The sequence below is a fragment of the Chenopodium quinoa genome, unplaced genomic scaffold, assembly GCF_001683475.1.
Source record: "Chenopodium quinoa cultivar QQ74 unplaced genomic scaffold, ASM168347v1, whole genome shotgun sequence".
Lineage (NCBI taxonomy): Eukaryota > Viridiplantae > Streptophyta > Magnoliopsida > Caryophyllales > Amaranthaceae > Chenopodium > Chenopodium quinoa.
The window spans coordinates 428,370-489,785 of record NW_018743911.1 but is presented as its reverse complement, the minus strand read 5'-3'; the positions used below and the strand labels follow the sequence as shown (position 1 = coordinate 489,785).

The 61,416-nt window shown below is 42.4% G+C and overlaps 1 protein-coding gene and 2 pseudogenes across 1 annotated transcript; 1 reads left to right on the top strand and 2 right to left on the bottom strand.

The window, feature by feature from the left end:
* The first annotated feature begins 796 nt into the window (after positions 1-796).
* LOC110687032 lies at positions 797-25,276 on the top strand (annotated as a pseudogene).
* Positions 25,277-26,668: 1,392 nt separating this feature from the next.
* LOC110687047 lies at positions 26,669-30,835 on the bottom strand (annotated as a pseudogene).
* A 1,055-nt stretch (positions 30,836-31,890) lies between these two features.
* Positions 31,891-32,472, bottom strand: LOC110687039 (RNA polymerase II degradation factor 1-like). The gene has a single exon (XM_021863671.1). It carries the CDS (start codon positions 32,470-32,472, stop codon positions 31,891-31,893), a length of 582 nt encoding a protein of 193 aa, XP_021719363.1.
* Between the last annotated feature and the right edge of the window lie 28,944 nt (positions 32,473-61,416).

Genomic DNA, 61,416 nt, shown 5'->3' with positions numbered 1-61,416 from the left:
GATATACTTTACTCGTAAAAATTAGTGACTTTTTTTTGTCTTTTAAACAATATGGACTCTTACTTAGAATAATTTATTGGAAAAAATATTAATAATCCTAAATAAAGTCAAAAATAAGCCCGGACCTAAAAAAATCCAGCCTAATAATTCCGATCTTTTAGTCCAACCAAATCTGACCCGATTTAAGGCATAGACTTACAAGTGGCCCTACTATCAGTCTACAACCAACTTTTGAAACCCAAAAATTTAAAAAGAACACCAAGAAAGAAAGAAGCATGGTATTTGAAAGGTTTTTTCTGGAACATTCTAGCATTCTCTCTGTAACTAAGGCCTTGTTTGGTTCACCTTATTTTTACTGATCTGATTTGATCTGGTCTGATCTGATTTGATCTGATCTGATCTGGTCTGGTCTGATTTGATCCTGATTGTCTGATTTGACCAAACTTTAACCTTAAGTGTACGATAATCTATAAGGAAAAAATATATCAAGTGGGATCTTGTTAGATTCGTAATAATGTGTAGTTTATTAATATGTAATTTTCACAATTTTTTCATTACAAAATTAAGAATATTTAGCGATAAAAAACCGCATATAAAACGATGTTCTGATCTGAACTTATTTTTTCTGATCTGAACTTATTTTTTCTAATATAAGTAAAAATAAGTTGAACTAAACAAGGCCTAAGCAGAAACCCAATGCACCACTTTTAATAATTAAACCCCTTTCACTTCTCATCTTCCATTGTTGTTGAATCATTTCTCTCACTTTGTTTATCCTCTGAATTTTCTTAACATTTTGTTTTCTGTCTTTTCATAGTTTTCAAAGTCTCTGTTTCTGCAACAATGAGGTAATTAATTGCCTTTTTTATTTCTAATTTTCATTATTTTCTTTATTCATGTTAAACATGCATGAATTTCTTCTTGTTATTATTTTTTGTTGTAATTTATTAGTATGAAATTTGGGTTATGAATGGTATATTATTTGAGTATTTCTGATGGACTTGTATAAACTTGCTGAGTGATGCTTTATTTTCTAGAAAGGGAATTAAAATACAAAAAACCCAATTACTTCATATTAGAAATGTTGTTAGACTCTAAACAAGTGTTTTTAATGGAGAACAATTTCCAATGAAGATTTCTTTGTTTACTTTACAAGAAAAATTGTAGAGGAAAGTTTATGTAGAGTAAAGCATATTAAGAGCGGAGGAATGGCTTTCCTTCTTTTAGAGTATAGAAATTTTTTGTATAATTTTGTTTGAAAATCAAAACTATTTTCTTTCAAAATATATGGAGCCTTAGTGAAGTTATAATGGTGGAAATGCTTATGTTAAAGCAATTGTGAGCTTTGTGACTTAAAATTATTAATATTTATTCTGAAATTTTTGGAAAAAAATGGACTTACTGAATTTCCTGTTCTAAGTTGATTGAAATTTAGAGAATTATATTATGGCGGGGAAAAATCCCCTAATCATTTGCCCCTCACAGGGATGACGTGGCATGCCACGCCATGATTGGATAACGGTTTTTAGCTTCTTTTTTTTTTCACTGTCTCTGGAATTCACCCCCCTATAAATAAGGGATGTCCAAATCATTTGTTGGATATTTCCAAAAAATTTCCAGAGAGAACTTTGTCTTTTTTTGAGAGAGAACAACCGACTGCATCAGACCGCCTGCTTCTTCAGTCGCTACGGACTTTCAAGTACCTTCATCTTCATCTAGTAAAGGTAACCGTCTATTCCTTTTTATTTTTTCATACTTTGTTTATCTTTTTGAAAATGGTTTCCCAAAAGCACACGGCACGGCCTAAGTTAGTGATCAGCCGGTCACCGGGGACGGCTGAATCTAGAACTAGGAGTGTCGACTGCCCCTTGCTGGATCACCCTTTGCGAACTGCCCCAAGTCCGACTGTTTATGTAACTGTGCAGGACACCATGGCCAGAACTAAAAGAACAACAAGGGTAACCAATTCAGACGTCTCCTATTTCCATGCGCCTGTCAGCGAGTTGTCTGACGTGCCGCCTGCCCTAAGTACCCCTAGTGATTCCATTTTAGAAGAATCAGGGGAAGAGGTTGAAAATGCTATGCCAGTGCTTGTTGATCTGGAAAACCAGGCGGACTCTTCATCCGAGAGCTCAGACAGTGACTCTGAGCCAAGTACTTCAAACAGAGAGTCTCAGATGAATATGAAGAGAGGCACTCTCGGCTAGAGACTGCGCGAGAGTCCTTTTTAGTAGAAATGGGATCAAGCTGGGCGGAGCCGTCTGCTTCTAACCGAGAGCAATACACCGCCTACTTTCATCATGTCCCAAAGGGCAGGCGGAAGATGATGGTTGACAAAATGGAAAGCTTCAGAGCTGAACATGTCATGGGACATGGGTATGCAATCTGTACGCCGGATGCCGAGGATACGGTAGTCTGGCCCGAGCAGTCCAGCTACGGGGACGCCTGTTTTGGCTGCTATGAGGCGGCAATTAAGGTTGGCCTGAGATTTCCTCTACATCCGGTTGTAGAAAGGATTTTGGACGGATACCAGCTGGGTGTCTAGCAACTAGCCCCTAACTCTTGGTTTAACTTTGGCTATGTTGCCGGCTGTGAGATGCATGAGGTAGAACCCATCTTTGAGGCATTCGCCCATATGAACTACCTCAGCCGAACCCCAAAAACAAGCGGGACCGGCTGGTATCAGCTGTCTAGCCACAAAGGCTATCTGATAACCGTGGGGAAAGAGAACAAGTGGAAAGATTGGAGGAACACTTTCTACATCATCTCCATCCCTGACACTGTTAGGAACAAAAAGTTTAAAAGGTGGAATAAGAACCCACCCTTCCTAACAGGCGGCTCCTCAGAGCCGCCTGTTCCCCGTAAAGCCAAAGAGGAGATCCTTGACAAAGGACTCTTCAAGGTTGTCATACAGGCGAACCCCGAGACTGGGGGGAGGGAATTTATTCCTCAAAAATATGTTCCCAAGTATAAGTGGTTATACGATGGGACATATCTGGCCGCCTGTGGCCTTAGCGATGAGATGCCGAGAGGTAGTTGTCCGCCTGTTTACATGTCTTGTAAAACTTGTTTTGTTTTGTATCAAACTAACTTGATTCATCTTTTGCAGACAAAGCCATGGAGAAACTCTCAGCCTCCAAAAAATCCGCTGCTCAGTATCGCTCGGCCATCCTTGGCAAGCGGTCCGCTGAAGAGTCGCCTGTTGTACAAGCGTCAAAGGTGAACTTTGAATTGAACAACTTTCATTTAGTTTTTCTGCCGCCTGCTTTTTTTTACTTATTGTTGTTATTTTGCAGGGTACTCCAGCAAAGCCTTCCTCCTCCACCCAGCCGGCTCCTAAGGTTAGGAAGCAGTCGGCTGGTGACGTGACGACTCCTGGGAGAACCAGGAAGCACGTGGCCTCAAGGCCAGGAAGCCATGTACCCCCAAAATCTCCAGCCGTCCTAGGTGGAAGTCGGCAAGGGAAGGAGAAAGAGGCGGCCACTGAAGGTATCAAGGACTTGTGTCCTTACCCTTACCCTATGAGGGTAAAATTCAATCGGCAGTCGCCTAGCACTTCTGAGAGCAGTCGGTCTTTTGGCCGCATTTACACCAAGTACTTACAGGGTATTGATTGTGTAGATGCCCCTCTAAGGCTGGACCTGGTTCAGATGGCTAGTTCCATGCTGAAGGCCATCCCTGCCGAGGAGACAGGAAGTCTGTTAAGGGAGTCGACACCCTTAACCTTAAGGCCATCCTGGCTATTCTGGCTGAGGTATACTTGGTAACTTTTTCTTTGTTTAAATAATTGCCTAGCGTCTGTTACTAACGACTGTTTTTTGGCCGAGTGCAGGCAATGCTGCGAGTGTATGGTCTCCGCAAGCCCCTGAACGAAAAGAATAAAGAGGTAAAGGCTACGAAGGCCCGACTTGCCTCTAATTATGACAAAGCTATGTTCCAGATTGCTCTAAACGAAATTCTGACCACTGACATACTCTATTATCAGGCGTCTGCCAATTTGCAGGTTAAAGATGACTTAGTGGCGGCCAAAAAGAGGATCTCTGATCTAGAGAAGTCCGTCTCGGACCTCAAGGCTGAGATCGAGCCTCTAAAGGAGGTGGACAAGGAGGTCGAGGGACTCCACAGCCGGGTAGATAAGCTGAAGCAGAAGCTGGCCAACCAGGAGACCTAGCTTGCCCAAAAATACACTTCCCAGGCCGACGAGGAGAAACGGGCGCTGGTCAACGATATGATGGAGGAAAACAACTTCATCATGCAGATGACCTGGGCGGCTCTCTTCCCCGAGACCAGCTACGACAGCTGGAGGAATCAGTTTGCCACCTGTACCCGAGAGTACAATGACAACATCATGGGGCAAGACCATGAAGAAGAAAAGGAGGGTGGCGAGTCGTCTGATTCCACCTCTGGGGAGTCAGACCAGGAGGAGGAGGCAGTGGATGGCGAGAAAAAGGAGGAGCTGGCCGCTGATCGGAAGGATACGGCTCCTGAATCTGAGAAGCCTCCTCCAAAAGCTTAAAGTCTTTTTCTTTGGCCTGCATGCCACTTTGTATCATTACCTGACCAAGGGGTTGGGGTTTATTTACAATTTTTAATTTCAACATTTCCAGTCGGTCATCTGACCGACTGTTTATATTATCATTCGGCTATTTTTGCCGTTTTTCTTCAAATTTTGAAGTTTTTGAATTTTTTCTTTTCTTGAATTTTGCTAAGTGTATGTAGCTTGCTTCTTGCTTTCATGAATGCATGATATACCGACTGTTATTTCATAAATGCATTATATACCGACTGTTCTTGCCCCTGGGCGACTGGCACCTGGTTTTCAAAGGTGAGTTGCTTGACCTAGAATTTTTGATACTTTTTCATTATTCCTAATTCTAGGTCAATCAATCACTATGGTGATTTCCCCAAACCAGGCGGACAGTCGGCCATTGCCCAGGCAAACACCTAGCATAACTCGGCTCTCGGCCTCAATAAAGTTCTTGACGAACCTTGGCTTTGTACTTAGTTTATTTTATGGATTACAAGTAGTCCGTCTGTTTGGTGCTGGTATAGAACAGGCGCCAATCTGGACGTTTTTAATCAAGGCAGCTTCATGGTGCTAGCAAGAATAGGAACAATGGCCGAAGGCCGTCTGTTTGCCAGAAAACAGGCGATTTCGTTCGTACCTTTTAGATTCCAAATGCAGACTTTTGAGTGACTATGAACTATTTAGGTTGATCAATCTTTGTCACTTGTACTTTAGTAATTAAAATAAATAGTCAGCTGTGGCCGCCTGTTATGTTTGCAACTTAGAGGAATAGTGGCCGAATACCGTCTGTTTGCCAAAAAACAAGCGGCTTGGTTCGCACCGTTTAGGTTCCATCTTAAGTTTGCCAGAGTGGCCATGGGTTGACCCTTGAGGTTAATCAATCTGCCACTTTTATTTGAGTGAGTAGAAGAAACAGGCGACTAAGGCCGCATGATTCCTTATATGAACTGCAATGTACTAAGGTTGGTACTTAGTTTATTTTGTTGGATGTTAGCTAGCCGTCTGCTATGGTGGCTGCATAGAAGTAGGCGTCGAACGGGATGTCCAACTGAAGTAGCTACGCCTGTTGGGGTACAGGCGGTAGCTTTAGTATAGTCGATCTAGTAAAAATAGTGGTCGAGTACCTCTGTTTGCTAAAAAATAGGCGGTTTTCTCGTACCTTTTAGGTTCTGTACTAGGTTGGTTGAGTGACTATGAGTTAACCTAGGGGTTATCAGTCTCCGTTTTGAGTAGTAGGAGAATCAGGCGGCTTAGGCCACATGACCTCCTTTATTCGCCAAGTTTTGCTTAGCTATTTACTCAAATTGCACCGTCTGCATTTATCCCAAGTAATGACAGGAAGTTTCAAACTCGGATTTTAACTGTTTACCGCTTGTTCGGGGAGCGGTACGTTTATCTTCGTCTCAGAGGTTGGACACTCGGTTGGGCCGTTTGTTTTAGGTTTATAAAGCAATGTGCCACCCAAATGGGAGATGCTCTCTGCGACGAATTCACCCGGATGGATGTCGCCGGACGCCTGCTCAAGTTTTGGGACAGAAATATTAGTTTAATTTTAAAAAGATCATTCGACCGTGGGCCTTGGTTGTTCAGAAAAGAACAGATTACTAAGTAAAGAAATATGGCCGATTTTGTTCTGCACAGGCGGCTTTCCCCACTGAGGAGACTTGTACAATAATTGAAATAAATTGCAAACTTTATTGATATGTTTACAAATAATTTACAAATCTTAGAAGTAGTACTTTTTTAAGTTATCAACATTCCAAGTTCTGGCTAGCTACCTGCTGTCTGGTGTTTTCAGTCGGTAGGTGCCACCTCTAACTTCTTCATAGATTCAGTAGGGGCCGTCCCAGTTAGGAGTCAGCTTTCCCTGCTCGTTGGCCCTACCGACTGCTTCCGTCTTTTGTAACACAAATTCCCCTACTTTTAGGGGCCGCTTGTGCACTCTTTTGTTGTAAGCTCTCGTCATTCTCAGACGATAGATCTCATGGCGCAAGGTTGCATTGCCCCTGCGTTCTGGAAGTGAATCCAGTGCCAGCCGCATGGCTTCCCAGTTGGCCTCTTTGTCATAAAGCATGACTCGAAGAGTCGGCTCATAATGCTCAATAGGCAGAACAGCCTCTGCCCCATAAACCATGAGAAATGGCGTTTCACCAGTCGCCCCTTTTTCAGTCGTCCTGATGGTCCACAAAACATGCGGTAATTCATCAGCCCATAGGCCGCCGGCTCTTTCAATTTTCTTTTTGATGCCATCAGAAATTAACTTGTTAAATGTTTCAACCTGTCCGTTTGCTTGGGGGCGGCCGTCTGATGCAAAACAATGAGAGATCCCTTGGTCTCCCAACCAGTTCTTGAGAGCAGGCGTCTCGAATTGAGGTCCATTGTCAAAACCATAGACATAGGTACTCCATACCGAGTGATGAAATTTCTCCAAATGAAGGAGATGACATCTTTGGTTTTGATGCTTTTGACTGCCTCTGCTTCTACCCACTTGGTGAAGTAGTCGACTGCTACCAAAATATATCTCCGTCCACCTGTAGCAAGCGTATAGGGACCCAGAATTTCCATGCCCTATTTGGCGAATGGTACTGGGCTATGGATAGTCGTCAGGTCAGTGGCCAGACAATGGATGAGCTTGCCAAACCTTTGACACTTGTCACATTTTTTAACCATCTCCATGACATATGCTTCAAGGGTAGGCCAGAAGTAGCCTTGCCGCATGACTCTCTTTGCTAGTGTCCTGCTGCCTATATGGGAGGCACAGAACCCTAAATGCAAATATTCGAGGACTTCTCGGCCCTTCTCTGGGGTAACACACTTCAAAAGTGGTTGTAGATAACCCTTCTTGAAAAGTCCCCTTTTAAGGGTAAAAATACCCTATGCCACGTGCCCTAGTAGTATGATGACACGTGGTAGTCCACCAGAGGCCCAACGGGATCGAATCGGATGTTGACACGTGGCATCAAAACCCTAATCAGGGAGCATGCCTCCCCCACTACAAATAGAGGAATCCTCCTCATTTATTTGGAATTCATAAATACATACACGAAACCCGAGCAATATTAATTGCGGAATCTCTATGAATCAGTGAGAGAAAAACATTTACTTTTCGCCCGTTTGCTCATCCGGAATCATACTAGATCTTCGGAGGCGGAACTCCACCCAACCGGAGTTTCGTGGTTTTGCAGGTACAAAAGTCAGACGCGCATACTCCGTATTGTAACTCTCCCGAGGGACCAAAAACACCCGAAACATTTGGCGGCGTCTGTGGGGAGAGTAATACTGAGATGGCATCTGATGTTGTACCGAATGCAGAGGGTAGCCGGCCTACGGCTGACCCTGAGGTCCATACGGACCATGAAAGTGGAAGTGGTGACGACTTCAATGTCGAAACCTATATGGCCCCAAACGGGTCATTCCGCTCTAGACGCACCCGTTCCAAAGAAAAGAAGGAACGGGGCCAAAACAAAGCTTGTCCCAGCAACCCAAGCGGCAAGCACACTAGACAACCCCAGGCGGCGGAGGGGGCAGCCCCCGTCTCCAGAGACGAACTCATGAATCTCATGACTAGTTTCAAGGGGGAAATCAAAGACATAATTAAAAAATCAGCTGGCTCAAGCAAGGGTCAGTCGGCAAAGAAGCCTTCTCCCTCCGGGAAGAAGCAACTCAAAGATCGGGTGCCTACTCCGCACCCCAAACCTAAGGGGACGGATGGGCCCCTGATCGATCTCTCAAAACTTCGTTTCCCTGAATCAGGGCAACGGAAGGCCATCCGACATACACAGCCGGATGGTCCAAAAAAGACCTTCTCTGACGCCCGGTTGTTAATCCAGGAGAAGAGAAGTCAGAGTATGTCTCAGTCGACCTCAACGTCGACCTACTTGGACAGTTTCCGAAATGCTTCAATAAAGCACTCGGAGGCGCAAAAGGGGAGTCAGACGCGCGGCGTGTCCGCACGTACTGGCCCTCACGTGATCCAGCAGGCTCCATATGTGCCCCAACAGCAATACGGCCCGTATGGATCTCCATTCATGCAGTCGGCTCCCTTCGGGGGTCAGGCGGCATATCAGGTCCAGCCTATGGACTGGCAGCTCCGGCTGCTAAACCTAGGGGAACAGCCTTTGGCTTTCTCCCGGGAAATAACCGAGGCGGCACAGCCGGCCAAGGTTAAAATGGTATTGGTTGGTGCCTATGACGGTACCACCAACCCGGAAGACCACCTAATGGCATACACCAACCTCATGTACTTATAGGGGTTGGATGACGCCGCCTGGTGCAGATGTTTCCCGGCTACCTTGAAGGGCATAGCCAAGCGATGGTTCGGCAACTTGCCGGCTGGGTGCATCAACAACTTCAAGACGCTTGCATACCTGTTTGCGTCCAACTTTTCCATGAATATCCCTGCTAAAAAGACAAGTCTCGACCTAGGGGCAATCCAGCAGGGTGACAAGGAGGGGCTTCGGTCCTATGTCAGACGGTTTAACCTGATGAGAATTCAAATTTAGGGGTTGTCTGACGAAGTTGCATATACAGACTTCTTCAAGGGTCTGAAGGATGGGTCAACTTTCAAATTTGATCTTGTCCGTAAGAGGGTGGCTACTCTCCAAGAGGCGCTGATGGAGGCGGAGGCCTATATAAAGGAAACAGATCTCTGCGCCATCAAGCATCTGTCAGAACCGAAGTGGTTTGACAGGAGAGACAGCCGGCCAAAAAAGAAGAAAAGAAAAGAAAAGAAGTCTGGGCAGCTGACCGCCCAGGTCAGCAGTCCCAGAAGAAGCAGAGGAAGTTTGAACCGTACGTCCCCAAGTACGAGTTCAAAAAAGACTGCTCCTCCATCCTCATGGAGACAAAGGACCGGTTGACAATTGAAAAACCGGCTGCAATGAAAAGCTCTGTCAAGAACAGAGACAAAAGCAAGTATTGTCAGTTCCATGAGGACGTTGGCCATGACACCAATGGTTGCTATAGCCTCAGGAAGCTATTGGACCGTCTAGCTGATGAAGGGGCCCTGGAGTCCTATCTGGTGAAGTCCAAGGGCAACCCCAAACCAAGTGGGGGACAACTGTCCAAGAAACTGGCTTTTAGCTCTTAAACGGATGAAGAGAACATCTTCACCATAGCAGGCGGCTTCGCAAGCGAAGGTCCCACCATCCGGGGTGCCAAGGATAACATCCGAAAATTATCCAACCCAGAGGATGAGGGTCAGGCGTCGCAAGACACCTTCTTGAGGTATTCATCTCTGAGAAGGATAGGGGCATGGTCAAGCAGCGTCACGATGACCCCATTGTCATCGAATGCAAAGTTGCCAATCAACGAGTTGGGCGGATCTTAATCGATACCGGGAGCTCGTCTGACCTGATCAGCTACCAGTGCTTGACAAAGCTCAAGTACAAGCCTAGCAATATGCACAAGGCTCCTCACCCCCTAGTCGGGTTTAAGGGAGGAGTAGTGCATCCGGTGGGTAGGATTGACCTACCCATCTGGCTAGGGGACAAGGGGGAAGGACGACACATGGTCGTCAAGTTTTTGGTGGTCGAGGAATTGACCGCCTACAACCTTATTCTGGGTCGTCCTACCCTCAACGAGTCCAAGGCAGTCATCATCCCCTCTCTTATGCTGATCAAGTTTGAGAGGGATAACGGATCAGTGGGTGCCCTAAGCGGGGACCAGAAGACGGCTAGGGAGTGTTACCTCTCAGACGTCAGGCCGACTGTTACTGCAGCCGGTCATATCGAGGAACCTGCTGACCTTGAGGACTCAGAATTTGGGCCTGCTCCCAAGGCAGCCGGCAAAAAGCGAAAGGTGGACCAATTGGCCCCCGCCAGAAAAACAAAATAGCAATCACTGACCGGGGAAAGGCCGGATGACTCCCGACCCCAGCCGGCCGGTGAAAGCATTGATGTCGTCTTGGACGACAGCCGCCCTGACAGAACCGTCAAAGTTGGGACGGTTGCTTTTGAAAAGTTGGGGGCAAGCCTGCTCCAACTTTTGATAGAAGTCAAAGACATTTTTGCCTTTGAAGTGGAAGAGATGCCAGGCGTCAGTCCGGATCTAGCTGTCCACAAGTTAGCTGTTGATCCCAAAATAAAGCCAGTTAGGCAAAAGAAGAGGGATCATGGCGAGGAGAGGTCTCAGGCGGCAGCCGCCGAGGTTAAAAATCTCCTCGATGCTGGGTTCATTTGGCAATTCTATTACCCGGATTGGGTAGCAAATGTTGTTCTTGTCAAAAAGCCGAATGGGACCTGGCGGATGTGTGTAGATTACATAGATTTGAACAAGGCATGTCCGAAGGACAGTTATCCCCTTCCAAAGATTGACAGTCTGGTTGACTCCACAGCCGGCCATGCCTTGATGAGTTTTATGGATGCCTACTCTGGCTTCCATCAGATCCCCTTATGGAAGAAGGATCAGGAGAAGACGACCTTCGTCACTGATTAGGGGTTGTACTGCTACACGGTGATGCCGTTTGGGTTAAAAATGCGCCTGCTACCTTCCAACGAATGATAAAAACGGTTTTCATCAATCAAATCGGAAGGAATGTAGAGGCGTACATTGATGACATGATAGTCAAAACCAAGCTACAGGCGGATCACCTAGCTGACCTCCGAGAAACCTTCACCACCCTTAGGCTGCATAAGGTCATGCTTAATCCCAAGAAGTGTGTCTTTGGTGTTGAGTCTGGGAAGTTTCTCGGATTTCTGATTAATCAAAGAGGCATAGAGGCCAATCCGGAAAAGGTCCAGGCGGTGATTGACATGAAATCACCCCAAACTATCAAGGAGGCCCAGAAATTAGCCGGTTGCCTGGCGGCATTAGGAAGATTCCTCAGCCGGTCAGGTGACAAGTGCCTTTACTTCTTCCAAGCAATCAGGAAGAGGTCTAGATTTGAGTGGGGAGAAAAGGATGAGGCGGCATTTCAGAGGTTGAAGCAACACTTTCACTCTTTGCCAAGGCTAGTGAGCCCCCTGCCCAAGGAGGTTCTCTACATATACCTAACCGTCTCAGATCACTCCCTTAGTGATGTTCTCCTTTCTTAGAGAGACGGAAAACAACTCTCAGTGTATTTCATCAGCCATATACTCAGAAATGCTGAGCTCCGGTACCCTATGATAGAAAAATTTAGGCTGGCTCTTTACAAAGCAGTCAAGCGGCTAAAGCCCTACTTCTTGGCTCATCTGGTGACTGTCTACACTGATCAGCCGTTCAAGCGTCCAATGACTACCATAGAGTCATCCGACAGAATGATCAAGTGGGCTGTTGAAATGCAAAGCCTGCAGATAAGTTTTGAACCTAGGCGGGCAGTGAAAGGTTAGGCGTTTGCCGACTTCATTGTTGAAATGACTAGGCCGGCACAGCCGGAGAATATCGATCAGGTTTGGAAGTTATTCGTAGACGGAAGTTCTACCTTGAATGGCTGTGGTGCAGGCGTAATTTGCAAATCTCCGGATGGGGATACGCATGAATATGCACTACGGTTCAAGTTTCAAGATTCAAACAATGATGCTGAGTATGAAGCCCTATTAGCCGGAATACGCATGTGTAAGGCGGCAGGGGCAAGAAAAGTTGACGCCTGTTTAGATTCTCAATTGATTGTAAGTCAATTCAAATACCTTTAGGCGGTCAAAGATGAGGCGGGGACACTTGACGAGTTTCACTTGAGTTAGGTGCCTCGGTCAGAAAATAATCAGGCGGATGTTCTGTCCAAATTGGCCTCATCCGCCACTTGTGATACGCCTAGGTCAGTCTTCTGGGAAGTCATGGAAAAAATAAGTATTGAGCATGACCCCATTGGAATTCTTGACTGAACCTCTACCTGGATGGACCCCATCCGGGATTATTTGGTAAACGACACTTTGTCGGATGCCTCTTCAGAAGCGGCTGCACTTAAAAAGCGAGCTTTGAGCTTTGAAATGTACAAGGGAGAACTCTTCAGAAAGGGTTATCTCCAGCCGTTGCTGAAGTGTGTTACCCCGAAAAAGGGAAAAGAGGTACTAGAGGACCTGCACGCGGGCTTCTGTACGTCACATATAGGCAGACGCCATGGAATTGGTGAAGAAGTGTGACAAGTGCCAGAGCTTTGGCCGGCTCATACACCGTCCGGCAACAGACCTGACGGCCACCTACAGCCCGGTTCCATTTGAAAAATGGGGCATGGACATCTTGGGTCCTTATACGCCTGCATCAGGCGGCAGAAGATACATTCTGGTGGCTATAGACTACTTCACCAAATGGGTTGAGGTAGAGGCGGTCAAAGGCATCAAGACAAAGGATGTCATCTCCTTCATTTGGAGGAGTATCATCACCCGGTTTGAGGTTCCTATGTCTATGGTGTTTGACAACGGTCCTCAGTTTGAAACGCCTACCCTCAAGAGTTGGTTGAGAGATCAAGGGATCTCACATTGTTTTGCATCTGTTGGCCGACCCCAAGAAAACGGTCAAGTTGAAGCCTTCAACAAGCTCATCTCAGACGACATAAAAAAGAAGATTGAGAGAGCGAGTGGCCTTTGGGCAGATGATTTACCTCACGTCCTTTGGGCCATCATAACAACTGAAAAAGGGGCAACCGGTGAAACCCCGTTTCTCATGACATACGACACTGAAGCCGTCTTACCAATTGAACTTTATGAGCCAACACTCCGAGTCATGCTCTATGACGAAGAGGCTAATTGGGAGGCCATGCGTCTTGCATTAGATTCTCTCCCGGAACGCCGGGGCAACGCCGCCTTGCGTCATGAGATATACCGTCTGAGAATGACGAGGGCTTACAACAAAAGAGTACACAAACGGCCCCTCAAAGTGGGGGACTTTGTGTTACGAAAAATGGAGTCAACCGGTAGGGCAAATGAACAAGGAAAGCTAACCCCCAATTGGGAAGGCCTCTACCAGATTTTTGAAGAAGTAAGAGGCGGCACCTACCGTCTGGAATCACCAGACGGCAGCAAGTTGGCCAGAACCTGGAATGTAGATAACTTGAAAAAGTACTACTTCTAAGGAGTTGTAATTATTTTTTGTAAATAGAGTAAATGAACAAAAGTAATACTTTATTTCAATTCGTGTTAAAGTCCCAATGTGATAAACACATTTGGGCATCCTTTAAAGTCCCATGTGCAATGCACAACCGGGCATCTTCTAAAGTACCCTGTGTAATACACAGCCGGGCACCCATTTGCTCAACTAAATAAATGGCTAAGTACCTAACTTAGCTGTCTAAAGGCACAATGCCAACATAATTTAAACCGACTGTTTTAACCCTAAGCAGTCATCCGGCGACGCCCATCCGGGTGAATTCGTCGAAGAGGACATCTCCCTTTTGGGTGGTACATTGTTCTACGCGTCATATACTCAAACGGCTTTAACTGGTTAGGTTAAAGATAACCCATGTCCGTTTGAATGACCTGTCGCAAACAAGATACACCCGGTTATTGCCCCAAGGCAATGCAGGTGGTTAATTAAATCCTAATTGCGATAATTCAGGAGTTGCAAAAAAAAAAAAAAAAAAAAAAGAGAATTGAAAGTGATAAAAACCGACACAGTCGGCATACTAATATATATATATATATATATATATATATATATATATATATATATATATATATATATATATATATATATATATATATATATATATATATACTAAAATCTCAATGTTAGCCGGACTCTTGCCCGGAGAAAAAAGTGATACAAGGCTACACGGCTCGCAGACCGGATGAAATTCTTTATAAAAAAAAAGCTATGGCTACTGCTGCTGTTGCTGTTACTATTCTTGTTGCTGCTGCTCGGACGGCTGGTCTTGGCCGGCTGCAGGGGCACCTTGAGTTTCCAGGGTTTGGGCCTCTTCTGCCCCACCCGGCTCATTCTCTGCCGCCTGCTCCTCCTCCAAGCTGGCCCACTCCTCGAAAGACGCCGATTGTGGTAGCCCGAGAACTTGAGCATCAAATACTTCTGTGGCGTATCTGTACCTCAAGTTGAAGTAAGAAAAGTCTTTATCCGGGTGGATCATGGACCATGCCATATTCATGCGCGCTTCACAGTCGCGCTCATTCTCGGCCACCAGCTGGTTTTGCTCATCCGACAGCTGGTCCAGGTGCTCTTTTTTGGTTCTCACCAACTCACCTTTCACCTGTTCCAGCTCATTCCCCAGCCGGGCGACATCGTCTTTTAGACTAGCCCTCTCCTTGTCAGCCTCCTTCAAAGTATTGATGTCTGCTTTGAGGTGACCAATTACGAGCTTGCGGTCCTCAGCAGCTTTGTTGGCATTGTCAGCAGCATCCGTAAGCTCCCGGATGAGTTCCTCCTATTTCATCTCCCTTGCTTTAGTTTTCACTTCAAGGATTATGGAGTTGTATTGACATACATCAAGTAATTCGGCTGCCCGTTTCTGGGCATCCCTTACCTCCTCTTGCTTCTTCCGCAAGGGGGTTTTCAAGGCGTCAACCCTCAGTAACGCCTGTAGGATCATCCGGAAAAAGAGTAAGTGTCAAGCGTAAGCAAATAGAAATTTTGCACAAAAGTACCCCATTCGGTTTTTTTGACAAAATAACTAGAAACAACCCCAACCGGTATTTTTACCTCAGCAAGCAGGGAGTTAATCCGGTCAAGATTGACCTGGTTGATACCCGGCACTTCCTCCCTCTTAGACCGGGTAAGGGTCCTCAGCATTCGCCAGGCATAATTTTGCATATCCGGAAAACGGGAAGCAGTATCTGCATCATGAGAGACATTGGTTAAGTGTTGGGCATAGGCGGCCCCTATATTCAGCCGGTCGCCGGAGGGCTCTCCTGATTGAGAAGTATGAGACTTGACTCGAACTGGCCCAAGCGGCCAGGGGGGTCAAAAGTGAAATCCATACCTTGATTTTCAGGCCGCGAGGTGCCACCACCCCCAGCCGCAGTAGAGCTGGATGCAATAGTAGGCACCCGGTTCGAAGGAACCGCAGGCTCCCTAGATCTTGCCCCAGCCGGACCCGAGCTTCCACCCGGGGTTTGCAGACTTTTGCCTGCAGTTGTGGGTCTCTCACCGGTTAAGGTTAGGGCGGGGCCGGTTGAGGTCCTTCGTCTTTGAGAGGCCGGTTGTGGGAGTTCTCCCTTGGTCTCCTGACCATTTGTCTAAGTGAGCGGGGCACGTTCTGGCTCCCCGTCTGCAAAAGATAAGAAATCAGAAGTTAATAACAAAATAATTAAAAAGATTTATAGGCGGTATAGAAATCAGCCGGTATTTACCCCGCCAGCCCTGGCCGCCTGTTGGGCCCGTTTAGCTTCCAACTGTTCCTTCCTTACTTCGGCTGCAGACTTAGCCAGTGTCATTTCAGGATGAGTCATTTCGAATCCTTTTTCTGCAAGAGCAAAGAAAAATGTTAGAAGCATTCTAACATCATATAAGAGGCACAGCATGCCGGTTAAGCAATAAACCTACGTCTGTCCCAAAGGGTGCTGAGACCGCAGGCGGAGAGGAGCACCTCGTTTTTTAACCAGTCCGGATGAGGGATCCAGAATTTAGGAACAATGATTTGTGTCCCATTATACAGTGGCTCAGTTGTTTTCTTAAATAGACCCGGCTCCATTATGGCATCCTAAGCCTCAGCCGATACCCTTGGAAGGGCGCACTTTTTTCCCAGTAGAACCGGGTTTTTATTGTAACGGCGCATCCGGTGATTAGCTGCCGTAGATGGAGAAGAGACGTAGTAGAAATTGCTCTTCCAGCTGGTCACTTGGAGGGCTTCTCCAAAGTCATCATATACTCCGGGTGCGTTGTCAGTGTGTACCACGCATTCCAGGCACCCGGTGCCCTGCTTAAGTAGTGCATGTGGGCAAACGCCTCCCAGCTAGGCGTCACTTCCTGCATTTCGCAGGCGGCAATATACCCCAAAATGTTGACCCATGAGTTGGGTGTAAGTTGCCAGATCCCTAAGTCATAGCCTCTCAATATGGCTTTCACACATCTGTGTAGGGGGAACCGGAGGCCGGCTTTGAATGCTGCCTCATAGCAGTCGAAGTAGTTATCGACATGTTTAAAGGTCGTCTTCTCAGACAACTGATGCATTAGCCGGCGGAACGCCAACCTCCCAGTCCTCCCCAACCGGGCGTTTTTTCAAAAATGCCGGGAGTGTTGCGTTTAACGTCACAACATCCCGGGCGCTCATATGCGCCTCCATCGGATTATTTATTGCAGGCCAAGTATATGCCTCCTCATCATCTTGAGGGGCATCCGGCGTCATAGTTGAATCTGTAGATCCGGATTCTTGATTAGTTCCCATACCGCCTAAGCTCCCGGATTCTTCCAGAATCTCATCACCAGGCGTACTTGGAACGCCTGGTTGGTCAAAGGGTACGTTTTCAACCGGAGTTTCGGCTGAATTGTCTAACTTGTACTCGGGGTCAACAACCGTTTTCCTTGTCCGAGCCATTATGTCCTGCACAAGAGCATAGACGGTCGGATTCGCAGAAAAGTAAGGGTGTTCCATACACCCCCAGACGACATCCCCAGTCCTAGATTCAGCCGTATCCGGTGACCGGTTGAAAACTGCCCTAGGCTGTGCCGTGTGTATTGAGAGAGTCCATTATTCTCTAACCTATACAACCGATATACTCAAGAGGTTACAAGGGGGCAAAGGCGATACCTTGAATATATGAAGACGGTTGAAGAAGACTTGAGTCCTGAGTTTCCAAAGTGTGGCTCGAAGATGCCGCAGGCGGAGAAGTCCGTTTGCGTTTTAAAACCCTAAAGCACAAATACAAACAGTTAGGCATTTTGGAAGAAAGTCACCCAAAGATACCCCAAACGGTATCAAAAAATCTTGCTCAAAGATACCCTAGGCGGTATCAAGGAGGCTTGTCCAAAGGTTCCCCAGACTGCATATATGCCGCCTGATGTTCTAAGGAATTGAGTTGCAGATCATTGTTCAAAGACCCCCCAGGCGGGATCAATGAAGATTGCTCAAAATCCCCCCAGGCGGCGATACTGCCAGCTGAGGGTCTTATGAATGCAAATAAAATTATGATAAAAATTACTCCGAAATGCCCCAGGCGGATCATTTCCGGCTGAGTGTCTTTACAAGAGCAGATCATAAGTTATGAAGAAAGTGGCTCGAGCATACCCCAGACGGATTAAGTCCGGCTGAGAGTATGATGGATCCCAGTCTTGAAGAACAATTGTTTGAAGATACCCCAGACGGTCCATAACTGTCTGTGGGTCGAGTTTCGGAAAACAATTGTCTGAAGACACCCCAAACCGTTTGTGGGCCTTGACTTGAAGATCCTTCGATTGAAGATATCCCAGACGGCTCCTAGCCGTCTGAGGGTCTATGAAATGCAAGTTTTTATAAGTAGTTGTTTATAGATGACCCAAGCGGAATATTTCCGGTTGAGGGTCTATTGGATGCAAGATATAAGACTATTGTCTGAAGATGCCCCAGACGGCATGTAACCGTCTATGGGTCTTTTGAATGCAATTCCTTGAAGACTATTGATTAGAGATGCCACAGACGGTATAACACCGTCTGTGGGCTTATGGGATGCATTATTGGAAAGTCCATTGTTTGAAGATACCCCAGACGGTCCAGACCGTCTGTGGGTCTACCAAGTGCAAAACATGAAAAGGGCTTATGGAGTCCCAGACGATGTAAGACCGTTTGTGGTTCTACTCAAACTAAGAAGAAAATCAAACCAGACAGTACCTGGGTGAGTTAATTGAAGAAGCCTTCAACCGGTATCTGTATGCGTTCGAATGAAGAAGCTGGTTGCACGAATTGGCAGCCGGTGTCAGAGCTTTCAAGAAATTTTTGCAAAAATTTGTAAAGTGAGGAGGAGAGAGGGGGTGTGTCTCTATTTATAGACAAGCCCAGAAGGCGAATCGCCACCTTCTACCTCAAAAATTCGAATTCGAACTTAAGGAAAAAAGGCGGGAAGCAAATCAACCGTTGCCTCCCCTGAGCTTGACACCTGTGAGGGGCAAATGTTTAGAGTAAAAATACCCTATTCCACGTGGCCCAGTAGTATGATGGCACGTGGCAGCCCACTAGAGGCCCAATGGGATCCAATCGGATGCTGACACGTGGCATCAAAACCCTAATCAGGGAGCATGCCTCCCCCACTATAAACCTCCTCATTTATTGGGCATTCATAAATACATACACGAAACCCAAGCAATATTAATTGCGGAATCTCTCTGAATCAGTGAGAAAAACACATTTACTTTTCGCCCGTTTGCTCATCCGGAATCATACTAACTTGATCTTCGGAGGCGGAACTCCACCCAACCAGAGTTTCGTGGTTTTGCAGGTACAGAAGTCATACTCCGTATTGTAACTCTCCCGAGGGACCAAAAACACCCGAAACATTCCCCTTTGTGAATCTCAAAGTTAGACGCACACTTTTTCATTACAATCATCTCTGGGTAAGTATCCGGCAGGGTGCCGTCTGTTAAGTATGACTGGATGCCATCCATCCAGGTTGAGCTTCGATCAAGGGCTCCAATAGGTTCCTCCTCAATGCTCCTTTTTTCCATCACTTCCTAGAAAATAGATCTTGGTGTGTCACAGGAGGCGGATGATGCCAATTTGGAGAGGGCATCCGCCTGGCTATTCTCGGACCTGGGCACTTGACTTAGGTGAAATTCTTCAAGTGTCCCGGCCTCTTCTTTAACCGCCTTTAGATACTTGTTCATAGCCGGATGTGTGGCTTCATAGTCACCATGATATTGGCTAACAATCAGTTGTGAATCAGAACAGGGGTCCACTTTCTTTGCCCCGGCCGCCTTGCACATACGGATGCCGGCCAGTAGGGCTTCATATTCTGCCTCATTGTTTGAGGCTTGGAACTTGAAACGTAGTGCATACTCATACTTGTCTCCCTCAGGAGACTGACATATGACGCCTGCACCACATCCATTCATTATGGAGCTCCCGTCCACATATACCTTCCAGACTTGGTCAGGATTTTCTGGATCAACCGGCCTAGTCATTTCAACAATGAAGTTGGAAAGTGCCTGCCCCTTCACTGTTGTTCTTGGCTCAAAAGTAATTTCTAGGCTTTGCATTTCAATTTTCCACTTAATCATTCGGCCGGATGATTCCATGGTTGTCAGTGGCCGCTTGATCGGTTGTTCAGTGTAGACCAAGACCGGATGTGCCAAGAATTAAGGTTTCAGCTTCTTGACTGCCATGAAGAGGGCCAAGCCAAAATTTTCAACCATGGGGTACCGTAACTCAGCATTTTTCAGGACATGGCCGATGAAATAGACTGGGAGTTGGCAGCCGTCTCTTTCAGCAAGGAGAACGACACCGAGAGCATGATCAGAGACATCCAAATACATGTATAACACTTCCTTTGACAGAGGACTAACGAGCCTTGGCAAAGAGTGTAAATGTTCCTTTAACTTTTGAAAGGCCGCCTCTGCATCCGTCCCCCATTCAAACATAGTCTTCTTCTTGATTGCTTGGAAGAAATAGAGGCACTTGTCGCATGACCGACTGAGGAATCTCCCCAATGCCGCCAGACAACCTGTTAGGTTTTGAACTTCCTTTACAGTGCAGGGCGACTGCATGTCTATGACCGCCTGAATTTTTTCCGGATTGGCCTCTATCCCCCTTTGATCAATCAGAATTCCGAGGAACTTCCCAGACTCAACACCAAATACACATTTCGTAGGGTTTAGCATGACCTGGTGCCGCCTAAGTGTGGCGAATGTTTCTCGGAGATCTGTAAGATGGTCTGTCTGGTGTTTGGATTTAACAATATATCATTAATATATGCCTCCACATTCCTTCCTATTTGATTCACGAAGACTATATTGATCATTTTTTGGAAGGTGGCAGGCGCATTCTTCAAACCAAACGGCATCACAGTATAACAGAATAGCCCTTAGCTTGATCAATGACGAATGCCGTCTTTTCTTGATCTTTCTTCCATAGGGGTATCTGGTGAAAGCCTGAATAGGCATCCATGAAGCTAATCAAGGCATGGCCGGCTGTAGAGTCGACCAGACTGTCGATCTTTGGGAGAGGATAGCTATCCTTCGGACATGCCTTGTTTAAGTCTGTGTAATCTACACACATGCACCAGGTTCCATTTGGCTTTTTTTACAAGCACAACATTGGCAACCCAATCAAGGAAGTAACATTGCCGAATGAAACCAGCATCTAACAACTTTTTCACCTCGGCGGCTGCCGCCTGGCTTCTTTCTTTGCCATGGTTCCTCTTCTTTTTCCTTACCGACTTCTTTTTTAGGATCCACATCATGTTTGTGGACGGCTAGATCCGGGCTGATGCTTGGCATCTCGTCCACTTCAAAGGTAAAGATGTCTTTGAATTCTTTCAGCAAGTAGTGCAAGTCTGCACCAAGTTCAGCAAAAGCAGTCGTCCCGACCTTAACAGTCCGGTCGGGTCGAGAGTCATCTAGGACGATGTCCATGTGTTCACCAGCCGGCTGGGGACGGAGTTCGTCCGGCCTTTGACCGGTCAGTGATTGCTATTGGGCCACCATTTAGTTGGCCTTTCTCTTATTGCCGTCTGCTGTTGCAGCAGGCGCGGCTTCCTTGACTTGGTCAAGGTCAGTAATTTCTCCACTGGGGCCGGCTGCGACCACAATGGGCTTAACATCAGAGAGGTAGCACTCCCTGGCCATCTTTTGGTCTCCCCGCAGGGAGCCGACTGTTCTATCATCCCTCTCAAACTTGAGAAGCATAAGAGAAGGGATGATAACAGCTTTGGATTCATTCAGGGTAGGGCGCCCCAAAATCATGTTGTAGGCCGTCAGTTCTTCAACAACTAAGAACCGGACCACCATGTGGCGTCCCTCCCCTTTCTCCTCAGTAATAACGGCTTCGGGGAAGTAGTCCTTGGACGCTTGTCCCTCGTTGACTGAGTTAACATCGAGGCGCCTGACATAATCTTTATTGCCCCGGATGGTAGGGCCGCCTCCAGCGAAGCTGCCTGCTATTGTATAGATCGGAGTTTCATTCGTATCCGAGCTATTAGCAGAGTGGGGCTTCTTCTTGGACGACTATCCAGAGTTAGTCTGCAAGGTAACCTTAGACCTCAAGATGTAAGACTTGAGGACTCCTTTATCAGCCAGACGGTCCAACAGCCACTTCAGGCTATAGCATTTGTTGGTGTCGTGGCCAATATCCTCATGGTAGTGGCAGTATTTGTTTTTGTTCCGATTTTTAGCGGAACCCTTCATAGGAGCCAGCTTGTCAATAGAGACCCGGTCTTTAATCTCCATGAGGATGGAGTAGCAGTCCTTATTGAATTTGTACTTTGGGGAGTACGTCTTCGCTTCTCTCTTTTTCTTCTGGGACGACTATTTAGAGGATTCAGCCACCTAGACTTGTTTTCTTTTCTTTTCTTCTTTCTTAGCCGGCCTTGATGGCCGACTCTTTTTTTTGTTAGACCTCTTTGAGTCCGACTGCTTGCTGATGTTGCAAAGCTCGGTCGCTTGTATATAGGTGTCTACCTTCATCAGTGCCTCTTGGAGGGTAGCCACCCTCTTTCTGACGAGGTCGAACTTGAAGGACCTTGGAAAAAGTCTGTGTAAGCTATCTCATTAGACAACCCTTGAATCTGAATTTTCATCAGATTGAAGCGCCTGATATATGAGCGCAGCCCCTCCTTCTCTCCCTGCTGTATAGCTCCCAAGTCAAGACTTGTCTTCTTTGTAGGGATATTCATTGAGAAATTTGACGCGAACAGGTATGCCAGCGTCTTTAAGTTATTGATGCATCCGGCTGGCAGGTTGCCGAACCATTGCTGGGCGACGCCCTTCAATGTGGCCGAGAAACATCTACACCAAGTAGCATCATCCAACCCTTGTAGATACATAAGGTTGGTGTATGCCATCAGGTGGTCTTCTGGGTTGGAGGTACCATCATAAGTGCCTACCAACACATTCTTCACCTTGGCCGGCTGTGCGACCTCAGTTATTTCCTTGGAGAAAGCTGAAGGTTGTTCCCTAAGTTTGAGCAGTCGGAGCTGCCAATCCAAAGGCTGGATATTAGGTGCCGCCTGCCCCGAAGAGGGTAGGCTGCATATATGGTGGTCCATACGACATGTATAGCTGTTGGGGCACATACGGGGCTGCCTGGAACATCTGAGGACTAGAATGGGCGGACAAGCTGCCTGTCTGGTCTTCTTGGTTCGATTGAGAATACCTCAACGAGGCTGAAAACTGTCATTGAAGTTCGACGTGGAGGCCGACTCTGACAGTTGCATATTCTTTTTTTGCTTGATTATCATCCGAGCATCGGAATATGTTTTCTTGAAACCATTCGGCTGTATATGCCGGATGACCTTCCTCTGCCCTCAGGGAACCACAGTCTAGCCAGGTTATCAAAGGCTTCCGTCCCTCCCTTGGTTTAGGGTAAGAAGTGGCCTCTCGGTCTTTGACCTGCTTTTTCCTCTCAGAATAAGAGGGTTTTTTGGCCGTCTGTTCCTTGGTAGGGACATCCGTCCGTTTATCAATAAGATCTTTTATCTCCCCTTTGAAACTTGTCATGAGGGTTATGAGCTTGTTTCTAGTGATGGGGGTGGATCCTTCGGCCGTCTGAGGCTGACCTGTTGGCTGGCCGACTGTCTCACCGGGGCCTGCCTGGTCAGTGTTCCGTTCCCTCCTTTCGGTGGGTCGGATGCGGCGTGTCCTAAGGGACCCGTTAGGGGCCGTATGGGTGGCGACTTCATAGTCGTCATCCGTATCTTGGTCTGAGAAGATCTAGACGTCGACCGTAGGCCGTTTCTCATTAAGAGGTGGTACAAGTTCTTGTGAAGTCATCTTTGAAGTACTCTCCCCACAGATGGCGCCAAATGTTTCGGGATTTTTTAGATGTCCTTTGGGAGAGTTACAATTCCAAGACTGACCTTTGGACGCCTGTATCTGCAAAAGGACGAATACTCCGGTGGGAGGGAGCTCTGCCTCCGACGATCAAGTTAGAACGTATATGAGGAGTAAAGTGCAGAAAGTAAAGGGTCTCTCTCGGATTCCAAGAGAGGATCTGCAATGTATAATTGTTCAGTTCGGGGTGTCACTGATGGAGAGTTAATGTGTATTGAATATTTCTGAATAGATGTTCCTCAGAGGGAAACATCTCCCTTTTATAGGATGTTGGAAAACGTGCCCAATACTAGGTTTCAGTAAAACCTAGGGCTGATTGGGCTTTGCCTGGAACTTTGGGCCGTAGGAGGCCACTTGCACAGTTGGCAATTCTGCCTGCCACGTGACGTAACCTGATTGGTCCACCTTGGACCTCTCACGAGGTGACACGTGGCAGACTCTGATTGGTCCACGTGGATGACACGTGGCAAGATATCATTGGTCCACGTGGCGGGGAAAAATCCCCTAATCACGCACTGTAGGGGGGAAGGCCTTCGTTTAGTGTTGTAGGCGGTAACAATGTACATGGTATGGTCCAAAGATTCCTTAAGGAAGGTTAATATAGTGGCCGAATATGTGTTATTTAGTCAATAGTATCCTATGAGTTTTCGTTGTAGTCTTCTTTACTCTAAATTTAAGCTTCTATAATACTTAGGTACCTCGTATAAGATTAATATTTGTGTCATCATTTAAAGGTTGTTTGCTGTTGTCGCCTTTGAAGGAATACTTTTGTGGGTTGTGTGTGTGTGCGTGTGTTGGGGGGGGGGGTTAGTGTGAAATGTTATAGGTCATTCTATTGCATCTGATTTCAATGTTGTGCTTAATCTCTGGCTCTAATAATGTTAAACTTTGACAAGCTCTAAAGATACTTACATGTTTCATAATGTTTGTAGTCGACACCCAACTGTCAAGTGGGCTCAGACGTCTGACAAGATCTATATAACTGTTGAGTACCTGATGCCAAAGATGTAAAGCTGAAGCTTGAGCCTGATGGAAAGTTCTTTTCAGCTATGAAAGATGGCAACCCTTATGAGGTTGACATTGAGTAGTTGGATAAGATCAGTGTAGAGGTATGTTATTTAGCGAGGCTTGTGCTATACTAACAGTGGAATACTGGTGTAGCTGACTCCGGCTTGTAAATTTCGATTTCAGGAGAGCAAGTATAACATTGGGGTGAGGCAAATTGTCTATGTTATTCAAAAAGCAGAGAAGAAATGGTGGAGCAGGCTCTTAAAAGAAGAAGGGAAGCCACCAGTTTTCCTCAAGGTTGACTGGGATAAATGGGTTGATGAAGATGAGGAGAATGGTAAGCTTTGTTATATACTCTAAGATAATTGTATTATTTGGTATATCTTAATTTCTTGTACTCATGAAAACAATTTGTATCTTTGCAACAGAGAAGAATTTTGACTTCGGTGACATGGATTTCTCGGTAAGTTTTCATGTGTTTAAAGTGGTTCAGTTGTTGCTGTTTATATTTGAAGTCTTATGGAGTGAAATATTAGAAAAACATCTAAACATGGCTCACAATGTTATAATGCTGTTTCTGCATCATGAATTTTAAGTGCTGCTCTCTAGGTGACAGTTGACGAGAAAATTTATGCCTGTTTATGTTCTTTCATTTCTTATGTGGTGTAATTTGAAATTGTTGTTATTTTTTTTACAATCAAGCTTTTCTTTTTCCATTCTGCTTTGAACTCTCTCATATAAAAATTTTCCTTCTTATGTTGCTGTTTATACAAGTTATATTTTGCATGAACCAATTAGTCCATGTAATTCTAACTTGTGGAGTTATAAGTCTATGATTGCTAATTAAAATTGATATTGTGCAGAAATTAGGCATGGGTGGGGATGATGATTTTGATATGGATGATACAATGGACGAAGAAGGTTAGCATTAGAAGATGACTTGAACACTTTCTCGTTCATCTTATCAACTTTAATTGATCAATTTGTGGCGTTTTTTCTTGTTTTTCTGCAATGTGTGAAGTTTTGGTGAATTGTATGCATGCCTTTGTGCTGCTTTCTGTTTATTTGAACTCTGTATGGAATTTGAACATAGAACAGATTTTGGAAATACAATCATGTCTACACCATTTGACAAACTAAGATAAAAAAGTAAAAACTTATTACTTCGTATTTTGTCAAGCTTTACTTATTATTGTCCAGCTTATTGTTAATTAAATCATTAAACAAGCTAAATGATTAAAGCCATTTTAGAAAAACAAGAATGGTTTCCATTTCATGCTATGGGTAAAACTGAATGCCAAAGCTGGGATGAGTCAAATATATCCTAGAAATCGCTAACCATCTGCTAAGAAGACATAGCTGCAAGTGCCCTTAAATCGAGCGGTGTTAATACTATTAACGCTGAAACAAGGAGAGAGAGGTTAAGGGAAATGGTTACTTACCCTGGTTTGTCAGATTAGCTATAGAGTTCAGACTGTTGTCATCCGAAGCTAATTCACAATGAGCCAGTACTTTGTCTAGGCCTGTTTTCTAGCCTTCAAGAGACTTGATGGCCCGGACTTCTCTGAAAGATATCAGTAGCAGAAGATAAATCGTAGGAAAACAAAACAAGTAGCAAGCAAATACATTGTTAAATTTGTAGAGAAACTATATGTGTTACCTGCTTCCACCCAAGTAAGTACTAAACTACTAACTCATGAAACATATTTTCTGCAGTATGCCAATACAGTTAATAATCACGGGAGCATCAACTCTCGGCTTCAAGCCTGTACCTTGACATCTTACGATGGTTATGTCTGTTTCAATTAATTTTGCCCGTTTGTTTTGTTGTTATACTATTGATGACTGACTATCAAAAAATCCTGTATACCACTACACTAATTATTTTATTAGTATTTTTCTACAACCCTTGCTCCATTGCAATTCTGGATTTCCAGTTTCAGTACCTGTAACTCTGTAAGTATAACCTCTCTAGAACACGGAAATACACAAGGAGGCGGTATAGGTTGATCTCGAAGATAACCATCAAAACAAAGCTACTTACATCCTACGCTTTGTTTGGATAGCTAGATAGTAGGGAAAAGAATGGGAGAGAAAGAGGACAAAGGCTAACTTTTTTTTCCCCCCTCCAATCTTAAGGAAATGATGATGTTTATCCAAACAAAGAAAGTTATTCCCCTACCTTTCACTTCCCACCCTTTCTCTCCATTACTTGTTATCCAAATATATTGAGTCCATATTCTAACCAAACTCGCAAACTAATTTTGTGACGTTATTTAATATAAGTGCAGAGACAAAGCAGCAATATAGTCCTTCATAGTAACAAAAACACCCTGCAATTATCCATAATAACGCACATTAAAAACACAAATACCAGATAACATACTATTAAAGCATCACGTTCTTGGCTACAAGAGCCTTAGCACAAATATAGGCTACCCAAAATAGACATCAAACTTAGTTCAAACACACATTATAAAGTTTTAACTGATACTTGGACATCTATCCTTATTATTAAACACACCAAGCTATATATTAAGAGTATTAGATTCACGCACAAACGCAACCTAAAGGTGCATGAGGCCAACACCCTTTGAAACATGAGCTGTGCGAGACTTCCTTGACCAATCCATGGAGCGGAAGTGCAACATAGGAGAAGCAAAGCCCGGTCAGATGAAATACATGAAGTTTTTAATGTCAGAGTGAGCTGGATTTCGATTAGACGGTGATTCTCCTAAAGGACGCTGCGCATCACAATACAATCGTCCTCTGAAGGCTAACCGATCAGCATAGTAGATTGGAGGAACCAGTGAAACAGGCTTAGAACACTTAGCAAAGGTGAAGCACAGGTGATATATGAACTGCTGCAACTTCTCAGGAGAAAATTTGTGATCATCCCACAGGACATGGTAGTGAGTCGGTTTGCTGGTACCCATGCTCCCACAGTGACTGCAGAGATAGAAATCAAATTGTGATGGATGCACTATATCTGTATCCACCACCATGCCAGGACGTATGTTATTTTCATCATCTCCATGGGCTGCTCGAAATAAGCGTGTCAGGTGCCGTTTTTGAGCAACAATAAGTGTTATGGTAGGGTGGTAATTATCTATTTTCCGCAATTCATCCTTCAGATCCAGAAGCTCTTTATTGAGTACCATATCAAACTGCCCTTCACAGACACCATCACGAAATATCACAAGCTTATTTGGTTTGAATCTATTAATATTTTCATAACATTTTATCAGCTCTAGACATATAGATCCAAACATTTTAATTTCCTCCAGACGATTTTTCTGATAGCTTATTCTGGGAATATATTTGTTTGCAGCTGGCCAATTCATTGAAGCAACAACAACTACTGATTTACTCGAGGAATCCGAGGGAGGTGGGTGATTGACATTAGCACCAATAAGCATCACATGGTCTGCAGCTTCATCAAATAAAGAAGGTTGATCATTAGGCTCAACAGTGCTACCCCCCAGCTTAGCATTTATCTTTATGCCAAGATTAGCCAGCTACTGGTCCTGCCCTCTTTTTGCCATTTCAAAAAGGCAACACTGGGTAAGAACTCCTATCTTTGTCTCAGAAACCCACTTAATATTCCTATAACCAGTATGCTTATGCGCCATCACACATAATACAAGCTGCAGGTTACTTTCATTAGTTTCGTGTGCCTCACGCTGAACCTGTTCCAGAACACGAGTTACTGAGTCTGTGCTTTCCAATTCATCCATGCTAGCCCATATAGTACACACCGGATCCTCCATATGCAGCCCTAGTGTATTGCAACGTCTAATAAGATTCTGAACAAAGAGCATCACCAAATCTACTTCTTTCGGAGAATCCGGATAGTTGAATACCACAACAGCCCAGTGCTTAAGGGATGTGCCTTCAACGACTAAATTTATAACAAGATTCCACTGGCATTTCTCTTTGTCCACATCTATAGCTCTTACATAGCCATCTAGATTTCTCAACTTCAATTTTGGCGGCTCCATCACCCCAAATTCAACTGTTGTCATGCTTGTTGTGACATAAATTCCAAAATTTATTCTAATTTCACCCCTATAAAAATACAGAGAATCATGTCAAAGGTACTCATAGCATTCATAGAAATGATACAATAAATTTGACTACCCAAAATAAATTTTTTGCATTGGAATAAAGTAGCAATGGCAAGACAACAAGTACATTGGTTATTAAATAATGCATTATAAAAACAGCCCAACAAATGCTCTTTCTGATTTTTGAATACCTTTTCGTAGCAGAGCCAACTTTCTGAGATAGAGGGAGCATTATATAAAATTCAGACAATAGTGCACATATCCTATATGTGGGTGCCTCAAATGACCAGCATAATCTCTTTATCATCGCAAACAAACATGATTAAAATTAAGCATTTCGTCACATAACGTACATCCTTGTGTCAGAATGTAGGTTCTAAACTTCTAATCAGTTGCATTTCAAATTTAGTCTTTGACACTCACAGGAGACTGGAGACAGTGTCATAGCATAACAGTTTAACCCACAATGAATTAGCATTAAATCAGAATGTCCTAGACACATGCTTGATACCTTTAACCATTAAAGTATTCCAAAAGAAGAAAAAAACTGCTGTATAAAATATAACAGAAGTGAGAAGACTAAAACCTTATAGATGGAATGTTACCTATAATTCTAATAAACTATTCACTACAAAACCTGTAAACAAGATGTGTCAACCAATCAAGTAAAGCACACAGAATGAATGACTGCAGCAAATACAGATCAGCAACGTAAATAATCATGTATAATACTCCTTACCATTTCTTTTTGTTGTTCTTGTTCTCATTCTTGTTTTAAAGTTGTGTTGCAAATGGAAGGCAGTATTGTGTTGATAAATACTCTCTCCGTCACAAAAAAATTCCCCATCACGACTAATCCAACAACGCTTATCTTGATAACATTTGTTGTTTATACTTATTCATTTTACACGTTAGTAATAAATAGTGCCAAAAGTCATAGCGGAAATAAAAAGCACCACGTACATGTCTCATTTCTCAATGTGTAGTTTCCAAATATTAATATTTTATATAACATGCATTTCAAGATATTTAAGCTTAAATGTGTGCATAACAGACTATGAAAAATGTGAAACAAGAACCATATAGAAGGAGTAACTGCATTAAACAAGGATTGTAGCAACATACTCAAGAAGTCCATGCTTTTGTTCTACCATGCCGTTGATTTTACTTTTCCTTTTCTCAGGAGATAAAACTGACATTCCCTTCAACTTACGATCAGCTTGTTTGTCCAGATCGGACAGATCATCCTTTGGAAACCTCTGGCCTTCAACCAATTTACAGAGCTCTATGGGAACATAATTTACTCTTTTGCCTTTCCCAAATTTTAGGCAGGGTAAGTTCTCATGTTCTATGACTGCCTTAGAATACCTTTCCCGAAAATATTCAAGAAGACTTATCTGTCTTGTAGGTTGCTCACCGTCAGGAGTTCCAACAGTGAAGGAAATGTCACGTGCACTTTCGTCTGTCAACCCTTTTACAGCATATATTGATTTATCAGAACGATGGGTCACTCTAACTTTAAGACCTACCAATGCCTTCACAATTTTCTTCCAATGTTTACAGAATGTGTTAGGGCCGTTAGCATAATCAAACTTCCAAGAATGAAAATGCTCCGAAAGATATTCACGTACGTTAATTGAATCACGAAATGCCATAACTGAGTAATCGAAGCATAATACTAAGCCTTTTGAAGTTAGCTTCAGACTCTGCTGAAACCCTTCTGATGCTAGAAGTCCACACCCAAGACGCTCCATTGGATTGTTTTCGTAAAAGCTTTTGCCAATGCTGATCATTTTCCTCCTGGGATTCTCCTTCATGACAACACCCAACCCTTGCAATACTTCACGGGGAAGCTGCGGTGAGTTCCACCAAGATAATCATTCAATCTACATAGCTGCAGCGTATTCACATGCTTGATACTGAGCTTGTATTTGCTGCCCCTCCCATCATCCTCACGAGAAAGCTCCACTGTATAATCCCCAGCTGGCAAAAGAGCTGCACTGTATATGTTCTTCTTGCCATCAAAACCATACTTTTCTATGAGATCTGGTTCTTCTTTTTTAAAGAACTTTTCGATAATCAAACTCAGAATAGCCTTTGGTATCTTTACAGGGGAGGCACTGGTAGATGAGACTTCAGGCTTGACAGCCTTTGGTATCTTCACAGGGGAGGTACTAGTAGATGTGAATTCAGGCTTGACATCAATATCATAGTGTTGAATCACAATATTTGATTCAAATTTGACATTAAAATGATTGGCGAGAAGTTTCACATTTCTTTCCTTTTATGAGCTACCATTTTCAGGTCGTTTGATAGGCACTAATCCTCCACGATCAGAAGCTCCATTTGACTCTGACGACTGCGTCCCTAAAGTAATATGATTGATTGAGAATAAAAAACGTATTAACACACTTCATTATGAAGCAAAACAAAGCAAGAAAAAAAATATAATGGACTGTCAGGCACATGCTTCTTGATTCAGAACATTTACAACTACAATACAAAAACCAACTGCCTTGTGCCTTCATTCCCTGAATTCTCACAACAAAAAGATGCCACACAACTTATATATTGCAATCGAAGGAGAACAAACAAGTCATACCATCTGTAGAATAGTGTAATTACTACTTTTCAGCCAATTTAATCACCATACATAAAACCATAACTGACTACCAAAAAAATATAAATCCCATTTCCGAAAACCCTTAAACTATGTTACCTCACGAAACAGGCTTGTTCAACGTCTCACGAAAAGGAGGAGAGTCTAGCCACATACACCCCCGACAGTTAAAGCTAATTTAAGCCGATGAGGCTAGGCTAATCGTACATTTCTACACTTAGTATCAAGAATTATGCATAAAACACAAAGTAAGAGTTTGAGAAACAGAGGATCGAAGAAGCTAAATGCAATAACAAATCATATACAATGAATCTCAATGCAAAATAATCCATATACTATTGTTCACAAATCACATATCAATATTATTAAAAATCACCCAGATGATCTCAAATTCGTACAAGGTAATAATGGCAGAACTAAAATTCAACCCAAACATCAACAAACCAAAGCAGAAAATCAATCCAACAAAATTTCCAGACAATTTATCAGTATTATATGGTAAATAATGAATATCGATGAAATTATAACATTATTATTATATGTTAAATGCAAATCATATAATATCAACAAAACATGTACGATGAATATTCACAAATAATCCATATAAAATTCACAAAATCACACATCAATATTGTTAAAAATCATACAGATGATCAACATTCAAATTCGTATAAGATAATAATGGAACTAACTAAAATTCAACCCAAACAACACCATAACAAGAGCAGAAAATCAATCAAACAAAATTTGCAGACAATTTATCAATAATACATAGTATATGATAAATAACGCAAATAACGACGACATTATAACATTATTATTATAATTTCTGCGAATTATAACAATGTTTAAAGAGATATACCAGAATCAACATCAAGATCAGGAACAGACTTAGCACATTGTCGCAATTTAGCAGCAAAACCATCACCAACACACGCTAGTTGCTTGTTAGAAGAAGAAGAAGAACCCTCGCCAGAATACCTCCTACCAGACCCCATACTACCACCACTCGCCCGCTGCTGCTGAAACTGCGGCTGCTGGTAATGCGGCGGTTGCTGCGGCCACTGCTGCTGATGCTGCTGGAACTGCGGCGGTTGTTGCGGCCACTGCTGGCGCTGCTGAAACTGTGGGCGCGGTTGCTGAGGGTGGTGGTGCTGGAACTGTGGCCGCGGTTGCTGATGCTGCTGGTAATGCTGATTACCACAACCACGACGACCAAACCCGCCTCTTCCGCCATGAGTAGCACCTCCGTCTCTTCTGCCATGAGTAGCACCTCTGCCAATTCCGCCATGACTACCACCACCTCCGTCTGTACTGCCATAGCCAGCACCTCTTCCACCACTACCACGACCGCCGCCGCCCTGACCGCCACCGCCATCTCCTCTTCGACCACGACCACGACCATGTCCTCTTCCATAACTACCTTCCATTTTTGTTTTTCTTACACAAACCTTTTTTTTTTTGTTTTTTTGGTTTTGAGAAAATTGAAAATGTTAGTGATGAAAATGGGAAATTCAACTGTTGTGTACATATATAAGAGAGGAATTCTAGAAGGGTCGGAAGCCCAAAATTGTGAATTTACAATGGTGTCCTTTTTTTTTTGCTTGGCGGTTAAGCTTTTGATAATTTCATTCACCATTTTTATTTTTTTGGTTTTAATATTGTGTACTTTGGAGTATTTGGGAAGAAGTAGAAGAAGAAGAAGGGTGACTTAAGTCAACGTTTGTTAGAGAATTAAAGGATTTGTTGCTGACGTGGAAAGAAAAAGAGTGTGAAAGGGGAGAAAAGTGACGAAAGCATGGGAGACGCGAGTTGTGACTTATTAAAGGAATATATCTTTGGAGTTTGTTTTTATTGCAATATGTAACTTATTTTTGTTCTTTTTTTTTTTTAGTACTGTAACGGCCTCCACAACTAGGCACCCATATGGCCATATTGGCCATATTTATGGGTTTGATTGGATTTTATGCGAGTTGCGGGTTAATAGCGTAATGTTTCGGGTTAATAGCGAGTTAATTGTACTCCGTAATATTTCGTGTTAATAAGAAGGAGTTGGAGAAAAAAAAATTGAGAAGAATGTGAGAAGGGGAAAAATAAATGAAAAATTTAGGAAGCAAGTGAGAGTAAAGCGTGTGGGTTTATGTGAATATGATTTTTTTAAAAATTAGAAAGATTGAGACAACGTTAATATAATATTTTATGTACAAGGGAGTATATATTATGTGCGAAAAAAAATCCTTTTTTTTTTTTTTTTGAAACCGCGAATTTTTTTTATTTGGGAATAAACTCTTATTACAATTTGGTATTATGACCTTAGCTTCTATTAGGGTTGGGCAAAAAATCTGATCCGATCGATCCGTTGCGTGATTCGGCTGATCTGTGTTGGGTTTCGTAGCGTCCAACGCTACGCGGAAGAGAAACCCACCCAAGACCCGCTCACTAATTAATGCAACTAAATATTTAATCACATAATTAACAACATAAAAGAGAGAAAGAGAAAAGACATTCTTAGCCTTGACGCGTGCTTCGCTCGATTCACGAGCTCTTACTTCAAAGCCCGAGCCTCGCAAGTGCGACGGCCTCCTACGGCTCGCACCATCGACCCGACCCGAACGGTCTTAGTCCCGAAGTTAGTCGGGACTTGACCAATAAAATTTAGAGTATTACAAACTTAAGGTTTTCTCACTTTACTAAGGAGATGCCTTTTTAGTTCCACTCAAGTGTTCTTCCCAAAACCCAAAACTTGGGTATTTATAGGGAATGGAGACTTGATCTCCGTTCTCCCATCAATGTGGGAGATTTGCAATTTTCTCTAATTTATTTTAATAAAAACAAAATAAAATTGCAATTCAATCAACAAGCTACAAGTGGCACAAGGAGGGAGAGAGAGTAGGTGAGGACCACCAAGGGGGGAACAACTCACCTTGCTCCCCAAGCCAAGCACCAACCATTGGTCCTCACACAAAAACTGGACCACTCCACCACTTGGCTGGCTAGCAGCCTGCCTTGACTGCCAAGGCTGCCAGCTAGCGCCTAGCACCAAGGCTGGGTTGTCCAGCCAGCACGCCTATGCATGCGTGCTGCTAGCAAGCACGCATGCTGGGCTGGTGCCTATGCGCTGCTATGCGAGGCCAGCACGCATAGCGTGCTCCTGCTTGGTCCCCCTACGCTGCCATGTAAGCACAACGTGCAACGATGCCTGACCCAGCTTGGCAAGCAAACACGCACAACCTAGCACTTGCATCCGCAGCATGCTGTTAGCATGTGCAATGCTTGGTGCTAGCGATGGTTGGGTGCTTGGCCTAGCATGCTAGCAAGCACGCAACGCACCATGCTTGCGATGCTTGCGAGCTGTGCTTGCCCATGCCTAGCACGATGTGATGGCTAGTGCTGTTATGCTAGCACTCCTAGCCATGCATGCACAGCCACACAACACACACGCATGCACGTATCTTGCGATGCTTATGCCATGCGATGTGCATGTGCTAGGGGATGTTAGGCACCCATGATGAGCATGGGTTGGTGACCTCGCCCAGCCTAGCACTTGCATGGCTAGGCCAATGTGAGGCTACGGCTAGGCTCAAACTTGTCGCTTGCTTGATTTCACGTCTCGTCGAATTCTATATTCGACTCGACTTGCGACGCTCGGTCTCGACGCTCTAAGCTCGATATCCGACGTCTTTGTTCATAATACTCTAATGACTCATCTAATCCTTCGGATTGATTCGTTGATTTGGATCGGTTATTCGATTGGGGTGCGACCCGAAGGGTTCAGTCAATTAAGCCGTAATATTAATTATGCATTATTATTACTGATCGGAAGCGGCCTCCACCTAGGCATTCCGATCACTTAACCTCACTGAAGAATTAGCTTTCTAATAATTCCGAACCCTTTATCGGAATAATACACTTGTTGGAAGGACACCATTCCTTTCAATCTCCCACTTGTCCTTTCGGACAAGTGTGCAATTAGTGTATAGCCCTTTTCCTATGTCGCTTAATGTCTCTTCATGAACTATAAGGTAAGATTCCTCGTCATCCTTATTACGTCCAGAAGTGTTTCTTGATTCCCGGGTTTGACTGTCAATAAGCAGATGATTTCTAAAATTCATTTGAGCACGGCCATGCATTTTCACAGTCTTGCTCTTCGAGAGGCCTTGTAAACAACAAAGACATATTCCCTATTGTTAATAGGGGGACGTTCCCAGTCTTGTACTGTAAGCTTCTCTTACTAAGAGGACCTAGTCGCCTGAGTGTTGCCGTTATAATCCCTATTTACGATAGACATTTGACAACACCAAAACGACTAGTACTCAAACAAGAGAACTTGCAATACTCATGGTCGAGGAAAAAGGTTTCGATAGCTATAATGAGAAATATACTTATGACGATTTTATATCTCTTAAAGCAAGTATTCTCATAGGTCGATCTGGTATAGTTCCAATCTAGCACCTGTGCAAATGATTTATGACAATCATGTCCTCGTAGCACAAGAAACGGTGTTATAAATCATACTTCACACTAATCTCAAGTGGTCATTAATCGTCCATCGTTTAAATGACCTTGATTAGGGATAATTTTTGATTAAAATATTCAATGTTTACTTAATAGGTGTTTCTTTATTCGAGACATGGTCTTGATACCATGTTTGGAATATTCTTTGTAATCGAACGGACTTATTATTTAATTTTAAACCACAATTAAATAGAAATGGAGTAATAATAAATTTGCTGAAAATTTAATTGCTCCAAAACTGAATGGTTCAACATAGTGTTAACATCAAGTTTAATTAAAACACATATACACGGAAATTAAAGCCAATCTCCAACATGCTTGATCCCCATTGTCTCAACGTGCTTGTTGTGCTTCACTTGAGGCAAAGGTTTAGTCAATGGATCGGCAACATTGTCGTCCATTACAATCTTACAAATTCTGATTTCACCCTCGGACTTCCATTCCCTTATCATGTGAAATCGCTGCTTGACATGTTTGACCTTCTGGTGTTCCCTTGGCTCCTTGGCCTGAGCAATAGCTCCATTGTTGTCACAATAGAGTTCTATCGGACCCTTGATGGAGGGTACAACAATAAGTTCACTAATGAACTTACGAATCCAAACTGCCTCCTTAGCTGCTTCCGAAGCTGCCAATTATTCGGCTTCAGTTGTAGAATCTGCAGTGGTGCTCTGCTTAGCACTCTTCCAACTAAACGCTCCTCCATTTAGGCAGAATATGTACCCTGACTGCGACTTGGATTCGTCTCTGTAAGTCTGGAAGCTCGCGTCAGCATAACCTTCAACAACCAAATCATTACAGCCACCATAGACCAGAAACTTATCCTTGTTCATTTTTCAGGTACTTTAGGATATTCTTGGTCATAGTCCAATGCTCTTCTCCTGGGTCTGATTGATATCAGCTCGTAGCACTTAAGGCATACGATACATCCGGCCTAGTACATATCATGTCATACATGATCGATCCATTAAACGAAGCATATGGAATCTGACTCATCCTCTCTCGCTCATTAGGTGTCTGTGGACACTGCTTCTTGCTGAGAGTTATGCCATGGGACATGGGTAGGTGCCCTCTCTTGGCCCTTTCCTTGTTGAATCGTGCCAGTACCTTATCAATATAAGTACTTTGGCTTAATTCAATCATCCTCTTAGATTTATCCCTATAGATCTTGATACCCAATATGTACTGTGTCTTTCCCAAGTCTTTTATTGAAAAGCACTTACCAAGCCAGCCTTTTACGGACTCTAACAGTTTAGCGTTGTTTCCAATGAGTAATATGTCATCGACATATAAGACTAGAAATGCGATGTCACTCCCACTGACCTTCTCGTAAACACAAGACTCATCTGGATTCTTGATAAAACCAAACTTACTAATGGCTTCATCGAATCACAGATTCCAACTTCTGCTTGCCTGCTTTAGTCCATAAATGGACTTTTTAAGCTTGCATACCTTCCCAGCATTGCTTAGATCAACAAACCTTATGGCTGTGTCATATACACATTTTCTTCCAAAATCCCATTAAGGAAGGCGGTTTTGACATCCATTTGCCATATTTCATAATCGTAATATGCAGAAATCGCTAGGATAATCCGGACGGACTTGAGCATTGCGACTGGCGAAAAGGTTTCATCATAATCAACTACGTGAATTTGCCTGTAACCTTTTGCCACCAGTCTAGCTTTGTATATAGATACATTTCCATCTTTGTTTGTTTTCAACTTGAAAATCCATTTGAAACCGATAGCTTTGCAACCTTCGGGCAAATTAACCAAGTCCTAGACTTGATTTTCAAACATGGAGTTCATCTCGGATTTCATAGCCTTTTTCCATTTTGCAGAGTCGGGGCTTGTCATTGCTTGTTTGTAAGTCGCTGGCTCATCACCATCCATAATTAGGATGTCTTGATCTTCGGTTAAGACAATACCAAGGTATCTGTTTGGTTGAGATCTTGGCCGTTGCGACCTACGCTGGGTAATAGGTTGAGCATTTGCATTGTCGGTTTGACTTTGACCAATGTCATTAGTTGCTTCTAAAGTACTTTGATTGTCAGTTTTGTCAGGTTGACTTTGTTGCTCGACCTCTCGAACTTCGTCAAGTTCGATTTTCCACCCACTTGTCATTTCGGAAAGGTGTTCCTACTCCAAAAAGACACCATCACGAGCAACAAACACTTTGTTCTTGGATTTGTTGTAGAAGTAATACCCCTTGGTTTCTTTTGGGTAGCCCACAAAGAAACACTTGTCAGATTTTGGGTGAGGTGTGTCAGAAATTAATCTCTTGACATATGCTTCGCAACCCCAAATCTTAAGAAAAGGAAACCGTGGAGGTTTCTTCGTCCATAATTCATATGGAGTCTTTTTGACAGCTTTTGACGGAGCGCGATTCAGAGTTAGTGCCGCAGTTAGAAGTGCGTGTCCCCAGAAAGAGATAAGAAGTTCACTAAGACCAATCATTGATCGAACCATGTATAATAAGGTTCGATTCCTCCGTTCGGACACTCCGTTCCATTGTGGAGTTCCGGGAGGTGTCAAATCTGAAAGAATACCATTTTCTTTCAAGTGATCGTCGAATTCATGGCCCAAATACTCGCCACCTCGTCCGATCGAAGTGCTTTAATTTTCTTGCCAAGCTGATTTTCAACTTCACTTTGAAACTCTTTGAATTTCTTAAAAGATTCAGATTTGTTCGACATAAGGTAGGCATAACCATATCTACTATAGTCGTCCGTGAAGGTAATGAAGTATCTATAACCATGCCTTGCGGGTGTACTGTACTCATTGGTCCACATACATCCGTATGTATTAGACCCAATAAGTCACTTGCCCTTTCTCTTAACTTGGAGAATGGGTGCTTTATCATCTTGCCTAATAGACATCCTTCGCAATTTTCAAACGACTCTAAGTTGAATGAGTCAAGAACACCTTCTTGAAGAAGTTTCTTGATGCGTTTGATGTTAATGTGGCCAAGACGACAATGCCACAAGTAGGTTTGATTTGACTCAATGGTCTTAGCTCTTTTGGCGGTATCATTAATTTGTCTAAACATATGTAAAACATGCAATTTTATAAAACATATAAACAAGACATTTCAAAAACCAACCATGGATTAAGTCTTGTGATCAAAGTAACCCGGTGTCCAACACCATAGATCAAAAGTATGTTCAAAAGCATGAGAAACAAACATTGTTTAATTACAAGCCATAGACAAAATAAATGTGCCTACAAGCACGATCAAAAGTCCATCTCTGTCGTCCGCTTGTTGTTGCTCATCCACTTGTGAAGCCCTCTCACTTGGTTCCTGAAAAGGAAACATAAAGTGAGTTACACATGGTTTCCATTACCTATGAATAACTTTATACACAAGTGTTAATGAAGATACCTGAGGTAGATGCCACATTCCACTCCTCCTCATCCTTTCGTAAGAGCTTGCATTCCCTGTTGTAGTGGCCTTGCCCACCACAATAGAAGCATCGAATCTTCGCCTTGTTCTTGAACTCCCTCTTCCTTGATCTCAAGGGCCTTTCGGTCGCTCCATAGGAGGTGGCTTGGCTAAGAAATTGCACCACCTCTCTTAAAGAGCGTGTCTCCTTTCCCGCAGATATATACACTCTAAGTGCATCATAGCCCGAGTGGAGTGAAGCAAGCAAGATATGTCCCGCCATCGTATCCTCCAATGAGATTCCGAGAAGCTGCATGTGCTTGAAGATCCTAGTCATTCCAAGCATATGAGGTCGGAGGGGCATACCAGGTCTCAATTAGGTATTATAGACCCTTGACCAAAGCCGGTGCCTCTCCTTAGCAAGACAACCCACATCCGGTGGCTTTATCTTCATGTTTGAGAGTGACCTAGTCAAATCAAACACGAGTCCATCATAGTTGCCATTGTCACTCTTGGTGACTCTTAAATTGACAACATCCTCAAGTGCTTTGAGGAATATGTCCGGAAAATAGAAGGAGAGCTTTTCCTTCCAATCTTCCAGGATGGAATTAGCCATTAGATGTGTGACTTTCTTGCAATCAGAAGACCATTTATCATGAGCCTCATCGCTCATGATTCCCTTAGAGAAGAAGCTTGGAATGGGAGTATCAAGAGTGTACTCCAAGGAACAATTCCGAAGAGTTTTCCTGAGTTCCTCCTCCCATTCCTTAAAGTTGACCAAGTTAAGCCTAAAAGCCAACTTGTCGTGGAGTTCCGGGCACATAGAGTTGTTATTTGAGTTACTTGTAGACATGATTCTACAATTAAAAGAATTTGAAATGAAAAACCATTCATAAACCAATAAGTTTGAAATTTAAAGCGTTCATGCAAATTTTCAATCTTATTGAGCATTTTATCCACGCATTAACATTAGTCCCTTTTCGGCGAGAATAAAATGGTTCCAAGATCCCAAAAATCAAAAAGTGATTAAGCATACTTTGGCTTGTCTTAACACTTAATATTTTAGGGTAAGCAATCCTATCGCTAATAGCTCCAAGCTACTCTTGGTTCGATAAAACGTCGCATCTAATGCTTCCTTGACATTTATCTCCATTGCCACGACATCTAAGGACTCCTTTTTGATATCGTTGAGCTTAGCTAAGACGACTTGTATACCTAGTATACCTTACGTTCCTAGGGAAGCGGTGATGGCCTCGCTTTGGCGTAGCCCATCACCACGCGCATTAGTTTGGTAAGTGTCGTTCTTGGAATGACAAATTTGGCTCAATATTATAGGGACCTAGGGTTTCTATGTTGGTTGATTTAAGTGAACTTAATTAATCATCGCAACATTTGAAATCCTAAACATGCATCTATCATACAATTCAATCATATATAAACACAATATATATAAATCATAAGTATAAGATGCCTTTGGCAACTAGAATGACCCCTTGAAATCTTCAAATCTTTAAGGGTCTCCGATGCAACTTCTTTGGCTTGTCTTCTTAGAAACACCGTCTTTGAGACATTTCCGCTAACTATGCATCTACTAGCTACTACTACGACTAGGAATAATCTAAATATTTAGGTAAAAAAATACGCAATGGTACGCATACCGTATTTAGATTTACAAAAATACATAACGGATCGCAGTCCGTATTTCCTATTCTAGTCGGGCCCCACTAGTTGCCATTTTCACAAAACCTGTGAAACAATATACATTCCATTCATCTATTCACTATATGTGAATGGGCCATGCATTTTACAACGATAAACAAGTAACAATGAATAACACGCGCAAATAAGTAACTAACTTAGGTGGTTTATCTAATTAAAACGCCTAATTAAAACTAGTCAAAGTTGTTAAATATATTATGTGATTAAGACGCAATTAGTTCATGCAATTAATGAAGCTCCCACTAAATTCCGCATCTAACTTAATTAATCCAATAAATTAAGTCGGTTAACCCAAATTTTGTCAAAATTATTTTTTCAAGAGCCGGAAGAACCAAGGCCTAGCCTCGTTAATATAATTAAATAAAATTAAAACGGCAAAAATTCGCAAAACTCATAGCCCATGTAACATAAAAATCAGCCCACTAAAACCGAGTGCCTAGCATCCTAGCCATGGGGCTAGGCTTGCTAGATATCAAGGTTGCGGCTTGTGCGTGCTTGGGCGCAGGCATGCTTGCCTAGCAAGGCACGCTACGCCTGCTGGCACCAGCAGCATCGCAACATGTGTGCTGGCGCTGGCAGTGTGTGCTGGGCCTGCTGGGGCTGCGAGCAACATCCAGCAGCATGCACCAATAGTGCACTCCCAACCCGCCACACAGCAGCACCATGATGAGGTAGGAGCACCACCATGCGCACCTAGGTAGCCACATGTGGGCTGCGTGAGCAGCCCGGCTAGCCTTGGTGGCGATTGGGTGATTTTACCTCGATTTGCGTGCTTTTATCTCGGGATTTCAATCCCGATATATGTATGACATAAAATTAATTCTAAATTTATTTTAGAATCAATTTATGGCAAAATGAAATATAAAATAAGTCCAACTTAATTAAATTCAATTTTAATAGTGCACAAGCCTAAATTATTCAAGAACCATTCTTTACATCAATTTAGGTCTATCTTGATGCTACAAATTTAAAGGGCTACACTCATAATTAATTTAATCAAATATAAATTAATAATGAGATTTGACAAAATTAAGGAGGTTGGAAAAATAAACCCTTTCATCCAATGTGAAATCTCCAACAATAACTTGTGTATAATTGAAAAATTACATCTTCCAATATGAAGATTAATCAAATTTCAACAACAAGTTTTGAACTTTTAGGACTTTAATCAACTCAAAATGATTAAATCCAAAAATTAGTTCAACATGGAATTTAGCAATCAAAGTTCCAACCAAATAAACAATTAAAGATTGGATCTTTAAAATATTAGGGATTTCAAAAATTACAAATTCACTATAAACATTCACACTTAAAGCAATTTATTTGCAAAAATGTGAAAATTTCAAGTTTATGTGAAAAATGAACTCACCAAATTAAGCACCAATTATGACTTCATAAACATGCTTAATAAGGTTTATAATTGCAGTAGATTAGTGATGCAACCATACATTTAATCTACCTTTAACAACCCATAATAAATCAAGGTTTAACGATTTAAAATTTTTTAGTCAAAGACGAAAAACCCCTCGAAAAACATGTTTCTGGGTGGATTTTGGCTTCTAGACAGTTCTCAAAGAGGGTAAAATTATAATTTAGAACGTCGATTCCACCCAAAAATCACTATTTTTGAGTCAAAATCTGGGTTCGTAGGCCAAAATTAGTAAATTACGAGATTAAAACTAATTAAAACGAGCTTCTAATCTAATTAGAAAACAAAACCAAAATTTAAATCCATTTTAAATCACCTCAACTAATTATTAGTTAAAATAATTAAAATGAGCGCGGCTTCGATACCGCTGTTGGGTTTCGTAGCGTCCAACGCTACGCGGAAGAGAAACCCGCCTAAGACCCGCTCGCTAATTAATGCAATTAAATATTTAATAACATAATTAACAACATAAAAGAGAGAAAGAGAAACGACATTCTTACCCTTGACGCGTTTTTCGCTCGATTCACAAACTCTTACTTCAATGCCCGAGCCACGTAAGTGCGACGGGCTTCTACGGCTCGCACCCTCGACCCGACCCGAACGGTCTTAGTCCCGAAGGTTAGTCGGGACTTGACCAACAAAAACTAGAGTATTATGAACTTAAGGTTTTCTCACTTTACTAAGGAGATGCCTTTTTAGTTCCACTTAAGTGTTCCTCCAAAAACCCAAAACTTGAGTATTTATAGGGAATGGAGACTTAATCTCTATTCTCCCATCAATGTGGGAGATTTGTAATTTCCTCTATTTTATTTTAATAAAAACAAAATAAAATTGCAATTCAATCAACAAGCTACAAGTGGCACAAGAAGGGAGAGAGAGTACCAAGGGGGGACCAACTCACCTTGCTCCCGAAGCCAAGCACCAACCATTGGTCCTCACACAAAAACCGGACCACTCCACCACTTGGCTGGCTGGAAGCCTGCCTTGGCTGCCAGCTGGTGCCTAGCACCAAGGCTGGGCTGTCCAGCCATCATGCCTATGCATGCTTGCTGCTAGCAAGCACGCATGCTGGGCTGGTGCCTATGCGCTGCTATGCGAGGTGCTGGGCTGCTGCTTGGTGCCCCTACGCTGGCACGCAAGCACATCATGCAGCGATTCCTGGCCTAGCTTGGCTAGCAAGCACGCACAACCTAGCACTTGCATGCGCAGCACGCTGCTAGCATGTGCGATGCTTGGTGCTAGCGATGGCTGGGTGGTAGGCCTAGCATGCTAGAAAGCACGCAACACACAGCCTAGCCCTAGCCTCGCATTGGCCTAGCCATGCAATTGCTAGGCTGGGCGAGGTCAACAACCCATGCGCATCTTGGGTGCCTAGCATCCCCTAGCACACGCACATCGCATGGCACAAGCATCGCAAGATGCGTGCATGCGTGTATGTTGTGTGGCTGTGCATGCATGGCTAGGCGTGCTAGCGTAGTAGCGCTAGCCATTGCATCGTGCTAGGCATGGGCAAGCACAGCCCGCAAGCACGCAACACACCATGCTTGCGATGTTTTACTAATGTGTGTGTTGTTTTAATAGCAAGAAGGTTGACGCATTAAAGTAAGTAATTCAATTACTTTATTATTCTTTTGATTTTGGAGTAGAAATCATGTATAGGATGTGTTGAATTATTTAGAGAATTGTAGACTAATTTCATGTTATTTAATTAATTTACTTAGGTTAAGGTGTTATATTATTAATTAAATAAGTAATTAAAACAAAGAACCACAATTGACGGTTGTTGTCGGTTATAATTGTATGGTTTGGCTGTTTAATGCATTGTGTCGTTTGGCTTCGTTAGCAAAACAAAACTCAAGTGACGGTTGTGTCAGTGAGTTTCATTGCATTGTTTGGCTTCGGTATTGTGCTTTATATATATATGTTTAATAACATATGATGAAATGATCCATGAGAGAAGTCAGTTTATTATTTTTCTTCTTGAATGATATTGCAAGTTACAATTATCATCATCATAATAATTCCTCAAATTTTGTTTTACATTCGATCACAAATATACTACACACTATCGTGATTGTCTTCGTTGTATCTCCTAGTAATTTCGTTATACCCGGTGTGTTTAATTAAGGTAAAAATATTACTTTGGGAAAATGATTTTGTTAACGCCTCGAATTGTTAATTTGTCCATTTTCATTGCATTTTTGTGACCCGGTAAACACATTCCCCAACAATCCAAAGTAATATTTCTACAAAGATGGCAATGGTGAAAGAATTGACATCAAACTTTCAAAAGTTAGACAAGTTTAAAGGAGTAGAATTTCGAAGATGGGAGAAAAAGATGCATTTTCTGTTGACTCACTTGGAGTGGCGTATGTTCTCACTTCCCCGAAGCCAACAGAGGAGGAAAATGAGGCATTGGAGGTCACTAGGAAACGCAACAAGTGGGAGAATGGCGATTACATTTGTCGTGGGCACATCTTGAACGGTATGTCAAATGAGTTGTTTGATATTTATTTGTTTCATGATTCCGCTAAAATGCTTTGGGAAGACTTAGAGTCGAAATATATGGTCGAGGATGCTTCTAGCAAGAAATTCCTTGTTAGTAAATTTAACAATTATAAGTTTGTTAACAGTAGGCCAGTCATGGAACAATATCATGAGGTGTAGAGGATTTTAGCACTAGGCGAAAAATGGTAATGAACACCGGTTCAAAACCCCCCTTTTGCACCGGTTTTGAACCGGTGGAGATTTGCGGGATGATAAAAAAAAACTTTAGCACCGGTTCAAAACCGGTGCTAAAAACAAACAATTCGCACCGATTCTTGCTGTGAACCGGTACGAATAATGGCCCAAAATAATAATAAAAAAACTTTTGGCACCGATTCTGTTTCAAAACCGGTGCCAAAAGTGATAGAAACACTAACATATATATAAATTCACATAATTTCATTTAAAGAGGCTGTAATATTACAATTAACCAACACTTCAACATCTTTATGCTGTAACCTTGGTGATCCTACTGACTGCTGCTGTTGTTGGTCCTTTTTGCTGTTTTGCGGTGCTGACTGTTCTCAGGCTCTTGGGTTCTTAAGGCCTGTTCTTGGCTTCTCTGAAGAACAATAATGGCTGCTAAGAAGGTTGTTGGTGTTGTGTGTGGTTGCTTTAGTGGTGTCTGTCCCTGTTGGTGCTAGTGTTTAGCTTGTTGTCTTCTACTTTCTGCCTCTTCTGCTGGGTGTCTGCTGCTGGATGCTGGTCAGGGTGTTTCTATGGTGTACAGGCCGCTGTTGGTTCTTGCTATGGCAAGATTCTGTTGGTGCTATTGTTCGTTTGTTGGTTTGTTCTGCTTATGCTGTTGGCTACTTTGTCTGTTGTCTATCTGTGCCCCTGGTCTTAGCTGTTTCTTCTGCTCTCTTTTCTGGTTGCTGCAACCTGGGTTTGGTGCTTCTGGTTTGCTTGTTGCTACGTTTCTTGCTATTCTGCTGTTGCTGGTTGTTTGGGGTGCTCTGCTGGTGCTCAAGGTTGCTGCTCGAGATGGTTGAGGAAGGTGTTATCGAGAGATCATCCTTCACCATGTAGTTAGCTGCACCTTTAACATACCCATCTATCTCATCCCAGCTAAATGCACAAAATCTTAAGAGAAATGGTGAAGCAAATGCTAAGGTGAACACTTTAGTAATACCAATCTAACATGTACTTGTACTTCTTATGTGCTAGATAAAGTTAGAAGTATGAAGTATTAACCAAGTCTGTGGAATTATGCATACTGAACTTAGGCCTTTAGCTTGAAGATGTATACACCTAGTTCTTGAAGATGTATGAAAAGGTGGTGATAATCAAGTGAGGATTTTGTAAGATTCTATGTACAGGGGAAGCATAATAAATGACATTACTTGTACTTGAAAATTCAACAACTCGTATATATTTCGATTTCAGCAGCTTAATAATCACCATATTACAACAACAATTGCAAGTGAAGAGTGTAATGAATCACTTGGACTCGTGCTTATCAAGTAGGATAGGAATAAACAGAAAACTCAACAATGTAGAATTAAAAGAGTCAGGAGAACTTAGTAATACAGGTGACAAATGAAGAAGAAATTATACTCCAATTGAAACATTAAACAATAAACTTTAAGGGGATTCCTGGAATGCCGGTAATAGAGGAGGAAAAGTTAATGAATAAACATTCTGAAATTTTTTAAGTGCCCGAATTGAAGGTAATGTTAGGTAAATCGAACCCAGAAAAGCGAAGAAGAAGAAATTGAATAGAAAATCAATTTTAGGAAAACTGTAATTATACTCATGTGTAAAACTGTAATTCAAATGGAATGAAGTCTTTCTAAAACAATGTTTGTTATGGTATGAATCCATCACCGAGTTTTTTTTTCATCCAAAAACTTCTCGAACTGTGTTACCTCAACTATCAGTGTGTGTGCAACACTAGACTGGAGCAAATCACAGTGAGAAGATGTAAGATGTAAGTGAGTCCCTTCATCATATGGATTATATTAGTCTAACTACTTACGGCCAACGAACTCATCACATTAAGGTCTGTCTTGCACACATGATATCCTCTCAAAAATAATGTACTGGCAACAACAAAAACCAACAATACCATCAATAATTCAGGGACCATCAACAATACCGTCAACATCAAACCACATGAACCATTACCAACAATTATTAAAATCCAACCTGGCATGAACAATTACCAGAATCAACAATACCATCAACAATTACCAACAATTACCAGCATCAACAATTACCAACAATTACCAAAATCCAACCTAGCTAGCAACTTGCGTTGCTGGCATACAACATGAATCAGACATCTACCTCCACCTTAAACATGCATCTAAGTAAAGAATTTAAAAAAATATCAGAAAACTAAAAAAAAACAGATAAGGTAAGGGTTACAGAAATCTACCAAGAACTGTGAGCAAGAAATTTCAGTTCGTAGAGGGGGACTTATCAGGAAGATGTACATCTTCCTCGCTAGAGATTTTTGCTTTAGCACCATGAATTCTTCGAAGGGTCAACAAGGAGACACTTGGAGCGTTTTTCAGAACCAATCTGGATCTAGGGTTAGAAGAACCACTGAGTTTGGTCCGTTTTATAGAACCAGAACCACCAGATCTACACTCCAGTGCTGCTGGTTTTGTTTTGAGATTGGAAATCAACCCCAATGAACTGGGTTTTAGGTTTTCTTCACCGGAGAACACAGATTCTGCGAGTTTGGGGAAAGAGAAGGCAAGAGAGAGCCTCCATTGTTGTAGATTGAAGAAATAGACGGCGGCGACGATGATGGTTGTCCTAGGCTCAAATTGACGGCGGTTTTCTAAGGAGAGCAGCAATGGTTGAGATTGAGAGCTAGAGATGAGAGAGAGGCAAATGAGAGAGAGCGAGAAATTGAGGAAAGAGAAAGAAAGAAGATAGAAAGAGAAATAAAGGAGAGGGGCGAGTTTTTTTTTTTTTTTTTTTTTTTTTTTTTTTTTTTTACATTTACATTCGCAGCGGTTCGAACCGGTGCCAATAACATCGTTTCGCACTGGTTTGGTTCGAACTGGTGCGAAAACTCTTTCCCCCAATCCCGCCTATTTTTTTTGGCATCGATTTTTAAAAACCGGTGCCAAAATGGCGGTGCTCATTTATGTTTTTCTACTAGTGTAGGGAGTCTTAGACAACATGAAATTAATTTTGATGAGACCTTTATAGTGTCATCTATAATAGACAAATTGCCTTCCTCTTGGAAAGACTTTAAGAATGGTTTAAAGCATAGAAAAGAAGACATTAATCTTGAGGGATTAAGTTCCCATATTCGAATTCAGGAAGAAATCCGTGTTCAAGAAGGACAAAAGGAGGTAAATCCTAGTTCTACCATCGTTAACATGGTGGAGGATGGAAATTCCAATGAGAGGAAAAGGGGATATGACTCAAACAAATATAAGGGCAAAAAGCCTAAAGTAATTGGTGATGGTAAAAAATCACGTGCTTGTTGGGTTTGTGGAAAACCCGGTCATTTTAAGAAGGATTATACAATCTGGAAGAAGAAATTGAGCAAGAAAAAGTCTCAAGGTGGGAAAGGCGATGCTAGCCATCCCAAGACAAACAAGGTAATTCTTGTGCACAAATTTCATTTAATTCGTTTATGGGTTATGTGTGTATGATTTCTGAAATCAATTGTATACATGCTAATTGTTCGTGGTATATCGATTTGGGCGCATCGAGGCATGTGTGCAAAGATAGATCATTGTTCAAGACTTTCATGGAGGTTAATGATGGAGAGATTCTCTATATTGGCAATGACTCTACCGCAAAGGTGCTAGGCAAGGGACAAGTTGAACTAGTTTTTAGTTCGGGAAAATCTCTTATTTTAAGAGATGTGTTTTATACTCCCGAACTTAGGAGAAATCTTGTATCCGGTGCGATCTTGAATCGATTAGGTTTTAAAATGGTTTTTGAGTCGGATAAATTTATTTTGTTTAAAGGTGGTCAATTTGTAGGACTTGGTTATTTGTGTGACAATATGTTTAAATTAAGTATTTGTAATACTTTGAATGATGTTGTGTATGTTGTTAATGACAATTCTTCTTTATGGAATTTAAGACTTGGTCATTGTTAATTATAAAAAGTTTTATTTTATGTCTAAGCATGATTAAATTCTCATGTTTGATCCAAGGATAGAGAAGTGTAAGACATGCATGTTAACAAAAATCATTTCCTAATTTTGTTAAGAAAAATAATTCTTTGCTTGATTTAGTGCATAGTGACTTGTGTGATTTTCACAGCACACCTTTTTAGGGAATAAGAAATATTTGGTAACATTTATTGATGATTTTTCAAGGTTTTTTTATGTTTACTTGTTATTCTCTAAAGATGAAGCCCTTGACAAATTTAAAATCTACAAAAGTGAAGTAGAGTTGCAAACTAATGGAAAGATAAAAAGATTAAGAACCGATAAAGGAGGTGAATACTATGACCCAAGTTATTTCCGATCTTTAGGTTTAGTACATGAAACCACCGCGACATATACACCACAACAAAATGGTGTAGCGGAAAGGAAGAATAGGACACTAGAAGAAATGGTTAATTCTATGTTGTCATATTCGGGTAAGTGATGGATTTTGGGGTGAAGCCGTTTTAACGGCTTGTTACGTGTTAAATCGTGTTTCTATGAAAGGGAAGGATGTTACCGCGTATGAGCTATGGTATAAAAGGAAAGCAAACTTGAGTCTTCTCAAAGTTTGGGGTTCTAGGGCAATTGTAAAAGTCCTGGAACCTAAACGTAAAAAGTTAGGTGAAAGAGGAGTTGAATGCATTTTTATAGGATATGCGGAACATAACAAATCCTATAGGTTTTATGTAATAGTGAAAAATGACTTTTGGTCGGTTCATACCACCGTTGAGTCAAGGGATGCATTGTTTGATGAAAATAGATTTTCTTCAAATTCCTAGGCCAAAGGATATTACTCCAAATACCGAAGCTCAAAGTTTTGATCAAGTTTTAATTGATTAAGAGGTGGATGACCAAACTCATTTAGAGGAGGCATCTACATCATCATCATAACCTAGGAGAAGTAAAAGGCTAAGGAAAGAAAAATCCTTTGGCCTGGATTTTCATGTGTACTTATTAGGATCATGGGATGAAGTTTCAACACAACATCTATACATTTTTAATGTAGAAGATGATCCTTTAACTTATGACGAGGCTATGAAGTCTCGGGATGCTCCATTTTGGAAGGAAGGAATTAATGATGAGATGGATTCCATCATGGGAAACAACACTTGGGTGTTGATTTGGGTAAAAATACCCAGGCCACGTGGTCCAATCCAAAGGGGACACGTGTCACCCTAGGAGAGGTCCAGAAAGGACCAATCACCAGCTGACACGTGGCATTCCCAATCAGTAGGGAAAAACACGGCCTTCAGGGCCCAATTCCCGAGGAAGCCGCAAAACGGCGCAGCCACTAAATCTAGGTCATAATGACCTAGGTAAGGGCACATTTACCAGTGACCCTATAAATAGGGAGATTTACCCCATTTTGGGGACACATTCATTTTTTGACATCACAATCAATTCTCTTACAACAGAGAAAAACTCCTGATCTCGGGATACGAGAAGATCTACTTTTACTTTTCGCACCTTTTACTCTCGTTTGACTCTTACCAACTTTGTCGTTGGAGGCGGAACCCCGCACAACCGGAGCTTCTGTTTGTTTGCAGGTACAGGCGAAGGGAATCCGGTCTTGGTGACGTAACTCTCCCGCAGCACAGATAAAAAATCGCAAAACATTTGGCGTCGTTCGTGGGAAGAGTGCCTATAAGATGGTTTCTCAATAGACTGTACTGCCTCCTAAGGACAAGCATCCAGAAGCAAAGGCCCATTCGGACCATGATACAGATTCTGATCCAGAGGTTGAAGTATATACGGCTAAAGATAGATCCCTTAAAACCAGACGCATCCATTTCAAGGATAATAGGGAACAGGGCATTTATCAGGCGGGTCCGAGTAAGTCAACCGGCCAGCCCTTAGCAGCAGGACAGACTGCTCATATCACCTGAGACGAGTTCATGAAATTCATGACAAGTTTCAAGGAAGAGATGAAGGACTTGATCTCTAAGAAAACGGCTGGACCCAACAAGGGTCAGTCAGCAAAAAGGCCCTCTCACTCTGAGAAGGCTAAGTTGGTGAAAGACAGGCAACCCACTCCGCATCCCAATACAAAGGAGGGGGGCAGGCCTTTTATCGATTGGTCCAAGTTCCCCTGCCTAGACCAGGGAAAGAGGAAGCCCATTCGGTATACTGAGCCGGATGGCAGCAAGAAGACTTACTCTAATGCTCGAATCATCATTGAGCAAAAGAGAAACAAGCAATTGTCTGACTCGGCATCAACGTCGACTGTGCTAGACAGCTTCAAGAATACCTCGATGAGGTATTCCCAATCTATACAGGAGAACCTGTCAAGCGGTCTGTTTGTCCATACAAGTCCTCGGATGATAGGCTCAGTCCCGTATGTGCCCCTACAACCATACAGGCCGTTTTCCCAATCATATCATCAACCTTTTTCTTCGAGGGTCAGATGGCATATCAAGTTCAGCCACTTGTCTGGCAGCTCCGTTTGCTAAAACTTGGTGAACAACCTTTTCCGTTCTCCAAGGAAATAAACGAGGCGGCACAGCCGACCAAGGTTAAGAACGTCTTGGTTGGAGCTTATGACGGCACCACCAACCTAGAAGACCACCTGATGGCTTATGCCAACCTTATGTATCTACAAGGGTTGGATGATGCCGCATGGTGTAGATGCTTCCCAGCCACACTAAGGGGCATTGCCCAACAGTGGTTCGGCAACCTGCCACCTGGGTGCATAAACAATTTTAAGACGCTTGCGTTCTTGTTTGCCTGTAACTTTTGCATGAATATGCCCACCAAAAAGATAAGTCGTGACTTGGGCGCGGTATAACAAGGAGACAGGCAGGGGCTCCGTTCTTATGTCAGGCGGTTCAATCTAGTGAGAATCCAAATCCAAGGACTGTCTGACGATGTTCCTTATACAGATTTTTTCAAGGGTCTGAAAGACGGGTCAAATTTTAAGTTTGACCTCGTCCGGAAGAGACTCGCCACTCTTCAAGAGGCGTTAATGGAGGTGGAAGCTTGTATACAAGTGACCGAACTCGGCTCCACAAAAAAGCAGTCGGACTCAAAGAAGTCTACCAAACAAAAAGGGAGTCGGCAAGATCAGTCGGCTTAAAAACTGAAGAGATAAAGAAAAGAAAAGAATTTTGGGTGGTTGAGGACTCTAATCAGCCAAAAAGAAGAAGAAAGAGTTTCAACCATACGTCCCAAGGTACAAGTTTGACAAGGACTTCTACTCCATCCTCATGGAAATAAAAGACCGGGTGACTATTGAGAAGTCCGCAGCAATGAAGGGTCCGGTAAAAAACAGGAACAAAGACAAGTACTGCCATTTCCATGAGGTTATTGGCCATGACACCAACGACTGCTATAGCCTCAAGAGATTGTTAGACAGATTGGCTAGTAAGGGGGTGCTGAAGTCCTACATCCTCAAGTCCAAGGTGACCCTAAAGATAGATCCCAGATAGCCATCAAAAAAGTCAGCAAAGGCTGATAGTGGTTCGAACACTAATCCGGACATGATCTGCACCATTGCAGGCGGCTTTGTCTGTGGGGGCCCAACTATTAGAGGCACTAAGGACCATGTCAGACAAAGGGACGTCACCTCGGTCGATGAAGGCTAGACGTCTGCCGACAACTTTCTTGACGTCATCATTTCTGAAAAGGACCGTGGCAAAGTCCGCCGGCCGCATGATGACCCCATTGTCATTGAATGTAAAGTGGACAGTCAAAAGGTTGGTCGGATCCTTATTGACACTAGCAGCTCGTCTGACATTATCAGCTGGCGGTTGTCTATCCAAGCTGAAGTACAAGCCAGGCAGCATGCACAAGGTCTCACACCTCTTGATTGGTTTTGGCGGTGGAGTTGTGCACCTAGTCGATCGCGTAATATGGTCGTCCGGTTCTTGGTCATAGAAGAGCTGATCGCCTATAACATGTAATAGGCCGTCTGAATCTGAACGAATCTAAGGCCGTCATTATTCCATCCCTCATGCTACTGAAATTTGAAAGAGATGATGGTTCCGTTGGCTCCAAGACGGCCCGAGAGTGCTATCTCTCGGACGTCAATCCTACAACAGTTGGCCAGGGAGTGGAGTCAATAGACCTTGACGATGTTACGGAGCCTAAGTTTTCCCCACTAGTAAGCGGCAAGAAGAGAAAGACCGACCAGCTGGTGACTGTTAAGAAAGAGAAGCAATAGCAATCACTGACCGGGGAACGGTCAGATGACCTCCGTCCCCACCTGGCTGGTGAACACATTGACATCGCTCTAGATGACACACATCTGGAGCGAACTGTAAAGGTTGGGACGGTTGCTTTTGCAAAGCTGGGGGCAAACTTGCATAATCTGCTGAAGGAATTCAAGGACATTTTTGCCTTTGAAGTGGAAGAGATGCCAGACATCAGCCCGGATCTCGCTATCCAAAAGCTCGCTGTGGATCCAAAAAAGAAGCCTGTTAGGCAAAAAAAAAGAAATTACGGTGATGAGAGAAGTCAGGCGGTAGTCGCCGAAGTAAAGAAGTTGTTAGACGCCGGGTTCATTTGGCAATGTCACTTCCCAGACTAGGTTGTGAATGTTGTTCTTGTAAAGAAGCCGAATGGTACCTGGCGCATGTGTGTTGATTACACTGACCTGAACAAGGCATGTCCAAAGGGCAGTTATCCGCTTCCAAAGATCGACAGTCTGGTCGACTCTACAGCCGGACATGCTTTGATAAGTTTCATGGACGCCTATTTAGGCTTTCATCAGATACCCTTGTGGAAGAAAGATCAAGAGAAAATGGCATTCGTCACTGATCAAGGGTTATTCTGTTATACTATGATGCCATTTGGCTTGAAGAATGCGCCTGCTACTTTGCAACGAATGATTAATACGGTCTTCATTAATCAAATCGAAAGAAATGTAAAGGCATACATTAATGACATAATAGTCAAATCCAAGCTACAGACGGATCATCTTGCTAACCTCGGAGAAACCGTCACCACACTCAAGTGACACAAGGTCATGCTCAATCCTAAGAAGTGTGTCTTTGGTGTTGAGTTTGGGAAGTTTCTCGGATTTTTGATTGATCAAAAGGGGATAGAGGCCAACCAAGAGAAAATACAGACGATCAATGATATGAAGTCACCCCGCACTATAAGAGAAGTTCAGAAGTTAACCAGTTGTCTAGCGGCATTGGGGAGATTCCTCAGCCGGTCAGGTGACAAGGCGGACCCCAAGCAAATGGCCAGGTTAAAGCCTTCAACAAGCTAATCTCATACGTCATTAAGATGAAAATTGAAAGAGTTGGCGGTCTATGGGAAAGAGAGTTAACTCATGTCCTATGGGCCATCAGAACAATAACAAAAGGGGCAACCGGTGAAACTCCATTCCTCATGGTATACGGTAATGAAACCGTCTTTCTATTCGAGCATTATGAGCCGACTCTTCGAGTTATGTTGTATGAAGAGGAGGTAAACTAGGAGGTCATGCGGCTGGTATTGGACTCACTTCCAGAACACCGGACCATAGGATACGTGTCGTTTACCGTATAAAATTAAATATTTATTTTCCTAACTTAACCTTCAAAAATATTAACAACTAATAAAAGGGTAAGCAAGGGTCGATCCCACGAGGAGACTTTTAACTCTTAAATCAATGCATAACTAAATTACAATATATTACGGAAATTTACATAGTATACATTTATTCACATATGTACATAAAATAGGGGGTTTGTTTTAGATAATACTAAACTAATAAAACTAATACGGAACTAAACTAATAAACTACTATTGACGACACAACTAACCAATTCCACTTTGGCTCTACTCAGACTAAACTATTGATAACAATAATTGACCGACTCTACAAAATTACTCAATTTAACGATTAGACTAATCGTAGAGACTATAGTAACAAAGACTCCCTATCTCCCTTACTTGAAACCAAATTTGGACTAAGACAAAATTGACTCTAAACCGATCTAATTAGCACAAATATTTCGCAACTTGCATGAGTTAGATGCGGAAGCATTAATAACTAGGAGACCTCATTAGTCTTAATTAAACTAATCACATATTGCTTCGAATAATTAGATTGAAATTGCCCTCTGATTTAAACCAAACCATAATCGCAAACTTGATTAAAATTAGATACTACTTAACTATATAGTTCAAACTAAGCCAAACCATATAGATAGCAGTAATTCACAACTAATAACATGAAAGATAACAATCAATCTCAATTGCAAATTTAATAATCAAGAACGAGCAAATTTCAAATACCCATTAAATCGAAAAATAATACTATCAAGAATCAATTATAATACCAATAATCCAATAAAAGTACTTCATCAATTTAGCAAATAACATTAAATAAATCAGTAATATGGAACAAATAAGTTAGGAAGAAGACTTATAACATATACTCCGAAGAACACCCGAACAAACCCGGCTTCGACCCCGCGATTCACCTTCGTTCTTGTTTTACCTTGGATTCGAGACTAAGCTGCCCTCCAATGGCTATATTCTCTTCACCAATTGCCCAATTACGGACTCACTCGAACTCTCGTACTCTTTGTATAATTATTGGCTAAGTTGTGTGTGTTATTAGAAAAATTACGGGATGTTTTTATATCCAATTGCATGAATTTATTTTGCGAATTTTCCTTTGCCAAAACTCTATCTTGTGAATCAGATATATTCATCAAACTACTCATCGAAGGATTTTGATGGAGTTGCGAGATTAAAGGGCATTAGATAAGTTTCTGACTTTTTGTTGCTCTGTACTTTGAGGCTCTTCAATTCACGCCCCTCTTTCTTATCTTCTTTTATTTTCTTTTCTTTCTTCTTATCTTCTTTTCTTTTCTTTGCTTTTCTATCAAAAACACACAACAAAATATTAAGTACCAATTATATAAAAATAGCTATAAAATAAAATACTAACATAAACTAAGAACTAAAATTATTAAAGTGGATAATTTCATAAAATAACTAATAAAAAACGATTGTAGGACTAATATTAGGGACTAAAAATATGGTATATTATGCACTTATCAAGGGGTCGCCTATCTAGTATCACTACTAGAAAACAATCAATCAACGACGGAAAAAATCTGTCGGAAAACTCTGAAATTCCGTCGGAAAGCATTGTCGGAAGACCCTTTGTAGGTATTTTGCGATATTCCGTCGGAAATTCATTCGGAAAGGTCTATTCCGACGGATTTTGTTCTGTCGGCGCTTTTGTTGACTTTCAGTGAAAATCTGTCGCAAGGTTCTAACGGAAATTTCCATCGGAGTCAGATATGTTCCGACGGAATTTTCCGTCGGTGGGGGAGATTTTCCGACGGAATATTCCGTCGGAGGCGGTTTTTTCCGACGGAAAATTCCGTTGGAAAAATTAAAAAAAAATTAAAAAAAAAAAAACAGCCCACCCCACCTGCCCAGACCTTCCCCCCGCCACCAGCCCACCACCACCCACCCCCCCACCACAGACCCCCCCAGCAGCCCCCCACCCCACCTGCCCAGACCCACCTCCGCCACCAGCCCACCACCACCAACCCCCCAGCACAGACCCCCACCCAGATCCCCACCACAGACCCCCACCCACACCCCTCACACACCCAGACCCCCCACCACAGACCCCCACCCAGACCCCCCACACACCCACAACCCCCACCACAGACCCCCACCACAGACCCCCACCCAGACCCCCCACACACCCAAACCACCACCCACAGACCTCCCAACTGCCCCCCCACACAAACCCTAACCTAACCCACCTCAACATACCCCTCTCCCCGAAACCACCACCTCAAAACCCACCACCCACGCACCTCACCGAAACCACCGTAAAAACCCACCTCCCACCACCTCCCCAAACCCACCACCCACCTCACCGAAACCACCCTAAAAACCCACCTCCCACCACTTCCCCAAACCCACCACCCACCTCACCGAAACCACCCAAACAACCACCGAAACCACAAAAAAAAAAGCCATAATTCAACAACACCATAATTCAAAAAAATCAGAAAAATAAACAAGTTAATTAAGAAGAAAAAAAGACACATACCTTAATTTTGACAAAAAAAACCGTCGAAAGTGGGTTTTCAAGGTCAAATTCGACCATGAAAACTCTAAATCTAGAGTTTTCATGGTCGAATTTGACATGAAAACCTAGATTTTCTTGAAAATCTTGATTTAATTTTGAATTGAAACCCAAATAACCCAAACTAAAAATGAAAACAGAGAGGGGAAGAAGAAAAAGAGAAAGAGGGGAAGAGGAAAGGAAGGAGAAGAAGGAGAAGGAGAGGAGGGAGAAGGGCGAAAAGGGAGAAGGAAAGGAAGGAGATCAGAAAGAGGGGAAGAGGAAAGAAAAAGAAAAAGAAGAGAGGAGAGAGAAAGAGGAAAGAAAAAGAAGAGAGGAGAGAGAAAGAGGAAAGAGGCGTGAAGGGGGTGGGGGGAGTAGGGTTTGTGTTTAAACCGTTTTTTTTTTTTTTTTTTTTTTTTTTTTTTTTTTTTTTTTTTTTTTTAAATCCGTCGGAATGGCATAAAATTCCGTCGGAAATTTCCGACGGATATAAGATCCCTCGGAAAACATGTAGCTTCCGAGGGAATTTTCCGTCGGTAATTTCCGACGGATTTTATTTCCGTCAAAACATTAAGTTTCCGACGGAAAATTCCCTCGGAAATTTCCGACGGATTTTATTTCCGTCGAAAAATTAAGTTTTCGACGGAATATTCCGTCGGAAAACCCATACATTCCAACGGATTTGTTTTCCGTAGGAAATCCGTCGTAAATTTCCGACAGAATTTAATTCCGTCGAAAATTTTCGACGGATTTCTGGTCCGTCGGAACAGGTCCGTCGTAAATTGGCCTATTTTTTGTAGTGGATGGCAGGAAGACCCGTCTCCATTGCCACTCTATTCCTGGCAGACGCATGAGCCCCAAACGGGTTTGATTGTGCTGGCCATGAGGATGCCTCATCCTCCTCACTATCGGCATCCGCCTGCAGTGAGCTTGACTCCTTAGAGCTTGATCTAGGGCTGGCCTCTTCGCCGTCTCCATGATCGGACTCCTCCAAGATACTATCACTAGGAGTGCTAGGGGGACCCGGTGGAGAATTTACTTCTTCCTAAACCTGTAAAACTTCGTCAGACGACGCTTCTAGTGTGCCTTCCTCCCTATATTCCGGATCAGGTGTCGTCCACTTTGTCCGAGCCATAGTGTCCTGCATAGACACAGAGACGGTCGAATTTGGGCGGTCCAAACACTTAAAGACGACACCCCCAGTCCTTGACTCAGCCGTACTAGGAGAATTGATGACTATTGTCCTAGGTTGTGCCGTGTGTGTTGTTGGTGAATCCATTTATTCAATACAATATACACAAACGGTAAAAAAGATGAAAGAGCTGAGAAGGGGAAAGACAGTTACCTTTATGAGTTTTTTGGAAAAAAAAAGATGTTAAGCGTTGACCGGTTGTGTCAAACGAGAATAGTAGACGATAATTTTTTCGGAAAACTTCAGGTAGTTATCAGAGTCTCTCTGTCCAAAAACTTTTCTTTCTCTCTCTAGACTTTGCAAAAAGGTAAAAAATAAGGAGTGGGTAAATTGCCTTTTACAGAGGGGTAAAACTAGGAGCTCCCCTGCAATTTCCCCAGAAGATGAACAGCTAAAAAACTGTTGATCAACGACATAATGACAAGTGTCATAGGTGCCACGTGGCATGCCACGAGACCCTTGTGAGGGGAAAATGATTAAGGTAAAAATACCCAGGCCACGTGGTTCAATCCAAAGGGGACACGTGTCACCCTAGGAGAGGTTTAGAAAGGACCAATCACCAGTTGACACACTCCTTTGACTCTTACTAACTTGATCGTCGGAGGCGAAATCCGCACAACTGGAGCTTCCGTTTGTTTGCAGGTACAGGCAAAGGGAATCCAGTCTTGGTGACTTAACTCTCTCATAGGACACATAAAAAACCCCAAAACAGGTGCTAGCTAATTTACCGCCTAATTTTAAACCAATAGGGTGCAAGTGGATCTTCAAAATGAAATTGAGGATTGATGGAACTGTTGTAAAGTTCAAGACCTGATTAGTGGCACAAGGTTTTACAAAAAAAACCCTGGTATTGATTATTTTGATACATATGCACCAGTAGCTAGAATCTCAACTATTCGGTTGTTTTTTGCACTTCCGGCAATTAAAAATCTAGTGATCCATCAAATAGATGTCAAGACAACGTTCTTGAATGGATATTTGGAAGAAAAGGTTTGTATGCGACAACCGGAAGGGTTTGTTGTGGAAGGCCAAGAGGCAAAAGTTTGCAAGTTAATTAAATCACTGTATGGGATAAAACAGGCACCTAAGCAGTGGCATCAAAAGTTTGATGAGGTTGTGTTGTCTAATGGTTTTAAATTGAACAATTCTGACAAATGTGTGTATAGCAAATTTGATGACAACGGTCAAGGTGTCATAATTTGTCTATATGTAGATGACATGTTGATCTTTGGAATGGATTTGTCACAAGGGGAGAAGCGGATGTCATCTTGGGCATAAGAATAAAGAGAGAAAACGGGAATTTGATCTTGTCACAATCTCATTACATTGAGAAAGTGCTCAAGAAATTCAATGTTAGTGAAAGTTCGACCTTTCTTTATTCAACACCTATGGATCCTAGCATAAAGTTGATACCTAATGAAGGTAATGCAGTTTCACAATTGTAATATGCTAGAGTTATAGGATGTTTGATGTATGCCATTACAAGTAATAGGCCGGATATCTCTTATGCGGTTGGTCAATTGAGCAGGTTCACTAGTAATCCTAGTATGCTACATTGGCAAGCGATTCGTCGTTTATTGAACTACTTGAAGAAAACCATAGATTATGGTTTGTGCTATAGTGGGTATATTTCGGTTGTTGAAGGGTATTTGGATGTAAGTTGGATCTCAAATAATAGAGATCATTCACACACAATGGATGGGTATTCCTATATGGGGGTGGTGCCATTTGAAGGGCATCAAAGAAGCAAACTTGCATTGCGAATTCTACGATGAGATTAGAGTTCATAACATTACATTCTTCTAGTAAATAAGTAGAATGGTTAAGGGATTTAATGCATGAGATTCCTTTGTTACAAAAGCTAATATCGCCAATTGTGATACATTACGATAATAATGCTACTTTGGCTAAGGCATATAGCCAAGTGTTTAATGGTAAGTCAAGGCATATTGGAGTGCGACATAGTTACATCCACGAGCTTATCAAGAATAGTGTGATCAGTATTGATTATGTTCAAACAAATTTCAATCTAGCCGATTATTTCACCAAGGCATTGACTAGAGATGTGAATAATAGGATGGCAATCTATTTGGGATTGGAGCCCTAAATAATTACCAATAAGGGAGTCTTAACTTAACGCCAAATAAGAAGTTGGGTCTTAAGTTCAATTAGATTAATTTTCTTATTTGGTAATTGGGAACTTGTTTGATCATGCAAGGTAAAGTTCCGGTTTACTGTGATGAAAAGAGGTTGTTTTTTTTTTTATTTAACAGAATTTCTTATATAATGCTTTGTTACAGGAGCATGTTTTGGAAGTTTACCTATACAAGTATGAAGTTTAGTCGCTTCAAGAAGCTATTTGGACATAGTTTTGAAGTACTTACGAAAAGATTGGGACACATGGCTTTACGTGTCAAGTATTAATGTAATCAAGTATTTGATCTTGTGTGTGTAATATCATCAAGTTTTCAACATGTATTGCTTTTGGTTCAAACGTTTTATGATACCAAATGGATACGAATTCTTGGAATGTATATTGCACTAGGTGGGAGTTCAAGTCTTTGTATACTTTCATCTATGCATAATATTGTCTTTATATGATGATGATGTTTTTGCAATGTGTCTAGATTAATTCTCTAAATGGGGGAGGATTGTTATATTATTTAGAGAATTGTAGACTAGTTTTATGTTATTTAATTTATTTACTTAGGTTAAGGTGTTGTATTATTAATTAAATAAGTAATTAAAGAAAAGAACAACAATTGGCGGTTGTTATCGGTTATAATTGTATGGTTTAATTTGGTTGTTTAATGCATTGTGTCGTTTGGCTTCATTAGCAAAACATAACTCAAGTGACGGTTGTGTCAGTGAGTTTCATTGCATTGTTTGGCTTCGGTATTATGCTTTATATATATATATATATATATATATATATGTTTAATAACATATGATGAAATGATTCATGAGAGAAGTCAGTTTATTATTTTTCTTCTTGAATGCTATTGTAAGTTACAATTATCATCATCATAATTCCTCAAATTTTGTTTTACATTTGATCACAAATATACTACACACTATTATGATTGTCTTCGTTTTATCTCCTAGTAATTTCGTGATAACAGGTGTGTTCAATTAGGGTCGAAATATTACTTTGGGAAAGTGATTTTGTTCACGCCTCGAAGTGTTAATTTGTCCATTTTCATTGCATTTTTGTGACCCGGTAAACACATTCCCCAACAGGATTTTATTTTGATTTCTAGTATCATGTTTAGGATGACGCTTTGATTTTGTTATTAGTGACATGCTAGGATCGTTATTAATTTGTTTAGTATCATGCCTAGGATCTTACTACTAAGGATGTTGTTATGATGATGATTGTTGTATTGATCATATGTTGCTTGATTATTCATGATTTATTGTTATTTCTTGATCA

Coding starts and splice junctions, on each gene's coding strand:
- LOC110687039 (XM_021863671.1), bottom strand. CDS start 32,472: ATGGAAGGTAGTTATGGAAGAGGACATGGTCGTGGTCGTGGTCGAAGA.